This window comes from Eptesicus fuscus, chromosome 9 (genome assembly GCF_027574615.1).
Source record: "Eptesicus fuscus isolate TK198812 chromosome 9, DD_ASM_mEF_20220401, whole genome shotgun sequence".
Classification (NCBI taxonomy): Eukaryota; Metazoa; Chordata; class Mammalia; order Chiroptera; family Vespertilionidae; genus Eptesicus; species Eptesicus fuscus.
Window position 1 is genome coordinate 19,863,777 of NC_072481.1, and position 72,089 is coordinate 19,935,865.

At 41.8% G+C, this 72,089-nt stretch overlaps 1 protein-coding gene across 2 annotated transcripts; it reads right to left on the bottom strand.

Moving 5' to 3' along the window:
• Nucleotides 1-1,573: 1,573 nt before the first annotated feature.
• PTP4A2 (protein tyrosine phosphatase 4A2) lies at nucleotides 1,574-31,943 on the bottom strand. 2 transcript variants are annotated; one of them, XM_028133255.2, is made up of 6 exons: nucleotides 31,558-31,942; nucleotides 13,687-14,387; nucleotides 10,972-11,064; nucleotides 6,144-6,274; nucleotides 5,075-5,149; nucleotides 1,574-4,060 (listed from the first exon to the last, which is right to left on the bottom strand). In XM_028133255.2, exons 2-6 carry the CDS (start codon nucleotides 13,780-13,782, stop codon nucleotides 3,952-3,954), a joined length of 504 nt encoding a protein of 167 aa, XP_027989056.1. In that variant the 5' UTR covers nucleotides 13,783-14,387; nucleotides 31,558-31,942; the 3' UTR covers nucleotides 1,574-3,951. The 2 variants fall into 2 exon arrangements, with proteins under 2 accessions (XP_027989056.1, XP_054577434.1); XM_054721459.1 differs by lacking the exon at nucleotides 13,687-14,387 and having other exon boundaries at nucleotides 31,558-31,943.
• Nucleotides 31,944-72,089: the final 40,146 nt, after the last annotated feature.

The following is a 72,089-nucleotide window of genomic DNA, read 5'->3' on the forward strand; positions in this document are numbered from 1 at the left end:
GAAAATGAACAAATGAGTGATCAATTGTCATATGCTGATATGTAAAAAAAAAAAAAAAAAAAGCTAAGGATTGAGAACTGACCGTTGAATTAAGTACCATGGAGGTCCTGGTGACCTTTACATAGGCAGTTTCAATGGAGTCAAAATCCTCATTCAAAGTGGGTTCAAAAACGAAAAGTAGAGTGAATACCTGAGTTTTGCTATAAAGACAAGAGAAAGGGGGTGGTATCTGAAAGGATGGATGTGGGTCAAACATGGAATAAATAGCATGTTTATAGGCTGATGGGACTGACCTAGTAGAGGGAAATGAACAGGACAGAAGAATGGCTAAATCTGGGCCCACTGAGTAAGAGGGGGTTGGAATCTAGTACAAGTAGAAGAGCTTGCCCTCCAACTGGAGGAAAGGCAGAGCATACAAGCAGATATAAATGGGTGAGTAGATGTGATAGTAGGAGCCTGTGGACATTTTCTTGTTTCTATTTTGTTTTTAAAAAATGTCATAAGCTGAGACAAAGTGGGAAAGTGTAAGCTTTCAAGGAGCATGAAAATATGAGACAGAGAAATGTAGTAGGATTGGCAGATGGAACAAAGGTCTACTTTAAACAGAGGTCATGCCCAGGCCTGTTTGGCTCAGTGGATAGAGCATCAGCCTGTGGACTGAAGAGTCCCAGGTTCAATTCCGGTCAAGGGCATATGCCTGGTTTGTGGGCTCGATCCCCAGTAGGGGGCATGCAGAAGGCAGTCGATCAATGATTCTCATCATTGATGTTTCTGTCTCTCCCTTTCCCTTCCTCTCTGAAATCAATAAAATAAAAATTTAAAGAAAAACAGCACAGAGGTCATGACTTTAGCCAGCAAGTTCAGTTGCACAAGTGCCTAAGTGGCATACTAAACTTAACCAAAAAGGGAGTTGAGCCAGGCAAGTCCATATAATGAAACAAGAGATGGAGCAACCAAAAGTGACTGTAACTAACCATGGGACACTGAATCTAAGCTGGATAATGCACATGAACTGGAAAATTAAGAACAGGTGAATGGGTCAATGAATTAAGTCACACAGTACTGTAATCACTCACTCTGTTTATGTCTACATAGCTAACTCCTCTTGTAGATGGATATTCCAAAGTGGGATCAGTGTCTTTTATTTTCATTCTTGGTACCTGAACATGTAAGTTTGTTATCTAAATGGATGGGTGAAATGCTTACCAATGGTTTAAGGGAAATTGCCCATTTCCAATCCTATGACATATAGATTTTCTCCTCCCTCAGTTCTTTAACAGTTCAAGTTGCAATGCTTCATCAAAACCTATGGTATAAACAAAGTCCTTTGGAATGAGAAAAGATGCTGAATTCCTACAGTGTGCCCAAGAACTGAACCAGAAAATGTAGCAGATGTATCCCAGTAAGTTTGCCCTTACTGAAACCTGGGTGGCATGAAATCTTTGAACTTCCCAACCTCTATTTCGCCTCCTTGCAGAAATTAGCAGGACCTAAAGCAGACCCTAAGAATACCAAGTTTTCTAGGGAAGCAAATGAAACTCAACCTGGAGTGGAGAACAAATGCACAAACAAAGAGCATGTAAAATATGTTTATTGTTCTTTAAAAGGGTTCAGGGTTTGGTTTTAAATCAGGCTGCACACCTTTCATCAGTCTGACATCTCTCTCACCATGTCAAACTGGCTTCAGCTAGCAATACTTCATTAAGTCCAAAAGATAAAAAAAATTAATTTTGAGGAAGAAAATCCAGTTCTGAGAACAATTAACATTAGTCTGCAATTTAAAACAAAATGAGGGCTAATGTTTCATGTTGCTTTACACACTCTTCTCCTCATACAGAACCAGGAATGTAATTTTCCTAACTCAGGCAGGCACTGATACTGGTGGACACTACACACGCGCACACGCACGCACATGCACACACACACACGTTTTTTCTGTCTCTACCTGTCTCCCCCTCCCCGCAAAACAAAAATCAGAGCATGTCAAAGGAAAAAGGTTTGGTATGATATTGATCAAAACCCTTGGAGTCAACAGACAGTCTATCTGAGCTTAGAGAATATTCTGTTTTGATCTTGAGCCTATATTAAAGGAATCTATTTTCATGTTCTGAAATAAAGAATTCTGGATAGTACCATCATTAAAATCCTAGAAACAATTCCAAAAAGCATTATTTAGTTTTGTTTTATGGGATGGGGGAAGAGAGCATCTACAGATTTTCATTTAAAGAGCTCAAACAACTCCAGCATAGGAGATAGGCAGTTCACAGCGCCAGCCAACATCTGAGGTATCACCAGTCACAAAATCCCGGTCCATTCCTACTGGCCTAGCTGATCCTAACAAAATGGGAAGTTTATGGCTCTGCATAGCAAATTCCAGCAGGACAAGATGACCCTAAACCTTTATTCAAATTCTTAGAAGCAGAGCACTAGGAAGTGTGTAGTATTTAAATGAAGAGTGCAAGAGGCTCTGATGGTGTCCTTCAACTGCTTTGTCAATACAGCCTGGTCACAACTGCCTTCCACAAAAGAGCAGAACGATAGTTTTCTAGATCAGCACATTGAACCCCACAAAGAATCGGCAAAAATGACACTACACCAATTTCACTAGCAGCACAGTCCTTTTGCTACTGGTTGGGCTGCTTTACATCTCTCTCCTACCCTGTTAGGCCTGTGGACACATACTCACTAGGCATTGTTGGTTTTATCTCATAAAGAACCTAGTAAGAAAATAACAAGGCAATCAGTGGTTAAACTGAACTGTACATATAGGGGGGCAGTTTGGAAAATACCCATAACAGGCATTTTCTCAAGTCCAAAATATTGTGTCTTTGCTGCTATTCCACTACCTGTTCCTGAAAATTCAGAGTACAAATAAGTTCTAAAATAAAAATTTTTAACTACCAGCATTCTCTGACATCATCAGACAGGAAAGCAGAGTAATGCTACATACAGCCCACAGTTCTACAAGGTGTAGAAAGTGTGCTCTGTCTGGACACATCTTTAGTGATGAACTGGAGTACTCCCCTTCAGAAAACAAACATTTCTGGAATACCCACTTAGCTTCATTGGTTGGGAAAGAGAAGAATATGACTCTCAGCTAAGTTCTTTGAAAAAAAGAGACTCCTCTTAAAATGCCATGTCCCCACTAACTTACCAAAACAAAAACTCAAACAAAAGGCTCTTGGCTACTTTGCCTAATGTTGTATAGAGTTTTCAAGGAAAGAAACTAACATGAACACCCCATCATCAGTAAAAAATAAAAACCACCTGGATCATATAATATATATGCCACTGCCTTTTTTTTTTTTTTTTTTTTTTGATGTTTTTTGTTTTTTTCTAAAAGTGCCCAGGTGGGCTTAAGGCTGCCAGACTGCACGCACATATACAGCAACAAGGGCTTCTCCTATTCCATCTACAACTAGTATCAGGGGAAAAGAGGGATAGGGAAAAGGAGAGGAGAGAGAAAAATTGTAGCCCCCACCCCCTAACCCCAAATAACAAAAAAAGAAAGAAATTCCACAACAGGGAGATAGATCTATGTGCCAAGCATTATGGAAGAGTGTGCTCCCCAAAGAGAAGGTTCTGCACAGGCTAATGTTCTGCTGGTTTTCCTTAGAGACCTATTTTGAAAAAGTTTAAAAAGACAGGAGATTTTGAAATAATTCAACCCTGGCAGAAATTCAAACTCCAACACTAAGAGCAAAACCATTCTCCACTGAAGTAATCCCTTTTTTCTTTCTCTTTTTCTTTTCTTAAACATTTTATTCATGTTATAGAGGGATTTCTGTTTTTGGTGGTTTTTTTTGTATTCCAATCATTAGGAGAGTGGTTGAGGAGTACTGAATCCATCACCACTTTGATGACACAGTCAAGATTCCAGATTCACATTTCCAGGTACCAAGAGTTCCCTCTAAATGCCACAATCAAGTCAGCCTTCGTTTATATTTCTTTCTACTGAACACAGCAATGCCCATTGGTATCTCTGAAGCGTAATCGCATCTTCGGTCGGTATTTCTCCAGGTAAAGCAGCTGTTTGGAATTGAATGCTCCCCTTCTTTTTCTGAAAATACAAGAATGGCAAACTTTATCATGTACAAAAAAAAGATGCCTTATTCACTGAAATGCATTATTTATGGCCTAAGGCCATTCTAACACCACAAAGCCAAAAATCAACATTTCCCATACAACATCACTTCTTAAGTTTAAATAAGAACTTTCTGTGCCTTCTGAGAAAAAGGAATAGACAAATTTTCTTTGCTGACTCTTACTACTCTGTTAACCGTTTAATAAACATCAGAATGATTTATCCAGAGATATCTAACTATACTCTTTACCAATTAGCTTAACATATTCTTCAGATTAGAATTGGTAGCAAGTATTTAGGATGCATGAGTATTTATGAAGCAGCAGGCACAGATGGCATTTCTTGAAATATGTTACCTTCCTAGAGCTGCTACCATTCATTACACGCCATCATTAATAGTCTTTTTTCGTTCTTTCTTTCTTTTTTTTTCTTTCTCCTCTTTTTTAAAGGAAAGAGGAAAGGCTAAGAAAATAAATGCCAAAAAATTCTGGACAGCAAAATATCATGGCCTATCACTCCAGACAATATTCTGTCTGGGCACTACCATCCTGATTTTATGCCTGAACAGGTCACTTATGAGTCCCAGGTGATTAACTGCTCCTCTACAGATTCTGGTTTGCCTCTTGGTCATAGAAATTGCATTTTAAAGATATTTTGGACATCTATTAAAAGAGACACAAGATCACTGAGACTCTTATTGCCACACCTAGCTATTCATTTTAAAGATTCCTAGATATTCAAGTCATATACCAAACATATTCTACAATGTCCACATTTGCTGCCTAAATTAGATATCCTTTAAATCTGGGAGCTAGTAGTTTTATGAGTCTCTTTATCACTTGCTCTTTTTGATAATCAATCTTCAAACAAACAACATTTTAAAGCCAAACGCAGCAAGTTATTCCAGACTAGAAATGGATACTTTCCATAATTCCTTCTTCTTGTATAATCTTGCTTTATATGTTTCTGAATATAAAATTTCATACTCACTGTCTTATAAACTGAACTGCATCTTCATACTTCATTCCACATTCAATCAAAGCAAGTGCAACCAGCACAGGTGCCCTGCAGAGAGAAACTCAATTGTAAATACCCACACATCTTTAGAATTAAAATTTTTTTTAAAAATCCAGATTACTTGTTACCAAAGCTGTCTCTGATTTTTGTTACAAATCAATTTCAGTATCATTTCCTTATCAATTACTAAAATGATGCTACACTCCAACAAAATCCTTTTCATGAGCTAGGAGAAAGGGTCAGAAAATTGATAATTAGGATCAGTCTCAATATAAGTATGTATTTTTTAATGTAACAAAGGAAATGAAATTTTTTTTTAAAGTCCATTACAGGGCACTGACTTTAGACTACCTAAATTAACCCAAGTCAAATTAATAATACTACCTTTGCTCTTCAAGATAAGAACTGAAACTTAGAAACTTTACTAAACTATAAAAAAAAGGAAAACAACAAACAAAAGGGCTAAGCAGAGGTAAGAACCTGAGTCACCACTGCCTGCACTAATGTTTTGAGTCCAAGTACAAATCATAAATTGACCTTTAACCTTCTGTTGATGAGAGTGTTGCAACACCATTCCATGCAATGCTCAAAGGAAAAAGGTTTTTTAAAAAAATCAAAATTACTTTTCATTCTCCATTAAACTCCACATCTCCTTTCAGGAGTTTAAAGTTCAGCCATCTGCTCTCCACCTTCTAACTTCCCACACATCTCAATCCCAAATTAAGCATGTGCATATTTTTTTAATGTTGTTGCACATTTCAAAGACCTGAACCTTTGGTTACTTGATACAGCAAGAAAACTGAATTAAGAGTATATTTTTAGCTCAAAGATTAGACAATTACATTAAGTCATTTTCAGAACTGAACCATTACCCACTAAATCTAGTATGGCATCAGAATCAGACAACCAATGAAACACAAAAGCAGCTTTTGTTCTCATTTCCTTTCCTTTCAGGCAATTAAATATTTAGTGTAATAAATGAAAATTTCTACCCAAGTAAAATATTTGATAATGAATTCACAGACGAAAGGTAAGACCTTACCTTCCCAATCCTGCAACACAATGCACTGCAACACAGCAACCTGGTTCTTCACGAAATTTGGTTTTCAATAGGTTTAGCCAATCGTCCACTATCTGATTAGGGGGTGGCGCACCATCATCAAATGGCCAATCCTGGAAAGAAAAAAATCTCTTATACTAAATTGGCATTTTCTCCAGGATTAGCATACTAATACTGAATAGCTGAACAATACACAGGGTGGGCCTAGTTGAACTATTGGAGCTTTCTTATCAAAGAGCCTTTCTCTAAAGTAGGCGACCCTGCTAGCGGTTTTCAACCTGTGGGTCGAGACCCACAGGTTGAGAACCACTGCTGTAGAGCCTAAGATCATCGGAAAACACAGATATTTACATTACGATTCATTAACAGTAGCAAAATTACAGTTACGAAGTAGCAACAAAAATAATTTTATGGTTGGGGGTCACCACAACATGAGGAACTGTATTAAAGGGTCGCGGCATTAGAAAGGTTGAGAACCACTGCTCTAAAGAAAAGCCTTTATATCTTAGAACTGTTTGGGGTTTAATCCTCACAAATATTTGTAGAGACCAGTAAGATACCAGTTATTAGTATATTTCTTTGCCAGAGTGGACTTTTAAATCATATCGACAGGTGTATCTTCTCTTACTTTGTCTTGGCTTACAGTTTTCTCTATGTCTGTTTACAGATTGATTCAGACAAAATATTTGAGGAATACTAATTTCTTATCACTATCATAAGAGATTTCCATAAGATAAAATTAGACGCTGATTACACTTCATTGAAGAAGGCTAAGTTATTTGGCACACTTGAATTTCTATCTTGGATCATTTTTCAGCAGTGACCAGAATCCTGTTATTAAGAATAGGTATATATGGTATAGTTAGCATACCATAGCAGAAGCATACTATCATCTTTGTGCTTATCTATACATATTTAAATGCCATGTAGCAAATATTTTTAAAGCTCTGCCTAAATTACACATATCTCATTGAACAAGCACAATGCCACATAATAGGGTCCCTAAGCAAACGGAGACCTTTCTTTCAAGTATCCCTTTCTCTTTTTATATTCACCACTAGAGGCGCTTTATCTTTTTATATTCATCACTAGAGGCACGAAATCTGTGCAAGGATAGAGTCCCTAGGCCTGGCTGATGATCAGGGCCGATAGGAGCCTTCCTTCATTCCGCACTGCCCCCTGGTGGTCAGCGCACATAATAGCGAGTAATCAAACTCCCGGTCTCCCGGTCGAACTCCTGAGGGGACACTTTGCATGTTAGCCTTTTATATACACTAGTGGCCCTGCACATGAATCCGTGCATGAGTAGCTCACTGCCGCTTGCCTCAGTTGGCCGCCCCGCCCACAGCCGCTCGTAGCTCTCCGCCGCACACACGTAGCTAGCTGCCCCACCCTCCTGTAGCTCTCTGCCACTTGTAGCTCATTGCCCTGCCCTCCTGCTTATCTGTCATTATGTGACGGCATCCCAACCAATTTGCATACTACCCTATTATAAGTATAGATAGATAGATATGCATGGGTTGGTCTTATTTAAAAAACAGCCAGGTGTTTTATCTTCCTTGCTACCTTGCAAGAGGTCTTAAGAAACCAACACAAATCAGCTTTGAAGAAAGGGGAAAGGGGACTCACATTTTTCATACCCTCTTTTCCATCTAGCTTCAAGGACAGAAATGTAAAAACACTGGGAATATTTTTTTAAACATAAGACTATTCTAATGAAATTCGATAAGGACACTTTAAGATACTAGAGAAGGAAAAAGAGAAAAGTGACAGAGCATTAAATTGATTCTGCACTCATTATTGGCACCACTAAAACACTTCATGTAGTCCATTAGCCATGACAGTACATTATGTTTGATTTGTCAACTACACCCCATAATTAAAGGGCTGTCAATGTTATCATTATAAATGTCACTATAGTTTAACTGTAAATAGCTATAAAACCAGTAAGTACTTTAGTTGAGAGTTTACTTCCTCTAATAATACTCCCTAAAATGCACCTAGTTAAGAAACAATAACACAAAGCATGCTTCACTTACTCAGACAAGCAGTAAAGGAATCCCAAGATTAATTTTAAATGTCCTTGTTTTTTCAAGCTTAAGTTGTTAGCCCTTTAATTTTTATCTAATCATAGCTATTTAAAACAAAAGCCTAGATTTAAAGGCCTGGAATAAATTCCGGACCTACCAGCATTTTCTACAAATTAGTTCAAGTTCTTTACTTCATTTCTATTTCATAAAGATATTTATCAACATTACTGAATCAAACAGACTACAGTCAATCCACAGTTCATTTTCTTACCCTGCCATCTGTCAAAATAAACTAATTTCTCATCTAACCAACGGAGAACACAGACTCCCAGTGGGTGCCTGAAACCGCACATAGTACAGACCCTATATATACTGTTTTCTCCTATATGTACAAACCTATGTTAAATTTTAATTATAAATTAGGCACAGTAAATTATTAACAATAAAATAGAACAATTCTAATATTATACTGTAATAAAGGTTATGCAAATGTGGTATCTCTCTCTCTGCAATAATTTTTATATTTTCAGTCCAAACCTATTCCTGAATCTGTGTAACCATCTCTTACTTGTTGGGGATCCCTTGTGTTCATATAGGCTTAAGGCTTTCTGGTGCAACATTTGCTGTCAATTGGAATGTTTTCTGTTCATGTCTTCCACCCATAAATTTAATGCTGTTTCCATCTTAACATACACTGGCTATAACTTTTGCAGTCTGAGGTGCACAGCAAAACTAGCATAAATTTCTTTTTCCTTCTTCACACTTTCACAAAGGAGACTCATTCCTATTGTGATCATAGCAACTTCAGCCTACTTTTTACTTTCCTTATTAAGTGGATAACTTCCACCTTTTCAGTTAAAGAAAGCATTTTCCAGCTACTCTTTGGCATGTCTGAATTGCCAGTATCACTATTTTTGCACTTTGGGTGGAATGAAGCAAGACATCATATTACTCAGAATAGCACACAATTTAAAATGTATCAATTGTTTATTTCTGGAATTTTCCATTTAATAATTTAAGACCACAGTTGACCCCACAAAGTAACTGAAACTGTGGAAAGCAAAACCACAGGTAAGGGGGTCCACTATACTTACAGGGGAAAAAACTTGTAATTCAGCCTAGCTTCAGAAGCAAAGTTTTGTTTTGTTTAAACACAGGGCTACATCAGAAGTTAAATTTTTGTGTATTTTTATGTGTTCTTTTTTATATATATATTAATTCTTTTTTGTTGAAAGTATTACATATGTCCCCTTTTTTCCCCCATTAACTCCCTCCAGCCCCCCACCCCCACCCCCAGGCCTTCAGCATCCTAGTGTCTGTGTCCAAGGGTTATACGTACAAGGTCTTTGGTTGACTACCTACCACCCACCCACCATCCCACGCCTTCCCTCTGAAATTCTGCACTCTGTTCCATGCTTCCATGTCTCTGGATCCACTCCAATCATCAGTTTATTTTGTTACTTAGATTCCAGATATGAGTGCGATCATGTGATACTTGTCTTTCTCTGACTGACTTATTCTGTGTGTGTGTGTGTGTGTGTGTGTGTGTGTGTGTGTGTGTGTGTGTGTTCTTAAACACAGGGCTACATTTTACACATGTTTATACTTATCCCCAGTGATTTCCAGCCAGGAGAACTTAAAGTCATTTAGGAATGAGAATGTAAACAAATTACTGCCATGCCATACTACTCAAATACATCTGAATACATAGTATTCTTTAAAAAACATAATGTTTTGGCTATTTAGTTCTTCTATTTTCACCCGAATGAAGGTGAGGAAACTTTATGGATCAGATAGAAGATGACTGCCATACCAACAGGACATGTATTTTCTTTGCATCAACAACCTTCCCAACTACTAACCAATGCAATAAAGACTACAAAACTAGTTCTCAATAAAATGTAGGAATATAATCTGATACCAATATCTTCATTATTTTCTTCCTCATCAACTACTAAAAAAATCTCGTTCTCATCCTACTTCACTATCTTCCCACAATTAAATCAAATAGCTCTAAAACACCAAAGACTACAAGGTCATTTCATTACATACTCCGGCAATTTAAATAACTATTTAGGGAAAAAAGTATAAAATTTTACCTAATATGAGGCTCCTGCTTTGTATAATAAAATAGCATATATAGAGGCTAGGGAGTATTTTAATTTAAAGTAATTCCAATCACTTTTTGTTCAAACTGAACTATTAAAGAAATCTAATCACACAAAAGCTTAGAACCCTAAAAAAATATCAGAAACTAGGCTGATAACTGTGGAGCAAGATGCCTTCTCCTTCTCCCTTCTTATCCTCTTCTCCCACCTTTTTGTCCCCTACAAGTTAGCTACAAAATATTAAGTAACTAATTTGTACTTGCAAAGTAAGAGAATATTTCCATGTGACTTAAGAATGTCTGATGGGGAGAAAAAGGAAAAAAAAAAAAAGAATGTTTGATGGAAATTACTTTGTTAGAGTCAAACTGGTAGCCTAGAAACAAAAGCCAACTATTGCATTAATTTCCTAGGAAAAACAAAATGCAAACTTCCTTTTTCTTAAAATAAGTATTCACTAAATTTTACTTATTTATTGAAAATATCCTGCAAGTGTAGACTTTAAGAGCACAAATGAGCAAAACTGCTAATACAAAAGAATTTAAAGGTTGCTATAAACACTGTATTCTCCTAGTATAAACTCAAAAAGCAAAACTGGGTTCCAAGTTTTATAAATATCTATGTCTGAAAGGTGCAATTTATTTGTAATAAAAAATTAAAACACTACACACTCACTAGAACATGGATTCCTTCTTTTTCAACTGGAGCTTTATCGTATGTAGCATCACAAACTCGAACCAAAGTTGTCACTCCATATTTCTTAAGTTCCTTTAAAGAAAAATAAATTTGCTTTTAGAATCTGCAACCAAAGCTTTAAAAATTTACTCTTTTAAATTGAAACAATGAGATATCGTTCTTCAATAAAAACCAAAATCATTCTCATTGAGGCAACATATATAATGGACATTCTTGCACGCTCAGTAGAAATATCAATAAGACTCACGTTTATAAAGGGCAATTTAGTAGCATAACACAAAAACTTTAAAAGAACACATATACTTTGACCTAGAAATCCTACTTCTGGGAATTTTTACTAACGAAATAATTAAAGATATACACATTTAGGTGCCAAGCATGTTCAGCACAGTTTGGAATGGTAAAAACCTGGAAACAACATTAATGGTCTGAACAAGGGAATGGTTAAAGAAAGTATGGACCAGCCATACAGAATACTATGACAGCTATGAAAATAATACTAAGGAGGTTGGGGGAAGATTTATTTTAAATATACAGTATGATCCTATCTATATGTAGGATCACAGAAACAAACATTTAGAAGCCAAGTATTAACAGGTTTTTTTAAAGAAACAGTATTTATTTTATATATATATATATATATATATATATATATATATATATATATATATATTTTATTTTTATTTTTTTTTAATTAACTTCAGAGAGGAAGGGAGAGATAGAAACATCAATGATGGGAGAGAATCATTGATCAGCTGCCTCCTGAACGCCCCCTACTGTGGATTGAGCCTGCAACCCGGGCATGTGCCCTGGACCGGAATTGAACCCAGGACCCTTCAGTCTGCAGGCCGACACTCTATCCACTGAGCCAAACCAGCTAGGGCAACAGTTCAGTATTTTTAAAGTGTCTTTTGCTTATCTGTATCTTCTGATTTTTATTTGGTAAATACTTACTGTTCTTTTTTTTAATTTAAGGAAATAAAGTTATTTTGAAATTAAGATGAAAAAGTGGTATTATATTACAAAGCCAACTAACATACAAAATACTAGTAATTATAGCCAGAAGTCTTGCTCCTTTAAAAACTTTCCTACAATAATGCCTAATACAGTGACTACCTATCTTCAAGGGACCACCACCATCTTTTTATAGTTGCAGGAGGACAGTGACTTCTGCCACTTCTGGAATCTATGCCCAAGGAATCCACAGGCTGAAAAGAGTATCACATAATTTAAGCCAGGCTTAAAGGTGACTGATCAACCTAAGGGCACAAGCCTAGAATCAACTTGTACACTGTGCACACACAGTTAAGGAGCTTAGGACTTATTAAGTATAAATAAGCAGGAACAGTGATATCCTGTTTGGTTATCTAAAGAGTAAAGTTATTTTAATTGCTAAAGGACTTTATTTTTCACAAAAAGGCCTTCTTATAAAGTATGTTCAGGAAAGTTAAGTATTATAACTAAGTCAGTAATTTTAAGAAGTTTCAAGATACAAATAAAATCCCATTGAAATGGACTTCATAGTAGCCATTCATTGGAAGGATATGGTAGAATTTTTCATGGTAAATATTTGTGGCCTTAAGCAAGTCAAAAACTTTTTTGAACTCAGTTTTGCCATCTGAAAAATGAGACAGATGGATTTAGAATCCCTAAGAATTCATCCAGCTCTCTAAGTCTATTCCATAAAATACCTCAATAGAAATCACATTGAGACTGAACAACCAGGGAATGATTAAAAATCTTATTATACTCATGTTTGTTGAGTAAAGTATATACTTTTTCCACTAATAATAGAAAAAATGAAGGATCTGACAAAAATGCTACCTATAATATCTTTCCTTCCCCTAAGTTTCTGAACCCTTATATTGTATATGATGGCTACTATTTCAAGTAGTTCTGGGATAGCTTTTCAACAAAAGTAGTTAGAATATTTGAGGTAGGATATTCGAGGTAGACACAGGTTTTAGTGTCAGAGACAGTTCTCCTATGTACTGTGTGCCTTCAGGCAAACTACTAAATTGCTCTGAATTTCAGTTTCCTCATCTGTAAGAGAGAGATAATAGTACCTATACTTCACAGGGTTATTGTGAAGTGTAAATGACATACTGTATGAAATTGCTTATTGTAATGCTGGGTACAAAGTGTTCAATAAATGTTAATTATTTTTATTATTGAAAGTATGATCAGAAAACTGCTAATAATGTAGAAAAGATATAAGAAAAAACATAGTACTAGATATTTTCTAAGATCTCCCAAAATTCCATAAATATTCTTTTAAAAATCTGTTATAATTAATCTAAACCATTTAAAAAAAAAAAAAAAGACTGGTAGGATGACCATCATATGCCAATCACGGAAATAAATGGCTTTGTAATAAGAGATTTCTTTTTTTTTTAATATATTTTATTGATTGTTTACAGAGAGGAAGGGAGAAGGATAGAGAGTTAGAAATATCGATGAGAGAAAAACATCGATCAGCTGCCTCCTGCACACCCGCTACTGGGGATGTGCCCGCAACCAAGGTACATACATGCCCTTGACCAGACTCGAACCTGGGACCCTTGAGTCCACAGGCCAACACTCTATCCACTGAGTCAAACCCGTTAGGGCAAGAGATTTCTTTATAATGGTGTTAATTTTAATGGGATTTTACCGATATATCAATCCAAAAAGTACACCATACTACAATCTTACCTCTGTGAACTTGTTGAGGGTAGCATTGGTAGGGTTGTGAGTTATCAGAAAACGCATGTTCTCATAGGAGATCTCCACAGGGGCTGGACGGTTCATTATGGCAAATAAAAAGTGTGAGCGTGCGTGTGTGAGTGTGATGGGGAAAATGAAAACAAAAAAAAAAAAATCAATAAATCTTGAAATGTTTCACAGCAGAAAACATTAAAAAGACCACTAAAATGCCTATTATCAATCAGTGTTTTCTCTATTCAACGTGTTTATTCTTTAAGTAGCTTCTCTCTTCAAGATAAGCAGAAGTATTCAGAATCCACTTGAATCAAATTCAACTTGGGCCTCAATGTCTGCAGATGGATACCTTCGGACTCCAAAAACATCCAACTACATACAAAACGTAAGCAGCCTTTACTACATTTAGGCACTAGTGAGACAAGTTAAAAGTGTAGATTACTTTCCACTTTTGTTTACTTGATGCTTAATTTTACTGGAGTCATTAAAAGAAATATGCTTGCAATAAAAAAAAAAAAAAGCCAACTATTTCTGAGGCCAGTCTCGGTGTCCAGAGTCTTCAAGGCAATATTAATTATGGCACATAGAACCCCCCAAGCTCACTTGTCAGCAAAAACGCTGTGCTGAGCCTGGCAGAATTCTGCCCTCACACTCAGAATCGCCATAAATGTGCAACGTATATTCCAACGAAAAACCTGGAAGAGAAAAGCATAAGTAAAATGAACTGGAGGTTGATAGCATTCATAAACACAATGCTCAAAGTCAAGAACACATTCTTTATGAGCCTGAAGACATCTGAAATGTCACCAATTCTAAATTATTGCCATCTATAAAGAATAGGATAAAAGTATATACCAAGAGTTTTAAAAGCTAGAGATTCAAATCAAGCATGCCTTTCTTTTTTCAAAACACGATCCAAGCAGCAAAGTTTCTGTGCTAACAAGATTACTTTTAGCCCTGGCCAGTGTAGCTCAGATGCTTGGGCATCATCCTGTGTGCTGGAAGGTCACGGGTCTGATTTCCATCAGGGCACATGCCCAGGTTGCAGGCTCATTCCCCGGTCCCCAATAGGGAGCATGCAGGAGGCAGCCAATCAATGCTTCACTCTCACATTGATGTTTCTATCTCCCTCTCCCTTACTCTATAAAAGTCAATTGAAATATTTTCTTAAAAAACATTATTTTTAACTGGCCATCTACTGGGGATTGAGCCACAACCCAGGCATGTGTCCTGGCCAGGAATCGAACCCGTGACCTTTTGGTGCATGGGACAACACTCAACCGAGCCACACCAGCCAAGACCACAAGTCCTTAAGTGCTTTAAAAGATCCTTAAAGCAATCTTCCCTCCATGGACTCTTCATAAAGTTTACAATGATCTTCTTTTCCTGTTTTGATGATAAAGTCTTCCACATATACTCTTTGTTTGAAATAAGATAAATCTATAAATGGATAGAGGATATTTACCAAAACTCCACTTTGAGGATTTAATTATTTCTATCTAAAATATATGCATTTGACCCCAATTAGGATACTATTCCATAAAGCACTTCCTTAAAAAAATTATCTTCTTTTCCTCACAACTCTGAGTAGTTGTTACTACCTATGAGTAATGAGGAAAGAGGATCAGAAAAGTGAAGTGACTTGTCTAAGGTAAATTAATTAGTTGAGCCCAAATTCTAAACCAAGTCTTCTGTTAGTTCCATGTTTTTTCCACTGTACCATAATGTCAGCTGACTCAACCAATGTGTAAATCCCATCCTCACATTTTCTAGTCCAGTTTACCTTTTTATTATTTCCCACATCACTACCTCTAAAGTACAAATGCATTTAAAGTTCAATTCACACAACATTCTCCTGACCAAATATGTATTAATCTCTACCAAAAACAAGACAAGAAAAAGAAATGGCAGAATTGTAATATTATTTTAGGCCACTGCTATGAAACACAGTAATCTTTATAGCTGGCTCAGTCAGAATGTCAACATAATCATAACTTCCTCTGGAAATAGGGACAAAGTCAAGTTCTTTCACTTGCCTCTTTCTTAAGCCTCCAATAAATGCTTATTTAGAAGTCCCTAAAAAAGATAATTGTGATCAGACAGAAAAAGACATAAAAGATAATGACTATAGAACCATTTTCAGGAAGAAACTGAAATATAGATTAATTCAAGCCTATTCATCTATCCTCAGTCTTCATTTTATGATATTCTTAAGGCATTTTATTTTATAGGTTATATACTTGTGATGTTATCACCATGGACATGCACAAAACTAAAACATTCCTGAAATATGAATGACAGATAAATTCAAATTGGCATTCTAGGAGGGGTGTGGGATGGGAATGGGGGGATGAGGACAAATATGTGACACCTTAATCAATAAAGAAATTTTAAAAATGGCATTCTATGAACATTAATAACTCAAAAGAGTTACCCACTACAGTAAATACACAAAACTTCTACACTCAAACTAAGAAAAACAAAAACATACAACACTCTTCCCCTTTTTTTTTTTTTTTGGTCCTTTTTTAAATCCTCACCCAAGGATATTTTTCCATTGATTTTCAGACAGAGTGGAAGGAAGGAGAAGGAGGAAGAAAAGGAGGAGGAGGAGGGAGTACAAGAACGTGAGATCAACACAAGATTGGTTGCCTCCCGCACATGCCCCAGGCATGGGTTCCAACCAGCAACCCTTCAGTCTTTAGGCCGACGCTATAACCACTGAGCAAAACTAGCCAGGGCAACACTCTTCCTAACTCATAATTCTAACTGTAACTCCAAAACACAGCCACCTTAGATTACACATTTCATATAGAGTATTCCTTGTACAGTCAAGGAATTTTAAAGCTGGAAGAAAAAAGGAATCAACTACTCTGACCTTAAAAAAAAAAAAAAAAAAAGATGACATTTGGGCTCACGAGAAGTCAAAATGACAGGCAGATCAAAGACAACAGCCCAGGTCTACTAACTCCCTATTTATTTTTCCTTCAATTTTGCCTAATGGAGGTATCCACATATTTAAGTCACACTCTTTTTTCATGTAAGTGTAACTTTTCAAATATTTGTTTGGATGTTCATCTGCAACTCTGTGACCTTATAATAAGGGGAGAAACGATTAATAAGGTAACTACTCAAAGAACAATGGTTTGCATGCAGTGCAGAGCAAAACACAAGGAAATTCTAACCTGTTTGAATCCCCTTGGTTTAATGATGTTATCACAGCTAATTTGTGTCACCTGAATAAAGGCACTGAAAGACCTGCATTGTAGTGATGTCCAGGCTTAAAAGTTACAGCTCTAGCATTACGTTTTCTACCTAGTCTCCAGTGTTTGTCTGCTCAGCAAACAGAGCAAACTTTATCCCATCTTATCCCTCCCAAACTCATTTTGGAAGGACCACTTCCAGGGATAAGGATAATTAAATTATTAGATTTTCGATTCTTAACCCCATACTGAGATCCCCAGCAAAATAATTTCTGCCAAATGAAACAGTATGTTCTATCAAAGTTAACAAATACATGATAAAAGCAAGCTTCTGCTCCTTCCCCCATCCACAAGAGTTCAACTACACATCAACAGTTATATGTTCTTGCACCTGTCAATTCAGATAACTAATGTTAATTCCTGTGACATGCATAAGAATACAAAGCAAACAGTCTGTAAAAAAAATCGTAAGCGTACCGCAGCTGGAAAGTACTGTAGCATAAACTCAGCACCTGTTCTCCTTACAGAAAAACCTCCTTCTAAAGTTCTCTCTCTGGCATTAATTCTGCTCTATCTACTTAAGTAAAAATTGATTCTTGCTTTAATTTACCAGGTGATGGAAGAGGCTGTTTTTTGTTGTTGTTAATCCTCACTGGAGGATATTTTTCCCAATGATTCTTAGAGCGAGTGGAAGGGGGGTGAAAGGGATGGGGCGGGAGAAAGAGAGAGAGAGAAACATCAGTGTGAGAGAGAGAGATATCAATTGGTTGCCTCCCGCAGGGATCAGCATGCAACCAAGGTATGTGCCACTGACCGAAATCGAACCTGGGATCCACCAGTCCGCAGGCTGGCACTCTAAGCACTGAACAAACTAGCTAGGGCAAGAGGTTGGTTTACTTGACAAATAATAGTGGCCAATTCAAATATGCATCTAAATATTCTCTTCACCCTTTACTTTTATGGAACCTAACTTTTAAAATGTTGCATTTGGGACATTTCCATTTTTAACAAACAAAAAAAAACAACACAGAACTTCACTGAAGGATTAGAAAGGATGGTCTGTGCCAAAATATTCTTTTAAATTAAGGAAGAAGGGAAGGAAGAAAGAGAACAACGAAAGAAGGACAAAGAAAGAGGGGGCTGGAAGAACAGCAAGTAAGCAGAGGCCTACCAAGCTAAGAGAGTGCACTGCCAATAACAATAAGTGAATAACACAAGTCAAACCTCAATTCTCAAACGTCTCCCATCTCGAACAATTCGCTTCTCAACCCGACTACCCTTTATACCTGTATGATCAATCACCTGACTCTTAGGTGACAAACAAGGAAAGAATTCTAGCATGAGTCAGTTTACCACCGTTAACATCTCAGGAAATAGTTCTGTGAATATTTTCATTTTTTTTGCTTTTGTTGCTGCTTATTATTATTAAATTTTAATTTTTTACTATAAATTTCATTTTCTTTTTAAATTTTCATTTACATTTCATGTCCTTTTTGTCTTTGAAGTGTTTATTTATAAATTAAACAGTACATTAAACATCTACTGTATATAAGGTGAAAAGAGGGAATCATTTGGGGTCTAGAACAGATTAATTCAATGTACATGATTTCTAATGGGAAAAAATGCTTTGGTTTTTTAACCTTCCAGAACAAATTAAGTTCAAGAACCGAGGTTGCTAGAGTTTAAATGTCTAGGGTCAACCCTCTACTGCCAATATTGACCTAGAAGAGAATCAAAAACTAAAATGCATGAAATACAGTAAGCCCTTGATTTTGCTGACCTCAATTTAATGGACTTCAGAATTAACAAACAAAATTTCCAGTCCGTATGTCATATGTAAAATTAACACCCCGTTAACTTTAAAATGTTTTTAAACAAGATGTGCTTATAACTAGAGGCCCGAAGCACGAAATTCGTGCAAGGGGCTTGGCCCTCGCAGCCCTGGCTTCGTCCAGAAGGTCATCCGGAAGGTTGTTCAGCTGTCTGGTCTAATTAGCATATTACACTTTTATTATTACAAAAGATTAACAGGTTGTTTTTTTATTAGTTCATTATTATTTTTAACAAATTTTAACAGTAGGCCATATGTTGGAAAAAACACTGTAATAATAGTAATTTCAGCCACATAAATAAATCTTACATATTTACAGCTATAGTCTACATATTCAAATCCAAGGCTCGCTGCTCGTAAACAATGTTCAGTGAGTGATTAGCACATGATCACACCATATCTCTCATGGTAATTGGTTCTGTTGTTGCATGGCGTGACTTTCTGCAGCAAATGTGCTAAGCCAGCCATGTGCATTTGTTTGCTCGTTGTGACTGGTGAATGTACTCATTTACTAGATCTATTCAGTATAGATTTAAAATTACTGTAATACACAAAGGAAGCTTTTCTGTGAAATTAAATTTTTCTTATGTACTTAATTTTAATTACACAAACATGTCTACATAAGTAAAAACAGGTAAACTAATTTGTAAAATTTTTAACATAATGCATTCGGAAAACCTACTTTATTATATAATGGATTTTCAGCTTTAAGGGACACCTGTTCACCCAAATAAGTCCATTATATCAAGGTTTTACTACAATATATAATACAATATCCATCATTTAATCATGGCACATTCATAAAATGGAAACTATTCAGAGGTCAAAAAGAATAAAATAGATTTATATGAACTGTTATGGAAAGATGGCTAAGAGACACTAATAAGTAAAAAGAGCAAGGTCTGTAACAGTATATACAGAAATATTTGTGAGTATCATATATGCTTCCATATCCATGAACTATCTGGAAAACTACACAAAGATAAGAGGTAACAATGGTTGCCTGGGAGCATGATTTACTTTATTTATCATAATATATGCCTTTAGAACTGTTTCAATCTTTTTCCATATACATGTTACCTTAATTTTTTTTTTTATTCTAGGGTGATAAAGACCTATAATGATGTACAATCTAATTACATTCTCAACAGTGCTATAGCCATGGGATTACAAAGAGCCTCGAGAGGGCTAGTCCCTCTGTTCCAGGCAGGCCAATACCTACATACAATTCTAGAAAGACAGTGTTCTTCTTTGTTAAAGATACTAAATTATTGAGTAAAATTCAGGTCCTGCTTTGGCAATTGTAATTCTAAGTTAAAATATAAAAAATAGAGTATTCAAGGGCATGAAGGAACTTTACAAAATCAACCCCATTTAAGTGACCCAAACTTACTGGGCAGCCTTTTGAAAATCCTGTCAATCCACTTACTAGTACATCAAACTATCCACTGAGAAATCACCCCTATTTCTAAATTAAAGCAAATGATACAGTAAACCCTCTAATTTGATGGGTTATGCCAGTAGTCACCAAATTAAAACAGCACATAATATAAATGCACAATAAAGTAGTCTAGATCTAAGAAAATAAAATCTAAAAGCAAAGGTCTGACAAACAAATAAGCACACACTATGTTATTTTTCCTAACCAGAAATTCTACAGGAAGTCATGCAAATTTGAGTTAGCTTGGTTTCTACAAACAGGCAACATGAAAGCATAATACTGTATATAAGACTAAAACCTTGCAACAATTTTTTCCTAAGGCAAATTTATTTCACTTCAACAGACACCTGCACTTCCCTTAAAGTATGACTAATCTGTCAACAGTAAAAAAAATAAAAAAATAAAAATCATTCTCTGAAGTTAGACATTTTTTCCTTGTAATTTGGCTAGTTAAGAATTTATTGTCCTAGCCGGTTTGGCTCAGTGGATAGTGTATCAGCCTGAGGACTGAAGGGTCCCAGACTCTACTCCAGTCAAGGGCACGTACCTCGGTAGCAGGCTCCAGGGCGAGTGAAGGAGGCAACCAATCAATGTTTCTCTCACATCAATATTTCTCTCTGTCTTTCCCTCTCTCTTTCACTCTCTCTAAAAATCAATGGAAAAATACCCTTGAGTGAGAATTTAAAAAATGTTGAAAACAAACAGATAAATAATAAAATAATTTTTAAAAAATCAACTGGTGAATGTGTAAATAAATGAAATAAATCAATGTTTCTCTCTTTCTCTCTCTCTCTCAAATCAATAATTTTTTAAAAGCCCTCAATAAAAGTTTGCTGTTTATACAGCATTAAAAAAAAGAATTATTAATTCAAATATCTATCGGACACTATACTATATGTCACATACTCAAGCAAGAGCAGTAAACAAACAAAAACTGTCAGGATGGGTCTTATATTTTTGTAGGGAGAAAAAGACAAATAAAATATGCCACTGCTATGGAAAAAAATGCAAAGCAGGGGAATCTGCAGTGCCTCAATTCTAAATAAGGCTATCAGGAAAGGCCTCACTGAAAAAAGTGACCTTTTATCCAAGACCTGGGGGTGTGAGCCAAATAGATATTTGAGGGAGCATTCTAGGCAGAGGGATTAGCTGTTGCAAAGGTTATGAGATGGGGCCTTGCAGTGTTCTTAGAACAGCCGGGGGGGGGGGGGGGGGCAGTGTTACCAGAGCAAAGAAGGCAAGGGAGTGAATAGGGTCAGAGAAGTAAAAGAGGACCTGTAGGCCAATGTTTGGCTTTTATTTGGAAAAGATGAGAAGATTTCAAGCAAGAGTGACATTTTATGCTTAAAAGGCTCACTCTAGCTGCTACGTGGAGACAGATTATATGAGTAATAAGGGTGGAAGCAGAGATCAGACAGGAGCCTGTGCTATAATCCAGGAAAAAGACAATGATGGCTTATGGTGGCTTGGACCAAGGTAGTAGAAATACAAAACATAAAAAGGGATCAATTTTAAGATTTGTCTATAGACTGGATATGGAGTCTGAAAAAAAGAATCAAGGCTCTAAGTAACTATAAGAACTCGTAAATCCCTCACAATATTCAGAAACTATTCTACAACAGATTATAAAATCTTCAACAACCATCAAGGAAGAAAAGTAGGGAAATTATTCTGTTAAGTATTACTGTATCTTTGCATTTTGAACATTTGAGAGAAAAAATATCTTAAGACTTGTAAACTAAAAAGAATTCAATTTTGCTAATTAAACATTGTCTGGTTAACTGGGCTCAAGATGAAATTTTACTCATCTCTCATATCCTACTCCCAACTCATCAGAGCCCTGTAGAAACAAGAGCTCTATTCTCTGTGCTACTTATCTTTCTTCATCCCTCTACTGTTGCATTTATCAAACTAAAATTGTGGATCCTTGAACTTAGACAATTCAAATTAATGTTAGTTCTCCTGCCCCACTGACTACAGTCATGGAAGTTGATCAAGAAAGAGGTATTCATTAAATTCTACACAAATTAGGGTACAAAATATATGTAAACAAGCTAAAAAACAGCAAGATGCTTCTTCACTGCTAAAAAAGTTTCATAGTTACTCTACTCTCTTGGTTATTCCCACTTTTCTACTTCCTCATTTAAGGAGGGAACTTGAGAATCAAGCTCCAGTACAGAAATCAATAATCAGTTCTATAAAAAGAAAGTACGACCTTGACGGTGAGAAAATATCTTAACATTTCAGAGCTACTCGGAGAAAAGGAAAGCAATTAACCAACAACCACACCTGCTTCTGAGAACAGTGACAGTTATTTACTGAAGTCTTGTGGGCCCTGTTCCCACTCAAATGAAAAGGGAGTGGTTTTCAAGTTTGTATGTACCCTGGTGATTAGAAGTAGTTGTCCTTTTCTAGTAACTCCTACCTCAACGAATAACTATAAGACAAAAATTGCATTAAATATTTTCCTGCTACACTTGAAAATATTTACTTTTCAATTTTGTACTCTATTGTTCTTTTAAAGATTAACAATTCTCCAGATAAATCTCTTGTCCAAATTGTTATTTTACATTTCATTAATAAATTTAAATGGAGGTAACAGCACTATAGCCAGTTTTCATTTTCTAAAAAATTATCTGAATACCAGTAATAACATTAAAAATCTCAACAGCACAATCCTAATATTGGGCATTAATCTTATTGTTTTCAGTGAATCTTCTAAAAATTAAGCTCTTCGGCTCTATTAAATTGGTTATATTCATTTCCAGACAAAGGTATCATGGCCTCCTCTCCATAGACTTTAGTTGTTTTAAGACTCCCAAGCTTCTTTATTATTAAGTTTTAAACTTAACTGTGGTAAGCCTCCTTCATACAATACAAATTATCTCAAACTCAGCTGCATTCCCATAAAATTAAATCCCCTAATGTTTGTTTTCTTCTTTCCTTCCATCTTTCTGTCTTCAATCTCAAAAGGCTATGTAACTGTCTTAGAGAACAATTTAGGTCTTAATTATCTTAAGTTTCCAACATCGCTATACATACATTATCCCAAGAACCATTGAATCAATTACTTCTTTAATAAAAAAACGTATTTGAGATTCTAAACTTCAATGCAAAAAAATTTTTAATGCAACTGTAATAAAGCAAATTCAGTAGGAAAAATTCAAAAGGACTCCTGAATTCACCATGTCAACACCACTTTGAAATGTTTTCTGACCTATATCAGGACAGTTTGAATGACTATAACAGCTGCAAGTTTCCTGAGGTTACAAAATAGATACTTGGTTAAAGGTTACTTGAGTCACCTTTCAAAATAACCTACAGCACAGGAGCAGCATGCAAAGCAAAAACTTCCAGGCTATTGTTAGCATTATTTAAAATATGTTTCAGAACTTAGCAGTTTATGGGTCAGCTTAATTCTTTCATTTCCCTATTTTGTAAAATGTATTGGTCCTGTTCAAGTATCTACCACCAAAAGAGGGGGAAGGAAGCTCTCTATGTCAGGATATGAAATAAAAAACATTACAAATAACATCTTGTCAGCACAAATTCTTTTGTTTAAGCCCCAGAAATTTTTCTGCTGTTAGGGTATTTTGGTTCAAGTTTCCCCTAAAGCCGGGTAAATTACACTTCACTTCCTCTCCTAAATTTACTTCTTATAAATCACATTATACTTCACAGCCATCTCTCTGTGTACTGAGTATAGTACAAGATAAATAGGCAAGAACCTAAATCATTCTATTTGGAGCTGCTAGTGGCCTTTTAAAATATACTGTCTACCCATTATTTGCCCAATAATAGCTTGATGTTTATTTTCATAAAACACAACATTCACAATCTTTAAAAACTATACAGTTGTTTTACTTTATATGTTAATGTGAAGCAAAAATGGTGAAATACTCTATAATGCCATGTCAAGGGGTTATTATCCTTTGCTCACTACCTTAGTTCAATTTCAACATGGATTCCTCTTCTCTTTCCACTTAAAGAATGCAAAAAAAAATTTTAATGCAAAATTTAATCTTTTTTGTCCTCTTACTCCAAATACCTACTGAGATGAGAGGCAACATACCACCTCTGAATGATACTAAAATGCAGCACATTGGTCTTACAAATATTTGTGGAGTTCTGTGCGCATACCATACAAACATCCAGAATCAAGATCCTAAAACAATCAATGTGGATGAAAAATATTTTATGATGGGCATTAAAATTTCATACTGATACTACATACTTAGAAGATACAAAGTGAGTGTGAGTAGAATGAAGTAGGATTAATTAAGACTTCTGAGGAAAGGTAAGACTTTTACGACAAGATTGGTAGAAACAGTGAAGGGACATAGCATAACTTAGGAAAGGACCCAAGTCTCTGGTTACATATCTCTGGTGAAGACTTGACCATGCTGAGAATTTCAGATCAGTTCAGATGCAATAAAAGCTCTTAGGAAATTAAAAGTATAATAGTAATCAGGAAGCAACTCTTTGCTCCCTAAGAGAAAACAAACACAGTTGATTGAGCCTTGAACAACAAGGAGCTAGAGGCACATACCCTCCCTCCCCGCCACACACACACACACACACACACACACACACACACACACACACGCAGTTGAAAATCTGTATATAACTTTTGGCTCCCCAAAAACTTAAGTTGCCCCTGGGTATCCGAGGGGGATTGGTTCCAGCCCTCCCACCCCCACAGATACCAAAATCCTCGGATGCTCAAGTCCCCTATATAAAATGTAGATCAACACACAGTCAGCCCTCTACATCTACAGACTCCCAACCATGAATCAAAAACAGTAGAGGCAGCCCTAGCTGGTTTGGCTTAGTGGATAGAACGTTGGCCTGCGGACTGAAGGGTCCCAGGTTTGATTCCAGTCGAGGGCACATGCCTGGGTTGTGGGCTCGATCCCCAGTAGGGGGTGTGTAAGAGGCAGCCAATCAATGATTCTCTCTCATCATTGATGTTTCTATCTCCCTTTCCCTTCTTCTTCGAATTCAATAAATATATATATATTTTAAAAAAAAAACACAGTAGAGGCATTTATTTATTATTATTTGTTATTATTATTATTTTAATCCTCACCCAAGGATATGCTTTTTTATTGATTTTTTGAGAGAGAAAGATTGATGTAAGAGAGAAACATCAACTGGCTGCCTCCCATATGTTCCCTGACCAGGGATCAAATCAAGAACCTATGTTTGTGCCCTGACAGGCAATCAAATCCACAACCTTTTGGTGTAGGGACAATGCTCCAACCAACTGAGGCACCCAGCTAGAGTGAGGCATTTATTTTTAAAAGTCCATGTATAAGTGGATCTGGGCAGTTCAAACCCATGTTGTTCAAGAGTCAAAGTGTATTGTCATATTGGTGGGCATTTCTGATCTACTGAGCAACTCCATAATTACCAACAAGTTTCACAAAGAATCTCTCAACTTATTAAATTCTACCTGATAAATTCTTCTTCCTTGTAAACAGATGAGTTTATTAACTAAACTAGAGACTCTATGCATGAAATTCGTGCAAGGGGCTCGGCCCTCGCAGCCCGGGCTTCGTCAGACGGTTGTTCAGCTGTTCGGTCTAATTAGCATATTAGCTCTTTATTATATAGGATTCTACTTGTGGATGACCTCCAAATGAAGATCGAAACTCACTAGAAAAACAATTCAGCCCTAGCTAGTTTGGCTCAGTGGATAGAGCGTCAGCCTGCAGACTGAAGGGTCCCAGGTTCAATTCCAGGCAAGGGCATATGCCTGGGCTGCAGGCTCGATCCCCAGTAGGGGTCATGCAGGAGGCAGCCAATCAATGATTCTCTCTCACCATTCATGTTTCTAGCTCTCTCTCTCCCTCTCTGAAATCAATTTTAAAAAAAATTTTTTAAAAGAAAAGAAAAACAATTCAAAGTATAGTCTATGACTTAAATTTGAAGTGCTTTGTGTCCAGAAAGATCTAAATTATTTTAATTTAAACCAATCACCAAAAGGAAACTTGTTTGTAACCACACATGTGGGAAAGAAGAATAATGTCACTAGAATCTATTGTTTCTCCATCATATCCTTCCCAATTTGCTGACAAATCCTGCTGATGACTCATATCCTTCTGCACTAACCAGTCACTCTGTTCCCTCATGATATGCTTTTCACCAATAATGGAAAGCAGAAAACACATCAATTTGTTTTGCTACTAAAAACAGTAAATATCCACATATGTATATAAATACAACTTACAAACATTGTGGTGATACAACCTAGTGAATATTTCCTATAAAAGAGTGCAAGAAAAAAGCTATGCTTAAATCTCAACTAAGACTAAAGGATGACTAGAAGAAAGCAGACCTAATTGTAAATTTGAACTCCTGTCAAATGATACATTAGTACAGAGCCAACATTTTTTACCACTGCAGAAATAAAAATATAAAGTAATTTATCTGATCTGCTAAAGCAAATATATCATGTGTGTATTTTATGCCAAAAGAATTAACATTTTCTGAGAAGAATGAAATTTCAACCCAAAAATACTATGAAAGGAATTAAATACACAATTCCCTAAAGGTAAAGACTGTTCTAATGGTCAAAATATTTTTTCAAAACAGACTCAACTAGCAAAAAAAGGTTAGTTTTAAAATTCTCTCCAGTTTAAAACGGCAATGCCGTGCAATGTAAATTTATATTCAAATGATGAAATTTAGTTTCTAGGCTACTTAAAATACAGTGGATGCTGTGTTACAGAATCTATGGGACAGAAATCCGTTCAGGCAAAAAAAAAACCCATTTGTATTACAGTCACATAACTGTTAGTATAATGTGTCAATTCCTCATAGTCATTTTTCTGGAAAAGACTTTGTGCCAGTATATCTATACTGACTGAACAGATAATGCAGGGAAAACCACCTAAGACACTGCAGGAGAAGAGTCATTTTCTCACCTGGATCCTGATAACTCCACAGGGTAACTGTGGAAAGTAGACAAAGCCTACAGTGCTGTGAAGCTTTTTTCGTAGAGTGGAGGTGCTAGAGTAGTGACAGTTTCTGATACAGCACAGACCTCTACAACTCCAAGGAACAACTAATTTACATACAATAGCCACTTGAATGCTACACCAAGCAACCCAGCAAGGCTTCAAATCCCTACAGTAGCCAGGAAGTCAAAGGAGCTAGAGGATGTTGTTTAGTCAATAAAACAAAAGATAACTAGAAAAAGCTAACAGACACCTCTACACATAAATTAGTTCTGAAGTTGAAAATGGAAAAAAGGCTCTTCTAATATCCCAGATTAATAAGACTCAAAGCACCACTTCCCAAAGTAATTATAACTGGTGGTATCCACTGTTCATTTAACCATCCCAAGTACAAAATTTGAATTGTAACATCAAGGGCTCTTACTTTTTAAACTTAGAGAATCATCAGTTTCTATGTAACCCAACCAGGGTCTTGAGAAAAATCTCAAAGCAGTAACATCCCCAAGAGAGTAAAAAATGTATGCAAGTACCTGAAGTACCCTTAAAAAAAATAAAATAAATAGCCTGGCGGGTATGCATAGGTGTTTGAGCATTGACCTATGAACCAGGAGGTCTCGGTTCAATTCAGGTCAGGGTACATGCCTAGGTTGAGGGCTCAGTCACCAGTAGGGGGCATGCAAGAGGCAGTCGACTGATGTTAATGTTTCTCTCTCATCAATGTTTCTATCTTTCTATCTCTCTCCCTTCCTCTCTCTAAAAATCAATAAAATAATGTATTTTTTTAATTTTACATTAAAAAAATTAAAATTCAAGCAAAAAAACAACAACGGCTGACTTCCTTAACATCTACTTAACTCCTACATAGCGCCCTATAAACTGACTAAAGTTAACTAAAAAAAAGTTTAGCCAGAGATTTAAGTACTTTAAGCCCCAAGGGGAAATTTATTTTATCCTCTACCATTTATTTACTGATACTATTTAAATTGGATTCCAAAACCTGGGATTCAACAATTGATCTATAAACTAATTTCCTTATCTGTAAAACTGAAAGAATGCCACTTACTCACAGGATTATTATGAACTGTAAATGAGATAATTTGTGATTCAGCACAAAGGAAATTATCTCAAGAAGGGAATATTGAAACCTAAACATAATGTTGGGACTTCACAAGTAGTTAAGACCTCAAGAATTCTACCACTACTCTTCTCAACATAACTAAGTCTACCATGTTAAACTATGGATCCTGATTTCAAGTCACTAAAAAATTTTAAAGATCCCCAACTTCTATGAATAGTACAACTAATGGTATAGCACTGAAAGAAATCTGCCTAACTTAGGTTTCACTCTTCCAAGAGCAACAGTTAAAAATTTATGTACTGCTCCTCTGCATCTTATTTGTAATGCTTTTTCTCGAGGCTTCACTAGTTACCAATCACAACTTCCAACAAAAAGAAAGTACAGTCAAATCCTGTAAAATAAATTTCTACTAAATTCCAATTTTGTGCCTCAAAATCATAGTGTCCTGTAACTACTGCAGAGAGAAATACTACCTTTGAAAGACAGTAAAAAGTTAATTCTTAAGAAACATAAATCTTTTTTACCTTGTATACACAAATGTCTTTTCAAGTAAAATATAAATATGGGGCTTTCAAGACCTTTTAAGAAAATTATGTTCATAAGCATTCAAAACATTTACTCTTCCCTAATGCCATCAAAGTTCACTGATATAAATGGTTTCTGCCTATAAGTTTGGTTCGTTCAAATTAAATATTACTTGACTGACTCACGGAGGGAGTGGTTTGACTTTTGCTATTTTGAGTCAGAATATACTAGGTCCAGCAGTTCTAAACAATTTCTCATTTGTATAGGTGTTCTAAATTGCTAGCCTTTTCCAGGTACTAAATGTAACAATTAAACTATTGCCTTAGTAGAAAAGTCTTAATGGTAATAATACTTTGAATCTGTATTTCAATGTATAATTAACAAAGTGCTTTCATATATATTTTCTCACTTGCTGTTCACAATCTCGGGGAGGAAAATACCCCACACAGCTGAACAAAGACTTTAACAAAGAAGTGACTACTACTAGCTGACTCTTAGCCCCCCAAAATAAAAAACATAAAAGGCTGCTGAGTTTCTTTAATCAGACTTTCCTCTCCCAGACATATTCCAGGTGCCTCATAAAAACTCTGTCTCAAAGCACACATCCTGGGGCCCCAGGAGAGTTTCAAGGCATAAGCTCCACCCACATAAAACCCTTGCTTAGATCCTGAAGAGCCTCCGAGTCAGCATCTCCTAAATGATCCCCTTGCCTCCAGCCATTTACTCTTCTGCTATAACTTCAACATCTCTCACCTGTACAAGCTGACAGGTCACTGTGTGGTAAAATACCCCAAAGTGAGACAACCTAATGTGAAGATAGTAATTATGTAGTGGAGAAATCAAGCACTTTGGAGTCAGAAAGACCTGAGTTTTTAATCCAATTCCTATTATCTTCTGACCTAGAACAAGTTATTTCTTTTTGTCTCTTCATCACTTTAAGTCAATGAGAGCTCATCATTGTATCCCTAGTGCCTGGCAAATAGAAGCCACTCAATATGTGCCAAATAAATATAAATGAAGACACTTACCACCTTTTAATAGCCATGAGAATTAAATGAATATAAAAAGCACCTGGTACATAGTAGGCACTTAATACTAATTAATCCAGGTCCCCACTGAATAGTAACATTGTTTACTATTTTCAAAAACAGAGGGCATGCCAGTGATAAAGAAAAAAAATGCTCTAAGAAAAATATAATTTGACACATCACTGCTTTTGCCTGTGATTCTATTATGTCTACTATCTAACTCTTCGGTTATCATATTGAAAAACTCCCAACTTCTAATAAGTCTCTTCATTAAGGTGTAAAATCCATGTAAGGCACTCTTTATCAAGAATCCCTAACTTCTACAATACAAGAATCTGGGAAAAGTCCATGATAGTGCTTAGTTCATTCACAATCCAATAAGAAACAACTTTTAAAATGTCAAGATCAGAATACTGGCAAGCAACTTCTCACCATCTTCACCAACACAATGGTATACTGACAAGAGATTCTGAAACCTTAATAAATAAAGTATCCTTTTATAGCCTTAATTTCTTTTTGCACATTTAACGAAGCATAACTTCCTATCTGAAACTACTGTAATATAGAGTATGGCAGCAAATAACTACCATATCCTAATCCAGCAGTGGTTGTCGTTTGGTGACTCCAAACAGACAAGCAGCATTTGCTGAACGCCTACAGTGATGCCAGAACTGCTAGACACTTTATATGTCTCTTCACAAATTCCAGAAAATAAAAAACTAGCCTACGGTTCTTCTCCATCATCATTACATCATAGCAGCAGCAGCAGCAGCAGCATTATTTCTTAAGAGCTCTTCTCCAGAAGATTAGGAAAGAGCCACAATCTAAAATTATGACTTCAATTTACCTAAAAATAAAATACCTTTCACCTCCCCTGAAAAGCTAACAATACTTTACAAGAGTCTATGCTGCTGGATAAAGGTTCAAAAGCCTAGGATCCTGGGCAATAGACAAGTTTTAGTTAGCTCTCACATCCCCAGACTAAAATGGGATGACAACCACATCCTTGACAAATTTAGAAATTTACGTAGATGGCATGAAAGGGGGAGGTACAGATAGAAGGGGGGGAAAGCACATTCTTTTAAAAATCCCAGAACTCGAAAATGACAGTGCCACCGGAATACACTCCTATAACCCTCTTCCTCACACTTGAACCCAAGAACCCAGGGACAGGACGCTCCTGGAGAGAACTCCCTAACTCACTACCGCCATACACCTCGACCACGGCGAGCCTCCAGGACGCCTGCTCCCACTCCGGACAGACGCAGGTACAGCCTTCCCCACGCCCTCCCCCACCTCCCACGCTGCACTCATCCTCTCCCCACACTCACTCGTTCCCACACGCTGCCCCCCACAGTCACTCTCCTCCGACACGCCTGTTCTCCCCACACAGACACTGTCGCCCCGCACACCCTCCCGTACACTCACCCCACACTCCACACACTCCCCTCCATCCTGCCCCAACCACCTCCAGCCACACTTTGGCACCCCCAGCTCCCTTCCCTCACCCCCGCATGCACACTCAGCCCTCTCCCCGACTCCCTCTTCACCCCCTCCACGCACGCACATTTCCCCCCGCCCACACTCACAACATTCTTACACACACACTGTTCCCCCGCCTTCCTCACCCACCCTCCTGCTCCACGCTTCCCGGCCGCGCTCCCCCTCCCGGCCCCGGCCGGCCCTCCTTCCGGGGACGTGTCTCGGGCCTGCGCTAATGGCTGCGGCGCCTCCCGCCCTCCCTTCCCCGAGGCCCCGGGGGCCGGCGCGGGGGCCGCCCGGGAGCAGCGCACTCACGCTGGCGAGCTGGGGCCTGGGCATTGACGTCCGGCGGAGGCGGGAGCGAGGAGGCGCCTCTCTCCTCAGTCACCTCGGCGGCGGCGGCGGCGGCGGTAGCGGTGGCGGCGGCGACGACTCCCCCCCAGCCTCGGCGCGCGACACCCGGCCCGGCCCGGCGGCGGCGGCGCGTGTCCACGAGTCCGTCTTGCTGCTGCTGCTGCGGCCGCCGCTGCGTCTCCTGCTACCGCCGCTGCCCCCGCTGCCGCCGCTGCCCGGTGGCGTCGCCTAGTGCCGTGCCCGGCCGCCGCTGCCGCTCCAGCCGCTACCGGACGGACGACGGTTACAGCCCCACGATCGCGCCTCCGCCACCACCGCTGCGCGCGCAGCCGGAACCAGCTCCCGCCGCCGCCCCTCAGGGGGCGCTGCGGGGCGCGGCGCGCGCCCGTCGGCCCGCCCACCGCACCCGCTGATTGGCTGGCCGGCCGGCGCGGGGCGGTTGGGCCCGCCCACTGCCCAGCCGGGCGCTAACCCACTGCCCTCGGCGCCTCGCCCGCGTCTTCTCGGCCTTCGTTCCGCTCCGCTCTGCTCTGCTGGCTGCGGAAGCGCATCCATGTGACCAGGGAGAGCGTGGGAGGAGGCCTAGGGAGCCGTTCGCCCACGCCCCGGCCCGCCCATCCGCACCTGGGCTGGGGAGAGGGCCGAAGGCCGCCGTGTGACCTGCAAGGTCCAAGGGCTTTTTCCTGCGTCCCGGGCGGTGGGGCTGGGGCCAGATCCTTTTGGGGTGAGACAGCGACCGAGCCCTTTGCTTGGGGATTTCCAACTCACATGTGAGAACCAGGACAGCTCAATTCTTGGCTGCCCTTCCTCGAGGCCCCAAATAAATGGCGTGTGCGTCTACAACTGCAAAGGATGTTTCTGCGCCTCCCCCCACAGCCCTGCCGCCACGCACACCCAGACCTAAGAACCCTCCCTGACGGACCAAAATTCAAACTTCCGGGATGCAGCATCTTGGGCAAGTTATTTCCTCTGAGTATTCTCAAACATTAAGTAGAAATAGTTATCAGCTACCTCGCGGGGCTCTTTCCACATATCAATAATGTAACTATGGGGGGTGGGGGGAAAGATGCCTGATGAAGAGGAGACCCTGAATTTCAAGGTCTCTAACCTAATGTCCCCTTTAACGACAGGGGTTGATTATCCTCGAGATTAAACCATTCTCTCCTGCATTTGAAAGGCGGCCAGAAAGTATTTAATTCTTTGTCAGACTATGGACAATGTGGTCACCGGTGAGTTGAGAGACTGGGCTGGGCTCCTGCCAGGTGGCAGCCAGAAAGAGGCACTGGAAGCCGGTTGGGACAAAGATAGGAGGCTTACTCATAAGCTTTTCGGGGAAGGGGCTGCTCTGTCTTCCCTTTCCCCCCTGGGAAGTCTCCCCTTCCCAGAACTGGCACCTATGTAGAAGGGACTACTGCCCCTTGGGCTGCCTCTCCCCTCACCCAGTGGCCAGCGCACACCTGTTCATCTGGCCCTGTGGGGAGAAACCCTGGACAGTCGTCATCATGAGGCCTTCCACACAAGGTGGGGGCATTGCTTCCGACCAGAAGGCTTCCATTAGAGCTTAGCAGTGAAAAGAAAGGTCTTATGACTCAGCCACATCAAGCCACAGCACAGAACCCAGGATGTTCACCGCCAGCAGGTGGCCCAGGAGGGGGTATTCCAGGGCAAGGCTGGCTGGCAGGGCTGTGTGGGAGTAGAGAGGCCTTGAAGCGAGAGGGACTGAAGATCAGATTCGCCGCCCTTGGGTGAGGAGCACCGGCTCAGCTGCCCCGTGCACCCTACCTGCCTCCAGCAGGCAGCATTTTCCACTTCCTCCAAGCACAGGCTTGAAACAGACAACTATCTCCTCTGCACAATTTTTTGCTGAGTCTCTTGGTTATTATTCATTCTTCCGCTAAAATCTCAAAACACCTTATGCAATCTCCTATCATAGCATTTATAAATGCCTGTTTTCATGGTTCTCCCCTACTTACACTGACCTACTTGGCACAGTCTAGTAGACTGTTGAACAAATGACTGACGGGCGACTAGTCCAACTAGCTGTCAGCCTGGCCCTAAAATGTCAGTAAATAATATAATAACATAAGGGTAACAATAATGGCTACGATAATGGCTACCATTTACGAAGCATCTGCCCTATTCTAAGCCATGGGCAAGGTGTTTTAAAATATATTATCAAGCTTATGCTTCAAAATAAACCTATGAAAAAGGTATTATTATCCTCATTTTAAAAGGGATTGAGACTCAGAGAAATGAAGTGACAGAAGCAGGATTCATTCAGCCCAACTGTCTTCCTCTAAAGCCCAAATAAACATGATGTTAGTCTCTGACTCCAGTCCATAACTGGTGCCCCTCAGGTTCACCTGGAATCCCTTTTGAGATGTTGGAAATACCCTCCTCTGACAGCAAAAGGCCTGAGATCATGGCACCACCAACTCCCCACACCATGAATGACCAAATGGTTCCCGAGGAAGACTGCACACCGCAAACAGATCAGGAGTTGGGCTACAGGTGCCTAGTTACAGCGTGAACTACCCTTAGTAGTGAGTTTTATACGTAATAAGTGCCCTGAGCTTATCCACTGCCTTTGCTGAAGCATTGCAAGTGCCATTAGCTTATTAATCCTCCCAGTGCCCATGTGAGGCAAACTGGTGGTATTCCTGGCTGGTTTTATAGAGCAGAGCCTTAGCTCTTTTTTTTTTTTTTAATATATTTTTATTGATTTCAGAGAGGAAGTGAGGGGGAGAGAGAGATAGAAACATCAATGATGAGAGAGAATCACCGATTGGTTGACTCCTGCATGCCCCCACACACACTGGGGACCGAGCCCGCAACCCAGGCATGTGCCCTTGACTGGAATTGAACTCGGGACCTTTCAGTCCACAGGCCAACACTCTATCCACTGAGCCAAACCAGCTAGGGCAGCCTTAGCTCTTTAAAGCAGGAGCTGTGTGAGCCTGCCACACACAGGAGTTAGAGAAAGAAGTGATGGTGGTGTGACAAAGAAACTAAAATCCTGGGCGAAGTGGTTTGATACAGAAGTGGGGACACAACCCAGCTACCTGGTTCATACTATGGGGCTCCAGATTGTTTCATCTGGCATCCTGGCATTGCCATTTATTTGCTGGGTAACTTTGGGACGTTACTTAATCCAGTCTTAATTTCCCCATCTGTAAACTGAAAAAGGTAACACAACTTAGCTCATAATGCAGTTTTGAGTATGTAAGCTCAGCACCATACTGGACAGAGTAAATGTTCAATAAATGTTAACTATTAATACAATTATTAGAATGGTATCTGGCATTGTGGAATAAATACACGGGATGAGTTTTGCTACTATTAACTGTGTAGAGTTTATTTCAAAATTGTAGGCTCTGCTACTTACTATTGGTTTTGTGACCTTGGACAGATAGATTGCTTAACTTCATGATTGAACCTCTTCTGTTCTCATCTGTGAAATAGGGTTGCTCTGAAATGAAGGTCTTCACAGTGCTTTATAAACTGTCAAGCACTATACAAACATTAACTTGGTTTGTACTGTGACTGTACAGGAATTCCAGGTCTGCCCCTTAAATTCCAGGCTTCTAAAGTTTCCTCTTGTGTAATATGGGCAAGGTGATCACATCTTTCTCAGGGAGGTGTTGTGGGAAAAAAAAATAATTAAAGACAATATATTTAAAGTACCTAGCACCGTGGGACGTGGTCCATACATGTTACTTCCCTACCCCTGGTTAGTGTTGTTTTTCAGTGTCCTAAAGTAAAGGAAGCCACAGGGTGTGGTGGGAAATTAATGGAACCAATAGAGCCGGGATTACTCCTGGCTCTGCTACTGTGTGACCTTGGGCAAGTTACCTAACATCTCTCATCTTTCAGATTCCTTGCCTCTAACTTGAGACAGGGCATGCCTACATGGCAAAGTTTTAGGAAGGTAAGACTGACTGACCCAGCACAGACCTTACCTCACAGTAGGGGCTTGCTCAATATGTGGGATCCACTCTCAAGGAAAAGAGCCAGTTGGAAGCAACGATCAAAATTCCCCAACCCGACACCAAATGGGGTCATGAGCTGCAAAATAGGGGATCCAGACTCTACAAAGTTCAGCTGAGCTTGGAAGACCCCTACGAGGATCCAGCCCAGTACTAACTACTTAGCTTTCCTGGGCCGTGCCAGTGGAGTGGGTCAAGAGAAGGCCCTGAACGGACCCAACCCTCCCGAAGCGATAGCTGGAAGGGAGGAGGCAGGGGGAGGAAGGAATGTACTGATTCACCGCCCCACCCATCCCCTGCCTCTAATCTCTCTTCCGGAATTTTACAGCCCTCTTTTACTGGGTGGAGGCGGAGGGGGCTGGGCGTCGGTGACCGCCAGCTGCAGGAAGCCCCCCTCGCCAATCAGCTTCTGCGGGAAACCCCTGGGAGTCGTGCACACACCCAGGCAGTTAGCTCCTAGCAACCTCCCTGCACGAACTTGGTGGGGAGCCCAGCGGGGGACGGAAAGGAGCTGTGAATTCCGGGAGACTCCGCGCTCGCTCCGGGGTGGGGCCGCGGGCGGAGAGGTCCCTCTCCTGGTGCAGATGGGAGCTGGAAAGCTGCGGCTGGATCTCCGAAGGGCCTGAGTGCTCTTGGAAGGCCGCGACCTCGCGGCCAATCAGTTATTGGGATCCCATCTCCACCTCCGTCAGGTGCAACTGGATTTCAGCCAGAAATCCAGAAAGGAAACGGCCTCAGGAACTGGGAGGGAGGGAAGGGGAAAAGTTGAGAAACCTGGCTCAACTTCCTGTTTTACCTCTAAAGATAAGGCAACTGAGGCTCGGAGAGCGCGGGGATCTGCTCGAGGAGGTACTGAGAATTAGCAGCGAACTCCATGTCTGGCGCTACGCTGCCTTCTGGGCTCAGGGCACAGCATTGTGCGATACCTCCAGACTTAGTTTCCCCATCTGGAAGTTGGAAAATATCAGAGAATTTATTAACAACGGAAACAAAAGCTGTTGGGAGTGAAGCAGGAAATCTTCCTTCTCACAAGAAAGTCACACAACGAAGGGATTAGGAGGTAATGATGTTCACAGCTAACATTTTACTACGTGCCAAGCACTGTTCTAAGCACTTTATATGTATTAACTAATATAATTTTCACAATAATCCCAGGAGGTGGAAATTATTATCCTCATTTTACAAATGGGAAAACAAATGAGAGCCAGTTAAGCGAACTTGACCAAGGTCACCCAGATAGTAAGATGATAGAGGCAGGATTTGATCCCAGGGAGTATTTATCCAGGACCACCTCCATACACACACACAGCCTCAACCACTGTGCCCTCTACTACTTCTCAAATGAGAATGTGGTTACAATCTACCTACATCCTGGATGTTAGCTTAACAGTGTAAGCTCTTTTCATTATGGCAACCTGTCTCAGAGTGACTTAGATTATCTGTTTGTGTATAAATGTTTAATATATGCTCTCTGCCTGTGATAATGTTTCTACACACTGAGACATCAAAGCACCAGGTTAAATGGGGCAATCAAGGTCACATTGTGAAATTGAGAGCACTCCTGCCCTGGCAGGTGCACAGTTGTCTTAATTCTGGCAGGTGCTATGGCCAGAATCTTGACTTTTCCTCCACAGTGGGTTCCATGTTACCTAACAGAACCTCAAGTACCCATCTCCACACCAATGATCCTAACTTGCCTACTGCTATGTTTTTCAAGGATACTGAAAAGGTTGCCTTGCCCCCCCCCCCAAAAAAAAAACAACAACACACACACAAATATCCTCAGCTTTGTGTGCATATAAAACTGCACAGTTGAAGGTTTCTTTCTTGGTTTAAAGCCAAAAAATATTTCATCTTTTGTTCAAATGCAAACATCACGAGAGAGAAAAAATAAACTGGGCCTCACCAGCCATTTTTATGTAGTGAGAATGAGATGATCAGATCCTCTCTAAAAATGAGTTTGGTAGGAGGAAGAGCAGAAGGACTATGAACTTACCCAAATTATCCGTAATGTCTAAAAGAACTTGAGAAGTCAGTTAGTGCAACCCCTCCTTTTATAGGCCCAGGTAAAGCCAAAGAGTTTTCCAGGCCAAGCAGAGCTATTGAGAAGGGGGGAGGGGAAACCCACTGTGGGAAGGGAACAGAAGGCAGGCAGAGGGACAAAAGATTAGATTAGCTTCAATGTCAGAAGGCTTTCCTTCTAGTTGTGTTTTATTTTTTTTTTTATATTTTATTGATTTTTTTTTACAGAGAGGAAGGGAGAGGGATAGAGAGCTAGAAACATCGACGAGAGAGAAACATCGACCAGCTGCCTCCTGCACACCCCCCACCGGGGATGTGCCCGCAACCAAGGCACATGCCCCTGACCGGAATCGAACCTGGGACCCCTCAGTCCGCAGACCGACGCTCTATCCACTGAGCCAAACCGGTTTCGGCTCTAGTTGTGTTTTAAAAAATTTCCCCTGCTCCCAGCCTTAAAAATGGTGTGTGCATTTTATGATATGTAAATTATAGTTTAATAAAGCTATTAAAAAATGAGTTCTTTTTTATTTATTGATTTGAGAGAGAGAACTATCAATTTGTTTTTCCACTATTTATGCATTCATTGGTTGATTCCTTTTATATATATCCTAGAGGCCCAGTGCACGAATTCATGCATGGGTGGGGTTCCAAGAGGGGGCGGGGGCTGGACGCAATCAGCCCTCCAAGCAGGATTCAGATCTGTCTGCTGACATTCGCGCAGGTTGTTAGGAGCCACCTGGTGGCCGCTTTTATATTGTTTCTTCCTTGCGGAGTGTCTAGGGAGGGGAAGCGGCCACAGTGCCCAAGGCCAACTTCCAGGAGGCGGGTGGCGCTGTTGGGATCCCTCGGTGCCTTGCCCATTCTCTGGAGATTGGACCTGCAGGGATACTGAGGGAGTTAGTGGCTGCTGCCGGGCTGGTAGGCCGCCAGGACGGGTCTCAGCTGAGCGGCGCTCCCACTGTGGGAGAGCACTGACCACCAGGGGGCAGCTCCTGCATTGAGCGTCTGCCCCCTGGTGGTCAGTGCACATCATAGCGACCGGTCCTTCCAGTCGTTCTGGTCATTCAGTCGCTTAGGCATATATATATATATACACACATACATATTTTTATTGATTTCAGAGAGGAAAGGAGAGGGAGAGAGAGAGAGAACATCAATGATGAGAGAGAATCATTGATTGGTCACTTTCTGCAGGGATGGAGTCTGCAACCAAGGTACGTGCCCTTGACCAGAATCGAACCTGGGACCCTTCAGTCTGCAGGCCAATGCTCTATCCCCTGAGCCAAACCAGCTAGAGCCATTGGTTGATTCGTGTATGTGCCCTGACTAGGGACTGAATCCGCAACCTTGGCATATTGGAAAGATGCTCTAGTCTAACCAACTGAGCAATCTGGCCAGAGCTAATAAGATAAGTTTCTTATAAATTTTTTTAATTACAGAGATGGATGCTTAATAAAAAGTCCCCTAAGATCATACCCAGAGGAAGAACCACTATTAACAATGTGTATTATATTGTTCCTCCAGAATTTTCTCTGTACATTCATAGGTTTTCTGTGTATTTATATATGTGTGCATGTGTGTGTTTAAAAGAAATGGGTTTCTCTTAATATGTCTTGGACAGTTTATATCTACCTTATTCTTTTTTTTCTTTTAAATTTATTTATTTATTTATTTTAGAAAGAAAGAAAGGAGGGAGAGAGAGAGAGAAACATTGATTTGTTGCTCAACTTATTCATGCACTCATTGGTTTCTTCCTGCATGTGCCTGGACTAGGGATCGAACCCAATCCTGGCACATCGGGACAATGTTCCAAACAACTGAACCACCAACCAGAGCTACCTTATGCTTTTGAAGGCTGCCTACATAGTATGGCTGAACTATAATTTATTTAATAGGTTCTGTAGTGATAGATATTTGGATTGTTTCATATTTTGCTATTATAAGCAATACTATACTGCAGTAGACATTTCTGCATATACATTATGGAACTCTTTTAGGGGAGTTCTGTAGGATAAGTCCCCAGATAAACTGTTCCTTTTAAAATAACATGCTTCATAAATTATCATTTGCATACTATTCCAAACGGCCTGACATAAAGCCTGTTCCTGATCAGAATCACATAAAGTGCCTAGAATATAGTACACATTAAGTATATGTTAGTTATTTTCATGATTATTGTGACAGTTATTTCACAATATTATTAGACTGGTGGGTAGAAGTCCATTCCTTCAGTCAACAATTATTGGTGAGCTTCTGCCATGTGATGAAGCCTGAGAATCCAACAGTGAAAAGATGTAGACCCTGCCCTCAAGAAGTTGAGAGTCTAATTGTTGATGAATGTGTTAACTGGCAATTACAACACTATGAGATAAGCACTACAAAAGTGATCACCAGAGGGAGATAAGGAAGCAGAGAAAAGGGACATTAACCAGCCTGAAGGAGGGGGGCGGGCAAGAAAGGGGCAATGAAAAAGAAGCAACAGTCTGAATTATCCAAAGAGCTAACTAGTGAGCACCCCAGCCATCAGAGGTATCCAAGCAGAGGCCAAGACACCGTCCCCAAGAAATACTGGTAAGAACAGTAAACCAAATCAGTGGTCCTCAAACGTTCACCCTCAGACTGGGGAAAGGAGAAAAATAAGGATGCAGAGGTGACTTTTCATAGGCTAAGTCAGTGGTCGGCATACTCATTAGTCAACAGAGCCAAATATCAACAGTACAACGATTGAAATTTCTTTTGAGAGCCAAATTTTTTAAACTTAAACTTCTTCTAATGCCACTTCTTCAAAATAGACTCGCCCAGGCCGTGGTATTTTGTGGAAGAGCCACACTCCAGGGGCCAAAGAGCCGAATGTGGCTCGCTAGCCGCAGTTTGCCGACCACGGGGCTAAGTTTATTCAGTTTAAGGGACAGTCTTTCATTCTGAGAGTATACCCTTCTTACTTGCTTTGGTATTAAAATATCCTTCCTTTTATGAAGCGGTGGTTGCAACATGATAGTTGTTTTCTTTCATGATGTTGTTTGGCCAAACTAAAAGCTGACAACTATATCTCAGCGCACCTTATGCATTTTTTGAAGTTTTGACTACTGATGGTGTCTAAAAGTCAGAGGACCTCTGAGCCAGGTAGCTTCTAAAGTTCTTTCCATCCCTGTGGCCATAAGATCCTTTGATCAAAAATGATTAAGACATCCTGGCCAGTGTGGCTCAGTGGTTGAGCATTGACCCAAGCGGTATCCGGTTCAATTCCCTGCCAGGGCACTTTGCCAGGGTTGTGGGCTCGATCCCCAGTAGGAGTGCATGTAGGAGGCATGTTCCTCTTTCATCCATGTTTCTATTTCTCTATTCCTCTCTCTCTAAAAATGAATAAAAACTTGTTTTTAAAAAAGTGATTAAGGCTGAAGCTAAATTGAGTTTGGAATCTGTGAGCCAAATCCTTTTCAACAGACCTTGGGGTAAAAATAAATATGTATGACTCTAGCCAGTTTGGCTCAATGGATAGAGTGTCGACCTTCAGACTGACGTGTCCCAGGTTTGATTCCTGTCAAGGGTACGTACTGTGGTCAAGGGTATGTACCTTGGTTGCAGGCTCAATCCTGACCTTGGTCGGGGTGCATGTGGGAGGTAACCAATCGATGTATCTCTCTCACATTGATGTTTCTCTCTATATATCTCTTCTCTTCCCTTTCACTCTCTAAAAAATCAATGGAAAAATATCCTCTGGTGAGGATTAACCAAAAAAATACAATAAATATGTATGTATCTGAGTAAGTAAAAGAAAGAAAACAACTTAGTACCCTCTCAAATACTTTTATTTTTTTGGTTCCCAAACCACATAAGAGTACCTCAAGTTTCCATATAGACTTGCTCTCCTGCCCCCTGGGAAATGCAGCAGCGAAAAAGAGAAACCACAGAAATAACAGATAGAAGTGATATGGGAAAAATCAATTTGGTGCAGTTTTCACAGACCTTTAAAACAGAGGAGTGATTTCAGTGATGATGGGGTTTCATGACCAGCGGCAACAGAGCCTCTGATGGGAATGCGGGTGTTTTTTTGGCCTTTCTCTGAGTGGGTTGGAGGGGAAGGAAAATGGTTTTTTCCCTCCCCTTTCACTTATAAGAAAATGGAAGCAATGAAAAGCAAAGTCTCCTGTAATGTCCCATTAAGAGGAACAAATGAAATGCAGTTCCCTGTAGCCAGAAAATGCAAGCCTTCAAACAGGCTCTGGGCAGGCTTTCCCTGCCCATTGCTGCAGGAACTAAGTATTCACCAACACACCTGGTGCTGCTGTTACCATGGCGACTCCTCACCTTTTGCATTCCTTGACTTGGGGGTTGAGACTGGTTGGGGCACCTTTGAGTTTTCATGTTTCCCCTTGGCTTCTGAACAAGAAAAGGGGAGGAGAGGGAAGGATTCTAAAACAGTTTGCTCGTCGCCTCGGCCATTTGCTTCTCAGCTTGTGTAACTAGGCCTCCCTGGGTGAGAGGGCCCTGAAGCAGGTGAGGGAGCGGAAATAGCTCTGGCAGAGCCCAAAAGACCTGGGTTCAAATCCCAGCTCCTAATGAATCCATTTATTCATTCAACTAAGCCCTCCTCTGGGTCAGGCACTAGTGAGTACTGACAGGAGACCGAATAGCCAGAGTTGGCCCTCAGAGAGCTGGCAGTGTAGAGGGAAGGCGGGGACAGCAGATGACCGACCACAAACCGATAGGAAAAGTGACTTCACAGAGGCAGGTGCTGATTCTATCACTGCCTAGAGATAGGAGAGGGGAGAAGTGATGTGAAACCCACACTGCACTGGGGACATTCTCAGGAAACTCCAGTAAGGATTCCTTCCTCTTGAGCCCACTATAGTTCAGCATGAATGCATCACATTAAAGGTGACAAGAATTGAGACTTGCACTTTGACCTCAGGCAAATGGATTCACTTTCCTGAGCCTCAGTTTCCCCATCTACAAACCAAAGCTAATAATTACATTAATTAATGCTGCAAAGAGCAAATCGACCCAGATCCAAAACCCGACTCTCCAATGCCCAACTGAGTGATCTTGAATAATTCTGAACTTGAACCTCTCTGAGTCTGAGTGTTCTCACCTGTCAAAAGGTAATCATATCATACTAACTCTTAAGAGTGTTGCTAGATGCCCTAGCCAGTTTGGCTCAGTGGATAAAGCGTCGGCCTTCGGACTCAAGGGTCCCAGGTTCAATTCCGGTCAAGGGCATGTACCTTGGTTGCGGGCACATACCCAGTGGGGAGTGTGCAGGAGGCAGCTGATAGATGTTTCTCTCTCATCGATGTTTCTAACTATCCCTCTCCCTTTCTCTCTGTAAAAAAACCAATAAAATATATATATTTTTAAAAAGAGTGTTGCTAGAATTAGCTGAGATAATTCATGTAAACCACATAGCACCAGCGTACAATAAAATGCTAGTTGCTTCTTATTACAGAATGAGAGATGCTGATCCAGTGCCTAAGGTGTCCTGAGTCAGATATTAATTATTGTTACATGGCGCCTGGTTGGCACTGTGTAAATATTACTTTTTCGCCTTAACCTTAGCCTCTCTGCTAGGCTGAATGAAGGGGAGAGGGCCTGGGCTTGGTCCCATGGGGCTCCTCTGGAGACTGAGATAGGGGAAAAGGCAATGGGAGTGCGTCAGCCCTGATGCAATCGCAAGCTCATTGCTTGGCCCACTTCCTCCTCTTTGGGTGTTTACGGGAGATTGGATTCCACAGGAACCCTTGGAAGTATGCACCGACAGTAGGAGCGGGCAGCACACCAAGTTGTCCCTGCTTTGGGGACAGTTTAGGAAGAAAGTGATACTGTACCTACCTGGGCCTCACGCGCCCTGGGCTCAGGGACAGAAGAAAGAGATACCAGGTGTTGAGTCCAGAAGGAGGGGCAGGGGAAGCAGGCTCAAGGAGGGAGGGACTAACCACTGGCTGACTGGTGCCAGGGCCAGCTTCCAGACCCAGCTCTTGGAGGCCCGATGAATAGGCCCTTTATCACTGAGTTTAGAAGCTCAGGGGAGGGAGCCATGGAAGGGGTCTCAGGTAACCAGGAGCCCCAGAACTAGCTCAGAGGATCCTGTCCCTTTCTTCCCAGTAGAAATCCTAACTGGAGAGAAGGTTCTTTTAAGAACCGTGTTTTCCAGCCATTTGCCTGGGATCTTCATCAATTCCACAGCCTTGCTAGGTCACCAAGAGACATCCTGAGGTGTGCAGTGTTGCATAGTGGTAAAGAGCATGGGCTTGTGTCCTGGCCAGATAGCACAGTTGGTTAGAGCATTGCCCCTATCCACCGAGGCTGTGAGTTCAATCCCCTGATCAGGGCACATACTAGAATCAACCAATAAATGAATAAATAAGTGGAACAACAAATTGATGTTCCTCTCTTCCTTCCTCTCTCTAAGATCAATAAGTAAAAAAATAATAATAAATTTTAAAAATAACATGGGCTTGTGGCAGTCCATTCTCAGCTCTTTCAGTTACTGGAAGTCATGTCACCTCTCTAACTCTCAACTTTCTCATGTCAAATGGGATAAGAGTACTTAATGTCCGAGATAAAGCCCCACAGAACAGGGCCTGACAATTATAAAAGAACTCATTAACTATTAGATATTATTATTTTTATTAAGACTCAGGGGGGAGGCAGAGAGGAAAAGCACTCCAGCATCAGCTCCCAGATCCAAACGCTGGAATTCTCTAATGTTTAGAGACCCCCCCCCTTTTTTTCCTAAAGGTGGGGCTAGTTGTCCTTCTTGCAATATCTAATGACTGTTTCTTGGTTATCAGGAAAGAATCAGACTTTCCCTCCCCCAGAGCTTTGAAACCCAGTATGCAAAGGTTGCTCAAGCTCCTGAGTCATTCAGCAAAACCGGCCCAAGATAATCAGTGGATCAAGGAAATGAGATGCAGAGTGGGGGAAACCCAGCCACAAAGTCTGGGCCTCCTCTTAGGGTAGTTCCCTTTGCTGGCCCCTAGGATGAGCTTTCATTACGGTTCCATAAACAAGACAGCACCTGGAAGCTGAGGCCTTCCTAAACCTCCCCACCCTCCAACCCCCTACCCCCCAATCCCCTGCCCAATACACAGAACAAGACATTAATTATATCTGGGTTTCTACCCGCAGCCAGGCCTTCCCATAGAATCCTATTTGACACAAACGCTTTGCCCTCTAGGACAAACCCTCTCCTTCCCTCCACACCCCAGTCCTAGGGAGAGTTTACACCCTATCTCCCATCCTCCCTACCCACTCCTTTCTCAGCCCCTGTAACGTCTGCCCAACCACTCCGCTCCCATTACACTCATCAATGATCTTAATTGCCAAATCCAAAAGACCGTCTCCAGGCCTTTCCTCCTTGTCTTCTCTAAACACCTGTTGACACTCTCTTCTTTAAACTTCCTGGACTTCTGGAGCCACAGCCCCCTGGCTCTCCTCTCTCTGCAACTGCACTTTTTGGTACTGGCTGCTTTCCATCCCTTAGATGCTGTTCCTCAGTGGTTCTGCTCTTACTCCCCTTCTCTTCTATTCTTCATGGCCCCTCCCAGGTTTAATCGGTGCCCAAGTCTTTTAACATCCACCTCTTCGCTATTCCCAGACCATATCTCCAGCCCAGATCTTCCCCCAAAACGCCACCTGCCTACTAAGCAGCTCTTCTTGCATGACCCCAAGCACAACATGCCCAAAACTGAACTCTTTATCTCCCCTCAAAACCTGCTCTTTCTCCTGATCTTGATGAATGACACCACCTTTTACCCTGTTACATAAGCCAGAGGCTCAAAGGTCACCTTGCCCTCTCCCTGTCCTGCCTACAAATCATGATCCTCTTAACATTGTATAAATCTCCCCCTATCCCCTCCATCCCTGTTTCTGCTTCAGCTCAGGCCTTCATCATGACTTGAAGCCTAGACTATTACACACCTTAAAAGTGGGCTCTAGGTCTGAACTTTTTCCCCTTTCTACTAGACTTATCTTGGAGTGCCTGGCCATCTACAGTCCTTTTCCTGAAAACCCACTGTTGCCCACACATCTTGCTGAAGAGGTGCCCCTAGATTCCATGTTGACCTTACCGAAGCTTGCCCTGCTATCACCACGGTGTTTTGAACCAGAGGTGTACATTTGACCAAACTGGACTGAATTCTATCTCCTGGAACTCTGAAACTAGGACATAGTGACTCTAATTATGTTCCCAAGGGTCACATCAGCAATGAAAATGAATGAAACAGCCCAATGAGAGACAATGGGGAATGGGCAATTGTGGCAAATGGAGAGTCTGTTCTTTGTCTAAAAGTAGCAGCTGCTACTCTGCTTAGCAGATGGTTGCCATAGGGATATAGGTCCAGACTTGACAGATATTCTGACTTTCCAGATTTTTATGTGAAATTTCCCAATTTTTGAATATTGGGCACTAATTCATTCTTTTAAATGCCACGAGCTAAGAATATCTTGTGCATCATATTTGGCCTACAGGGCTGCCAGTTTATAATCGGCATCAGAGTCAGGTTTAGGCCCTGGACCCAGAGCTGGGGACAGCCACTTCCTGCCATTTGTATAGAGAAGCAGAGACAGCCCTCTGCGTAGAGGGGAAAACAAAGCCTATTCCTGCAGGCTCCTTTTCCGTCAGGTTTACCACATGCCCATGTTTCCTGACCCAATACCTCCTGCCCTTCTACTATTCAGGCCTAGGACTATGTAATAAAGTTATGGGCTCGGAAGTCCGACAGAACTGGGTTCAAGTGCTGACTCTGCAACTCCCCAGCTGTGTGTTCTTAAGTCACTTCATCTCTCTGAGCCTCAGTTCCTTCCTCTGTCAAATAGGGTACTTTTACACACACACACACACACACACACACACACACACACACATAAATTTCAGAGAGATGGAGAGAGAGAGAGAGAGAGAGAGAGAGAGAGAGAGAGAGAGAAACATCAATGATGAGAGAGAATCATTGATTGGCTGCCTCCTGTATGCCCCACACTGGGGGTCAAGCCTGCAACCCGGTTATGTGCCCTGGCCGGGAATGGAACCGTGACCTCATGGTCTATAGGAATACTCAACCACTGAGCCATGCCGGCTGGGCAAATAGGGTACTTTCTGTATAGGGTCGTTAGTGGCATTAAAGGAGATGCTCAGAAATCTCTTCCCACAGTGCCTGGCATCCAGTAAGCACTGAATGAATGTTAGCCATTATTATTATTGCCATTAGCAGTGGTAGTAATATTGTTCCCCAGCCGAGTCCTCTCTCTCTCAAAGCACCTTCTTGTTTGTATAATTCTCTGGGCATTTACCATTTGCTCTTACTTATCATGATTTTATTTGCTTTGGTGTATTGTAAGATCCTAGAGGGAAAGGCGACATTTTTCTCTCTATATGGAGAGGGAAGGAAAGGAATTGGAGTTGGAGCACAGTGCTTTATACACAGTAGATGCCCAAGAAACATTTATTTGTTGGTACACTACTGGAATTTAAGCTCATGAGAACAAAGATCTTGCCTCTCTGATTCACTGTTGTATCCTGAGCCTAGTACAATACTGAGCACATATAGAACCCTCAATAAATGTATATTGAATAAAAGAATGAAAGGCATCTCCTCACCCTTCTCTCACCATATCCTAGGAGGATATTGGTGCAAATTTCAATTCACTGTTGTTTTGGTGTGTGCTTTATTTTTTTTTTTAATCGATTGATTTGAGAGAGGGAGAGAAGGATGGGAAGAGAAAGAGAGATAAATGGATTTGTTGTTCCACTTATCTATGCATTCATTGGTTACTTCTTGTATGTGCCGATTGAAGATTAAATCAGCAACCTTGCATATGGGGACAACGCGCTAACCAACTGAGCTACCTGGTCAGGGCTCAATTCACTGTTTTAAAATAGTAGTTTCTGGAACCTCTGGTAATAGCACCCCATTTTTCCTTTAAGGAACTGTCCTTCCCCCATTCCACTCAATGTCAGCTCTAGAAATAGTTGTTCGACCCAGGGCTAGCCAATCAGATGACACTATCCCCTGGTCACTGTGATTGGTTCAGAATGGGCTTATAAGTCAATCAAATCCAATCAGAGCTGAAATGATTGGAAAGGAGAAATTTGCTTTCCACAAAGGAAGTGAAGTCATGAGAATATAAGCCTCGAGCTACTAGTGACCATATTATCACCGTGAGGAGAAAGCCTAGCTAGGAATGAAGCAAAAACAGAAAAAGGTCTAACTAAAAAATGGAAAGAGATAGGTTCCTAATAGTATTTTTTGAGCAACTGGTTCTAGTGGTGCCTGAAGCCAAGCCCTTGACTGTTCTCTTAGAGGCAATAAATTCCCTTTTTGTGTTTAAGTCATCTTGAGTTTCTGTCACTTATATCCAAAAGAGTGCTGATTAATGTTGGGATTTTATAGATAGGGATTTATAGTAGACAGAGACATACACTTTTGTAGGAATCTTCCCAGCCCACAGTGATCCCCTTTTTCAAAGAACTGCCCCTGCCCACAGATTAGACTAACAGCCGCATTTGTACCTCTGAACCCTGCGTCCCAAGGCTACAACTGGTTGAACCAGAAGTGGACACGCATTGCGGCATAATCAGATCAGATTCTCTCTCCTGGGGTTTCAGGTTTAGCACTGAGAGATCCTAGTTCAGCCTGAGCTGCATGCTTAAACTTGTAAATATAAAATGTAAAATTGGAAGCAGGGGGCAGGTCATAGTCATGGAACAGCAGAGAAACTGATCTGCTGAAGGAGAAGAATGAGACTGACACATACATGGAAGCAGAGGCTGGAGGCTATGATTTCTGAGAGAGAGAGAGAGAGAGAGAGAGAGAGAGAGAGAGAGAGAGAATAAATAAGAGAGAAGAGAGGAACAAAGAGAGTGAGCTGCTTCCTTATCCCTCATAAGACTAATTACTTCTCCTCTTGGGTTGCATGAGATTTCTCTGTGTGCATAGAATTCTCTCCCCACCATCACCCTCCCTTTAAAAAAAAATAGCTTTAATGTTTGTGGAGGTTTTGTTTTGTCTTGTAACTAAAAGGTTTTTAGACAACTGTCCTAGGAACAAGTCTGCAGCCAAGATGTCCTATTCACTAGGCTGACAAAGACCCTGGCTTCCTGAATTGAGACACCCCCACATCTAATTACTAGCTGTGTAACCTTGGCCAAAACACCTGGATTCACTGTACTGGCTCCCACTCTGTAAAATTGAATAAGAATGCTTACGCTCCCAGGTTGTTGCGAAGACAGAATGAGATAAGGTGAGAAGAAGAGCTTAGCACAGCACAGACACCAAGAAGCTAGTATTTAGCATATAATGTAATCAGTATGTGCTAAATACTGGAGAAGCATTGGGTCCAACCCTACAGCCAATCCACCCTTAAGTCCCAGCCAGGACTAGAAAAGGAAGCTTAAAGGGACAACCCCTATCCCCATCGGCACCTTTTTTTCATTTCATTTGTGTCAATTTTTCAAAAGCATTGAGGAGGAAGAGGATATTTTTATTTTTTAAAGTGCCCATTCTACACCTGGCCTGCGTGGCTCAGTGCCTGTGAACCAGGATGTCACGGTTCGATTCCTGGTCAGGACACATACCTGGGTTGTGGGCTTGATCCCCAGTGTGGTGCGTGCAGAGGCAGCCAATCAATGATTCTCTCTCATCATTGATGTTTCTATCTCTCTCTCCCTCTCCCTTTCTCTCTAAAATCAATAAAAATATGTTTTAAAATATTAAAAAGTGCCCATTCTAGAACTCTATTCTAATAATTCATGTACTCAGACCAGAAAAATACATACATAAGAATGCTCATTGCAATAGTATTTATATTAGAGAAAAATTGTAAATTATTTAAATGTCTAACACTACATTTTGCTCAGTAGATTATGGTGCATACATACAATAGAATGTTATAAAAAGATTTCAAAGAGAAAAGACAATATTTTAAAATTAAAATAAATATGGAATAGAATGCAAAATGTTATGAGGTATCCTGGCCAGTGTGCTCAGTGGTTAGAGTGTTGGCACTTTAGGGTCACGGGTTTGATTCCCAGTCAAGGGCATGTACCTGGGTTGCAGGTTCAATCTCTGGCTCTGGTTGGGGCACATGTGGGAGGCAACCAATTGATGTCTCTCTCTCCAATCGATGTCTCTCTCTCTCTCTTTCCTCCTCCTTTTCCCCCTCCTCCTCCCTTCCTTCCTCCATCCCTACCTTCCATTCTCTCTAAAAATCAATGGAAAAATATCCTTGGGTAAGGATTTTAAAAAATTGTTTTAATGTTATGGGGTATAATACAAAATTTATCTGAATTTTAAAGGTAAAATCCCAATAATTTCAAAGAAGTTTTTCCCTCTCTCTTACATTTCAGCACCACACACTAACTCACACACCGCCCGCCCAGCAATGCATTCATTCATCTTCTCTGCCTTGGGGGTAACACAGGTGGAAAAATTTAAGAAGCATTTATGTACCTACAGGTCCTGAGGCCTCAAACATTAAAGGTATTGACAAGAATAGATGTCCACATCTTCCAGGTAAAAAACAATGCAGGTTACAAAAATACTTCCAAAAATGTGAACAGTGGTTATTTCATGCCATGGGATTCAGGCAGTTTTTCATTTCTGCTTTGTACTCCTTTGTATTGTTTGAAGTTTTTATAGTGTGTGTACATTATATTTATGAGAAAAAATAAAGCTATTTTCATGGTGGGGGAAGCTACCTTGATTTTATTTTCTCCTATATTATCCTCAACGCATATTCTACCAAATTTCCTCTAACACATCTTCCTTCTTCAAGAATGAAGAGATTTAATGGTGCTGCTCCAGACAGAAACAACTTGTACTGGGTGAAGAGCCTTCCATGAGCCTGGCAGAAGTGCTAGGCAGCTTACTACTGCCCTCTCCTGGTCAGAAGACATAAGAGCCTGATAGAGCAAAACAGCACCCAGTGCACCCTGACAGCCAAGGTCATCCCAGAGGCATGGCTCTTAGCTACTGCAGTCATCAATGTGCTGCACACCAGCATCAGTAGCTCAGCACTCCAGACTAAAACAGGCCATGACCTGGGAGCAGCCAGGCTGAATCTAATAACTGCTGAACAGTGCTATCCACTCCAAGCCAGTGTCCCAGGAGGCACTCTATTCCAACTGCTAGAGCCAGTGATGGAGAGCTTTCCTGTGGGAACCCCTTTCATGTCCCGCGTGGTTCAGGGTTCAGGGTTCAGGTTCAGGGTTGGGGTTCTGGAGGAGGCCGCACACAAATGAAAGAGACTAGAAAAGTATTAATTTGGGAATATTGGGGGCCAGGCGGGAGCCCACCTCTAGGGGGAGGACTACCACGCGCTCTGGCCTTGCAATCCCTTTTATTAAGGTTTGGGATCCACCCATAGCCAGTAATAGCCAATCAGCAAGGATTTACATAAGATTGACAGGTGGAAGTTGCTTCAGCTATCATTGTCTCAATTAGACAGTGAGTGATTGGCTCTGGCCTTTCAGAGCTTCCAAGGTTAACCAGCCTTCCGGGTTCCTTGTCCACACCTCTCTGCTAGTGGGACAATGATCGGTTTCTGACACTTTCCTGTCTGCTTGAGAGCACTGATGGTCAAGGCTGGGGGTTCCAGAAAGTAGAAGGTAGGGTTGCAGAAAGATAACAGCAAACCTCCTAATCATAAAAACCTTGTTCTTATACAGTTCTTTTACTTTTCAAAGTATTTCCCAAAGCAGCTTGACATGTACAAATAAATCAATACAAGGATGTTTGCTGCAGAATTGTTGGTAACAGTAAAAAACTGGAAATAGTTTAAATATCCCTCAGTATGGGAACATTTGGACAAAAAAGAATAGTATGCAGCTGTTAAAAAGAATGAGGTAGATCTGTATGCGCTGCTATAGAATGATCTTCAAGATTCACAGTTAAGAATTAAAAAGCAAGTGTTTGCCGAAACCGGTTTGGCTCAGTGGATAGAGCGTCGGCCTGCGGACTGAGGGGTCCCAGGTTCGATTCCGGTCAAGGGCATGTGCCTTGGTTGCGGGCACATCCCCAGTAGGGGGTGTGCAGGAGGCAGCTGATCGAGGTTTCTCTCTCATCGATGTTTCTGACTCTCTATTCCTCTCCCTTCCTCTCTGTAAAAAAAATCAATAAAATTATCAAAACCTCACTATTCTCCTTATAAACATCATTGCGTCCCCTCTCCCTTCCTTCCTCTGTTTATAAAAAAAAAAAAAAAAAAGCAAGTGTTTAACAGTCAGTAAGTCTGACTGTAGTACTAGCATAAGAATAAACATGTTTGCCCTGGCTGGTTTTGCTCAGTGGTTGGAGCATTGGCCTGCAGACTGAAGGGCCCCAGGTTCGATTTCAGTCAAGGGCACATACCTCGGTTGTAGGCTGGGTCCCCAAACCCAGACCAGGCACATGTGGGAGGCAACCAATCAATGTGTCTCTCTCACATCAATGTTTCTCTCTCTGTCTCTCCCCCTCCCTTCCATTCTCTCTAAAAAAAACCAATGGGGGGAAAATACTCTCAGGTGAGGATCAACAACAACAATAAAAAGAATAAACATATTGCCCTGGCCAGCCTGGCACTGGAGGATTGTGGGTTCGATTCCCAGTCAAGGGCACGTACCTGGGTTGCAGGTCCGATCCCCCGCCCCGTCAATGTGTCTCTGACACATCAATGTTTCTCTCTCCCCCCACCTCCCTTCCACTCTCTAGAATTAATGGAAAAAATATCCTCACTCCTCGATTGAGAATTTTAAAAATAATAGTAAACATATAGATTCGTGAACTAGAAATGAGAATTCAGAAATAAACCCTTATATGTATGATCAATTAATTTTAGACAAGAGTGTGGAGACAACAACTGGATATCCACATGCAAAAGAATGAAGTTGAACCCCTACTTACACCATATAAACAATTTAATTCAAAATGTATCATAGATCTAAATGTAAGAGCTAAAGCTATAAAACTCTTAGAAGAAAGCATTGGAGTAAATCTTCCTAACATTGGATTAAGCAATAGTTTCTTAGATATGACACCAAAAGAACAAGCAACAATAGAAAAAAGAGATAAATTGGACTCTGTAAACATTAAAAACTTTTGTGTCTCAAAGGACATTGGGGCAATAAAACATTCTGGAGTTAAAGTATGGTGATGGTTGCACAACTCTGTGACTATACTAAAACCTACTGACTTTTATACTTAAAAGAGTGAATTTTATGGTATGTGAATTATCTATCAATAAAGCTGTTATCTATATATATAAAAGCCTAAGTGACCGTTATGGCCAAACGACGGGAACAACCAGAACAACTGGCCGGCCAGTCACTATGATGCACACTGACCACCAGGGGGCAGACGCTCAACACAGGAGCTGCCCTGGTGGTCAGTGTGCTCCCACAGCCAACTTCCCGTGGCCTTTTCCCACCCCTGACAGCCAACCCCCTGATCGGCCCTGATGGGGGTGGGGGCGCCCCACCAACCGGTCAACCTCCTGCAGCCCCTACCTCCACCCCTCTGGCCAGCCAACCTCCCATGGTCACTCACCCTGGATCACAATTGGGGGACCCGGCCGGCCAACCTCCTGGGGTCCCTCCTCCCAGTCAGCCAGCCCCCCGATATGCCTTGATTGCCAGCCAGGCCAAGGGACCCGACCTGTGCACAAATTTGTGCACCAGGCCTCTAGTTTTAAAATAAGAGTTGGGGATTGTTAAATAAGAAACATGCATCCTCATTGTTTCCTCCATGGGAAAGGCATCCATAGGCTTCCTTCTGCCTCCAACTCACTCCTCCCCTAAAAGGAGAGAAGTGACTTACTAGTAAACAATCTGTGAGTTTGGGAGGAAGAACAGGTATGCCTATTTCTCTATGCCTTAGGTCCTGCAGTATGAAACACTACCAATGAATTGGTGGTAAAATTTGTCTAATTCTGAGATTGATTTTAGGAAGCGCACCAATCCATAGACATAGCCACTATCTTCAAGATCAGTTGTGTGTGTGTGTGTGTGTGTGTGTGTGTGTGTGTGTGTGTTTTCAATAAAAATACTGGTATTTTGGTCCCCATATGCCTTATTCCTTTGTCTTATTTCTCAAATGATTCAGAACATTTTCAAGCAAGGAGGGTGCTATTTATTGACTAGTCCCCAGAACCCCAGCAGCACTGGGGGCCTGGGATGAGTACCATCAAACCTTGTATATTATAGACATTGAACTTGGAGAGGTAGGTTGGAGCAATGGAATGAGTCAGCAGACCTCATTTCTCCTAAATTCACTCAACAAAGACATACGTAAACATGTACTCAACAAATATTTATTAAGCATCTAGTATGTGTCAGGCATTGTTAAAGGAGCTGGAGATTCAGCAGTGAGCAAAACTGACCAGAAATCTGCTATAATGGAGCATACATTTTTGAGTGACATCATCCAGAATAGATATACTATCTTAGATGGTGGTAAGTCTCCAAAAGGAAAAAAATAACATAGGGAAGGAGAATAGGAAATATCAGTGGAGGGTGTAAAATGTTGCATAGGGTATCCAAGAAAAGCTTTACCAAGAAGATGACATTGGAGTAAAGACCTGAAAGAGATCTGGAAGCAAGTCACGTGGGTATCTGGGGCAAGAGATTTCCAGGCAGAGTAAACAACATATGCAAAGTCTCTGAAGTGAGAATGCATGGTCTGAGGAAAAGTGGGTATAGCAGAGTGATGGGGATGGGAGAGACTGCAAATGAGGTGAGAGAAGTCTCAGGAAGCCAGCTCAGAATAAGAACTTTTGCTTTCAGTCATCAATTTACCCATTAAAGGGTTTCCAGCAGAGGTGTGACTTATCAATCTGTCATGAATAGATTAAAGAGGGCAAAGGCAGAAGCAGGGAAACCAGTGAGGAGGCAGGATATCACAATAAGCAGGTGAATGATGACGATGGCGTGGACCAGAAGGCAGCAGTAGAGGGTGAGCAGTGGTCAGTTCTGGGAGTATTGTGAAGGTAGAGGTGAAGGAGTGTGTTGATGGATTAGGGCTAGGTGTGTGAGGAAGAAGTTAAGGATAAGTCGGGGTTTTGTCCTGAGCAACTGACAGATGCAGTTGCAAATAACTGAACAGGCTGTGGGGAGTGGACACCAGGAACTCAGTCCAGGGGATATGTCAAATAGGCAGCTAGAGGTGCCTCGCTGGAGTTCAAGAGAGCGTTCCAAGCACTTACTAGCTTGCCATTTAGCTACTTGCTAGCCTTGCGACCTTAGACAAGTCACCTGTCTTCTCAGAGCCACTTTCCTCTTCTGTAAAATAGGGATAAAAAATATATAGCTATACCACAAGGTTGTTGTGATGATTAAATGTAATGATCAGTAACAGGCTCACAGGAGGCTCTGAATAAATTATCACTATTATTAAGTTTGATTAAACATTAAGCATTTAGTTGCTGGAAACACACACACACACACACAAAATGAAAGATACAGTCCCTACCCTCAATCCCAAAGGAGAAAACTTGGTCAAAGATTTCAACAAAGAACCTCTTAGGTAACAACAATCATTTGGGAAAATCATCAGGTCCTGGCACCTGACAGGACAAAGATAGACAACTAGCCTCAGGATGAAAGCCGTCAAGGGGATTGAAGCGCAAACCAGAATGTGCATCTGGTCCTTATATCAGCTTTCTGGGAAGTCTTGAACTCATCAACCCTCTACCTCTCACTTACCCAATAGGGTAAACCCCAATCCCCCAGAGATGTTTTAAAATGTCCAAATCTGCTCAGAGGAAAAACACTGACTGGGTGATGCTAATCAATCACTTCACCATGCCTATTTTCCCACCTGCCCTCCTCTGATTGAACCCTGTCAACCCATCAGGACTTCTCCAGTCTCTTCTCAGCTTCTAAGTAGCAGGAAAAAGAGCTCAGAGACCCTGGGCAACCTTGAAGAATCTAGGATGGCCACCACTGGGAAGATACTTGAACCAACATGAAAAGTCAGGGAGCGTAAGGGGAGAGAAGCTGCCATTGAGTTCCTACTGGACCAGGGGCTGTGCTAGGTGTTTCCAGGGCTGAGAGAGTTGTTCCAAGGATTAAATATGATTCCATGTAGAATATTTGGCTCAGGGCCTGGCACATTGTAAGAGCACAATAAATGTTGGCTTTATTATTTTTCTTTTTTTTAATATATTTTTTATTGATTTCAGAGAGGAAGGGAGAGGGAGAGAGAGATGGAAACATCAATGATAAGAGAGAATCATTGATCAGCTGCCTCCTGCACACCCCCTACTGGGTATTGAGCCCACAACCCTGGCATGTGCCCTTGACCATAATCGAACCCAGGACCCTTCAGTCCACAGGCTGATGCTCTAGCCACTGAGCCAAACCAGCTAGGGCTATTATTTTTCTTATATGTCTTTTAATCCTCACAACAACCCTGCTTGGTTTGCTCATCTATAAATGGGGGGAAATAATGGTACCTACCAAAGATTCACCTAAAGTCCTTAGTGTAATACCTGACACATAGTAACTGCTCAGTAATCATTAGATATTCTTAGTACTCTTGGAGAAGAGGGCACAGAAAGAAGTTCAGAGGTCACATCCAAATTCACACAGCCAAGTAGCATAGGCTCCTGGTTTTGCCCTACTCAGCACCCATGCCACTCTCTTTTTAAACACCTTCCCCTGCCTTCAGGCCATTTGATACAGTGGGGTTGACACCTCTATTTCAAGCTCCAGGGGAGAGTATGTGACCCAGGCCTGGCTAATTGCTTATTCCATCCCTCCAATCACAGGGATTGGTTTAAGAGTGAACTTGAGACCCATGCCAAGTCAATGGGAATGCTGGAACTTTGTTGAATCCATTAGGAGAGAGATGAACCTGTTTTAGACCTGACGTTGAGAGGATATAAGCTTGGAGCTACTACGGATTCCCAGGCGGAAAGAGTGTCTGAGTGCAAAGCAAATCCAAAGGAAACAGAGCTAAAGGATAGAAAGAAACTGAAGCCTGCAAACTTTGAGCTCTTGCCTAAGCACTTGAACAGACATGTCTAACGTCTGTTCCTCAAGTTTCAGGTATATGAGGCAATAACGAGGCACTCATTTATATTCATATTCTCTCTCTCTCTCTCTCTCTCTCTCTCTCTCTCTCTCTCTCTCTCCCTTGAGACACCAAAAGAATCCTTATTTGGCAAATGTATCAGTCAGGGTCCCAACCAAACACAGATAGCACACTCACATTAGAATAATTTGAAGGGGTTCGGTGATGATGATATAGGCAGTGTAGGAGAACCACATGGAGCTGTCGCCACTCCTAGAACTGGAAGGACCGTGGGAAGCTGGTCCCTGAATCTGGAGGGAGTTCTGGAGAAGGGGCCTCCTTAAGAAGAGCAGTGACTGTCGATCAAGGCACACTGCCAGGCTATGGAGGGAGCCAAGGGAAAAAATATCCGGACCTTTCTCTCCTCTTGTCTCTCTCATCTACAGACTCCCCATTGTCTGACTCCAGTCTGAAGCCAGAAGGCAAAGGGGTCTGCTGAGGTATTGAAACAAGTCAGACCCGGAACAGGGTGAAGTGTAGATCTGGAGGGGCAGATAGGACATAGTTTGCCCAACAAGAAAGCAGCAGAGCCTCGTCTGGCTGTCTGTCCCGCAGTCCCCTGATGACCTTTTGGAAGCCCAGGCCAGAGTTTTAGAACTCTCAGAGTTCCCTTTAGACTTCCCTGTGCAGCACTCTCTCCTTCCTTCCCTAAAGAAGAACTCAAAAGGATGGTACATAGAAGACAGGGATTCTGAGCATCTGGGAAGAAGCCACTGCACCAGCCCTGCTAACTTTGCAGGGAGAAAGAAGCCTCCAGCCCAGCTGCCCACATGACCAAGGAGTCCTGGGCTGGCGACTCTCAGGCCCTCACCCTGCCAGCTCTCCTGCTCACACAGAAATTGGTTCACGGTCCAGTTTGGCCCCAATCTCGGGCACCACCGGACAGCAGCTCCGTGACTTCCCTTTCTCTCGGTGGGAGATGTCTGTTTCCTTCTGCAGCCAAGCCAGAGAAGCTTCTGGGATTCCCCACTACTGGCAGGGGCCCAACAGTGCCCTGAGGACAGGGCTGAGCTGCATCCAAATACCTCATTTTGGTCATATAGACACCTGCTCGCTCTTCTCAGAACACTCACCCTAATCTTTGCCAAAATAAGTCCCTCCCCACTTTTCAAATCCAGTTTAAACCTTAGGATCTCCTCAGAAAGCCTTCCTCACTAACTCACCTGACTCTACATTCTCCTGCTGTTATGATGATGATTATCAGTACTTGCACAGGTAAAATAACTAAGAATAGCAACTCACATATACTGAGTGCTGAGAAACTGCCTTACAGGAACCATCTCATTTAATCTGCACAACCACCTTGTAAAGTTGGTGCTGTCAAAATACAGCATATGTTGTGATTGGCAATCCTTTTATTGGGCCAGAAGACAAACTTCGGAGCAATTACTTTATCCACTTCTACAGAGGAGAAAATAGAGGCTCAATGAGGCTAAATTAATAGTTTAAGTCCACACAAGCAGGCAAAAAGCAGTAATGAGACTTAAACCCAGATATGACCAACTGCAAAGCTCTTAAAACTGCAATGTTTACCTTGTCCCAGCTATGTGCAGTTCCAGAGTTTGGTAATGGCTGGAGGAGGTCATATATCTTCTCTGTAACATGGATATCCATGTGCTGGAATCATAGATCCTAACTATTATGCAAATGAAATACATACTCTGTACAGTATAAAGAATGCTATTCCCCAAGTTTTGCAGCAAACACCACCGTCCCTTTATGGTTATTGGCCACCATTCTGGCTCTTGAACCCTACTGAGATTCCAAACCCTTGAAAATAATTTCATTAATGATGTCATTGTGGCTCAATTGGTTGGAGCATTGGCCCATACACCAAACCTTGCAGGTTCGATTTCCAGTCAGAGTTCATACCTATGTTGTGGGCTTGATCCCCAGTCCCCCAGTCGGGGTATGTACGGGAGGCAACTGATCAATGTTTCTCTTTCACATCAGTGTTTCTCTCTCATCTCTCTCTCTCTCTCTCTCTCTCTCTCTCTCTCTCTCTCTCTCTCTCTCTCCCCCTCCTTCCCTCTCCCCCCATCAATAAACATATCCTCGGGGAAGGATATAAAAACAACAACACATTACAGATAAAATAAAGACAATAAGGGAACTCATTAGAAGTTACTGGTAAGTTACTCAGGCTATAATTCTGCGGCATTTACCACAACCAGCTAAACCATTGTTAGTCACTTGGAAACCTGGCCTTGTTTTCACTTCCTTTGTGAAATGACCCATGTGCGACTTTTCCCTCAGTGTAACCTTGTCTTTTTACATTATCAATTCATTTAATTCTCACAACAACACTATAAAGTAAGTACTATTATCATCTCCATTTTATAGATGAGGAAACTGGGGCTCAGAGAGGTTAAGTAACTTTCTAAAAGTCACACAGCTGATAGTGCTGGTATTCGAACCCTGGAGTTGGTCTCCTGAACTTGTGCTTTTAACAACTACTACTCTGTAGTTAGAAAATAAAGCTAAGTAAAAACAATTACAAAATCCATCAAAGCACTAAAATTTCAAAAGGCTGTAGAGGAGTGCTTTTTATAGAATCTATGTGCTCGAGTAATGTGGAAGAGAAATCTTCCACCTAGAAGGTGTGGCTGGTTAGATTGACCAGCAAAGAGGTTCTGGAGAGCAGACAGCTGAGGAACAGCCATCAGAATCTTTAGTGGGACAGGCAAGTAAACTTAAAAGGAATCAGGGAGCAGAGATCCATGGCTGAGAATGAATGAGCCACCCTCAGAGCAGCAAGGGTAGACTTGAGGATAAATGGCTGGAGTGCCATCTGGCAGGAGATGTCAGAAGGAAGGATCCAACAAAGTGAAGAGGAAGAATCCTTCCATTTTTCCTTCCTTAAATCCCTATTTGCTAAATTCCTATCACATGCCAGGCAGTACTGCCTTTATGGAGTTTGCAGTCTAGTGGGGGAGTGTATTAGTCAGACATTTTTTGTTACAAGTGACTGAAACCAATGCAAATTGGCTTAAGCAAAAGGAAATTTATTGGCTCACTTAATTGAGAGTTGACTGGTAGGATGGACTTCAGGCTGGTTGATCCAGGGCCTCAAAATGTCTGTGGGAATCAGTCTCTTCACATATTTTTTTTTAAGGAATCTTAATTAAAAAAAAAATGTATTTTTTATAGATTTCAGAGAGGAAGGGGGAAGAGAGAGAGAGAGAGAGAGAGAGAGAGAGAGAGGAGAGAGAGAGAGAGGAACATCAATAATGAGAGAGAATGATCGGCTGCCCACTGTACACCCTCCACTGAGGATCAAGCCTGCAACCCGGGCATGTGCCCTTGACCAGAATCGAACCTGGGACCCTTCAGTCCGCAAGCCGACACTTTATCCACTAAGTCAAACCAGCTAGGACTAGTCTTCACATCTTGACCCTGCTCTTCTCTTGGTTCCTCCATTCTCAGGCCGCCTTTGTCCTTGTGGTGGCACGATGGCTGCCATTGGCTCCAGGCTTTCATCTTAGCCTGTCAGTAACCCCCTCAGAAAAAGCATGTTTCTTTCCCAGTTGCTCCAGTGAAAATTCTAAGATTGGCTCTGATAAACTACTTTAATACCATGCTTAACACTGACCCTGTCATGGGGCTTAAGAATGGAATATGCTGACGGACCAAGGCCTGGGTGATATGCACACCCTTCTGTGCAGCCCCACCCAGACCACACAGATTGAGAATGGAGTGATGGTTCCCAGGGAAAATGAGAGGGAAAAGGAGCAGGGATGAATGCTGAGTAAGCAAAGACAACAGATGTCTGATTCGGGGATTCAGGCAATGATACTGGTAATTACAACACAGCGTGATAAGTGACATGATGGGAAGGAAGGCGTGCTGGAGGAGGGCATAGGAAACACCTAGCTCAGAGGAAGTGGCATGTAAGATGGGACTTGAGAAGGAGGTCTGAGGGCAGGGAGGGGGATGGGGTGGGGAAGGGAAACAGGTCATGCAAATTTCTTGAGATGTGTGAGATGAAGATGATGGGCCAGATGATGAAGTAGACCTGAGAGGAAAGGAAGGAAAATGGATTTGGGGCGGCAGAAGAGATGAAGATTTCAGTTGGCAAGTGATCTTGAGGGGCATGGGGATCATCCTGTTAGAGATATCGAAAGCCAGCTGGATATGTGGGTGTGGAGTTTAGGAGCAGGATCTCTGGAGGCAGCACAAGGATGTGATCAGCACAAGGATCAACACTTACTAGTAAGTGTGGGTGAGGCATCTCTGGGCAAGAAGATCAAGGTTGAACAGACTCTTTGAAAAGGACATCCAAATGGCCAATGAGCATATGACACAAGCATATGAAAATAACATCATTACTTATTAGTGTAAACACATGAAAACAATAAGATACATTACACATCCACCAGAATGGCTGGAGTTAAAAGGATTGATGAGCTCTGGCTCAGTGGTTAGAGTGTCAGCTGGAGCACCGAAGGGTCGCAGGTTCAATTCCTAGTCAAGGGCACGTACCTGGGTTGTTGTTTGCTACCCACCCCCGATTGGGAAGCAACCAGCCCATGTGTCTCTCTCACCTCTCTCTCTCTCTCTCCCTCCCTCCCTCCTTTCCTCCCACTGTTTCTGAGAAACAGTGGCAAAAATTTCCACAAGTGAGGATTAACAACAACAACAACAAAAAGGAGCCCTAACCGGTTTGGCTCAGTGGATAGAGCGTCGGCCTGCGGACTGAAGGGTCCCAGGTTCCATTCCGGTCAAGGGCATGTACCTTGGTTGCGGGCACATACCCAGTAGGGAGTATGCAGGAGGCAGCTGATCGATGTTTCTCTCTCATGATGTTTCTAACTCTATCCCTCTCCCTTCCTCTGTGTAAAAAATCAATAAAATAATTTTTTTAAAAAAGGATTGACGTTATCACCTGTTAGCAAGGAGGTAGAAAAACTGGAACTCCCACATAACACTGATACGAGTGTAAATTGGCACAACCACTTTGGAAAATTGATAGTATTTACTAAGTGAAATATATGTATCCTCTATGACTTAGCAATTCTACTCACAACTACATAGCCAAGAGAAATAAGCATTTATTTCTCTTGGCTATATAAATGTGTGAAAGAACATTCATAACAGTATTCAGAAGAGCAAAAAAGCTGGAAACAAACCAAATGTCTATTGTTATATGTTCATTCAATAGACACTATGCTACACACACACACACACACACACACACACACACACAGAACTAAGTACTACCACGGATGAATCTTACAGCTATAATGTTGAATGAAAGAAGCCAGACCTAAAAGAATACATATTGTGTGATTCCATTTATATCGATAAGAAAAATATTCTGAGATGTTCTACATTAAATTCCAGTGGCCAGAGATTGAAAGAGACAGAACTATCTGTCTGTTAATGGGTGCGAGCCAGCTAACAAAGGACTTCTCACATTCCTGTTTTGCGTGTTGGGATTTCAGATTAATTTCCAGGCGGCTATCTCTGCAGATTATTTTGGCCAGACACCATCAAACTCCAGGAGCCTCCGCTTGTTTATAGGTGGGCTTTCCAGACTGCTGCCCACATCTACGCCAATCATCTAGGAGCAATCATTTCTTGATGGGGACTCTGCAAGCTCAGAGCTGGCCCGCTTCACCTCCTCCCACCCCTTTGCCTATAGCTCAGGTAAATGCTTTCAGGCCCTACTCAACGTATAAAAATGCTTGTAAAACTCTGGGGCGATGGACATGCCTGGGCATGCTACGGACAGTTTAGACTCCAGGCCCCAATACTGGTCTTTTGGCTGGAATGTTTGGCTCAGTAAAACCTTACTTGAAATTGTTTTTATTGTGGAAATTAAAGATTTTAAGTTTAACAATAAAAAGCTCAAAACCTGCCTGGCCAATGTGGCTCAGTTGGTTGGGCCGATAGATTTCAGTTTGATTCCAGGTCAGAGCACATGCCCAGGTTTGGGGCTAGATCCCAGGTAGGGGGCGTGCAGGAGGCAGCCAATTGAAGTTCTGCTCACACATCCATGTTTCTCTTCCTCTCTTCCTTCTCTATCTCTAAAAAATCAATAAAAATATTTTTAAAAGAAACAAGTGAAAAGCAAAACACCATTTCTGCATTTAAAAACTGCCAACCAAGAGGTGGGTGCTCCAGGATGAAGGATGGGTTCTTGCAGCAGCCAACTCATCCATCAGACCATGTAACTAACAATATTAACAACCAACCAACCACCGTTTGTGAACTGCCAGGTGCTTTATGTGAGTTTTTTTTCTTAACTGTTATTCAAAACCACAACTGCCTGCAGCTACCTCTGTCTTTTGGGGGAGTGGCATGATTTTTCTCTGGGTAGATGGTTCTCTATTTAGGAAAATACTTAATAAGTTGGTTTGGCGAGAAGAATGAAGCTTTCCAGGGATAGGGCAAGCCGAAGGGAACTGACTGGCTTAGCAAATTAGAATGGGAAAAATGTGGCAGCAGGGGGCAGGGCAGGGAGGTGGTCTGAAAACAGTAGGAAGGGAGACATTAGGAGGTCTAGTTAGGGAGATCTTTGTTGTTTTTCTTTTCCTAGACCCTTCCTTAAAGAACCACCTCTCTGCCCTCCTAATCTCACTCATTCTTCATGTATTACCTCTTAAAAATCATTTCCTCATACCACACACAGCCTTAAAAAAGAATGAGGCAAAGTTCTCTTGAGTGACATAAAACAATGCTCTGGATATATTGTGAAGTGAAAAAAAGTAACCAGCAAAATGAGTGCAGGACACAATCCTATTGTTTTTCAAAGGAGAGCCATATTTCGGTATTTATTTACTCTTCACTATCTATGGAAAATTCCTGGGAAAGTACAGAACACTATATTAACAGCTGTTACCACTAGGGAGGGTGGTAGGGGATAAGCAGAAGCTTCTATTTCCCATTTTTGCCCTTTTTACCTTTAAACATTTGACCATGAGATTTTATCTTTTCAAAAGTCTCTTCCTCCAAGCAGCCTTCCCTGACTTCCACTGTGGATCAGGTTCCCGGGGTATCCTCCCCTCTTTTGTTGTGACATTCAGCACCGCAGTAATTTTCTGCTCGTTACCTCTCCCACCCCTCCACCTCCTGCACCCCCGGTGCTCCCCTCTGCTCCAAGACGACAGGGACCAGGAACTCCTAGCAGAGTGCTTGGCCTAACTGTTAACCAAACCAATGGATTCTCCCACCTTCCAAAGAGCTTCCTCCTGCCTGGTTTTGAATATTTGAGAGAGAGGAGGGAGCGGCTCAGCTCCATGTGTGTGCTGCCCTGGCGGCCCTCACAGTGTTCCAGTTAACTCCCTGCCCAGGGCAGGGCGAGATGTCCTCTCTGTTGTTCTGGACAGAAGTATAAAGCAGCAGCTACTGCTCTCTTCGCTGAGACCACAGCAACCTGTGAGAGGTAAGAGCAGGTCCGGGAGCCAATTACTGGAAGAGGCCAGGGCACCCTGGCTGACCTTGGAAGAGCAGGGACAGCTCCCCTTCCATCTTCCTTTGCTTTCCAGCAGTAGGGGAGGAGGAGATGGAGGCCTAATTGCTTTCACCTTGAGAAAAATCCGCCACTGACCAGGCATGGAGAGAATCACTCAGTTATACAGCAGGGGGCTGGAAATTATATCAGATCAGGAGAGCTGACACTTTCCCTCAGGCCCTTTGACTAATGACCAAGCAGAAGAGCAGCACTTGTCCTAATGGCCCCCACCTCTAGCCTACCAATCACAGTGTCAACAGAGCTCCTGCTTATTTCTGCCCAGAACCCCGCAGGGAAATTTCCCCACCTGCTTCCTCTCCACCCGAGCTGCTGTCACAAGAGTGCCTTCGCTGGGTCTTGCCCAGGCCACAGTTCAGGTTGCTGGGAGAGAATGGGAGCTCAGTCTCACGGCCAGGCAGATGCCTCTAGCTACCCAGCCAGCCTCTTTCTGCCGAGTTCAGTCAGGAAAAGTGATGCCAGCCCCTGGGGCTGCCAGGCAGAGGCACCAGCCAGCCACAAGTGCCTGATTCTGCCAAACACTTCTGACAATTAAGGCAATGGATGAACTCTCATGCTTTCTCCAGCCCTGATGAAAAGCAAGTTTCAAAAACCACTGTTCTCAATCCCTAGGGTGAAATAAGGAATGTGATAGAAAGCCCTGCTACTCAACAGAGCAGTCTTGAGCGATACTGATGCTATCCAGGGAGTCTGCCACCAGAAGCTCAACATTTGAACCACTGAAAATCACCCAGGAAGCATGTGATACTGGCTTTATACAATTACTGACTTACAAAGCTTCGGCACACTGGCTAGGGGGTCCCAAGTAGAAATTTCCTTTAAGAAATTATTGAGCCCTGGCTGGTATGGCTCAGTTGGTTGGAGCATCATCCCATACACCAAAAGGTTGCAGGTTCGATTCCTGGTCAGGGTATATATCTAGGTTGCAGGTTCATTCCCTGGTTGGGGTGTATATGGAGGCAACCATCGATGTTTCTCTCACATTGATTTTTCTCTCTCATCAATGACTCTCTCTCTCTCTCTCTCTCTCTCATCAATGAAAAATATGTCCTCATGTGAGGATTAAAAATAAGAGAAAAATTCTTGAGAGGCAATAGAAGCACACAGCTTCATACAAACCTTACTTCAGCCACTGTCTAGCTGTGTGACTTTAGTCATCTCTTAACCTCTCTGAGCTTCAATTTACCCATCTGTAGAATACAATTGATAATACCCACTTCAAAGGGTATCATAAAATAAAATTTTGTACATAATTTAGTACAGTCTTTAGTGCCTAGGAAGTGCTCATGAAATGGTAGCTGTTGATATTATTATGGAGTCATCAGTGTACACTCCAGCACAGCACTGAGGTAAGGTGGGAAACGGTAGGGCTTTAGGACCATGCAGACCTGGTCTGAAATCCTAATTCCATTATGTGGCCTTGGGAAAGTTCATTAACTTCTTTGAGCTTCAGTCTCCCTCTCTAAGAAGACATTGATAATACCTGCCTGGTCAACAGGATAGAGTCCAGCCATCACCTGAACCTAAGCACATTAAAGGTACTCAGGAAAAATTAGCTGCATTGGTTCAGAATCACCACTCTCTTTCCAGTATCCTTCACCTTGTGTGTTTGGTAATTTTTGTTGAGAGAAAAAAGTCTGCTCAGACTGATTTACTTTGGGATAACATATTGATTTTCTCAAAGTCAGTGGCCTCTTTCCTGTTGTGATTCATCTTGCCATTTCTATACTATCTGACCTTGGTCACCTCTGACTTTTTTGAGACCTCCTCCCTCTTTCCCTTGGTTTTCTTGACTCTGATACCCTGATATCTCTCTCTCCCTCCCTCTCTCATTCTTTCCAGGTTCTTCTCTTCATCCTTCTTCACTTATTTTTCTGTCCTTTGCTCCACATTCTACCTGCTTTCCCTCATAGAAAGGCCACACACAGTCACCAAAAGCAAGTTCAGTCTGATCTCAAAGGCATCATTATTCCTCTGGCCACCCACACCTCAAATCCCAGATTCTTGTCCTTTTCCTTTCCTCTTTCTGAATGCAATTAGTTGCCAAGCATTTCTAGTGTGTGTGTTTTTCTTCAAAACATTCTCACATCCACTTCCTTCTATTCCATTTTCCCTCTTGCTACTCTAGTCCAATATCAACCAGATCTGATCTAGTTTAAATGACGAATTCCAATCCATCCTGAACATTGCAGCCTTCCTAAAGATCATTTTAAGCATGCCAAATATTCTCCTTCCACCACCCTCCCATCTCCATTAAAAATCCTATTAAGGGCCTGGCTGGTGTGGCTCAGTGGTTGAGTGTCGACCTATGAACCAGGAGATCATGGTTTGATTCCCATTCAGGGCACATGTGTGTGGGCCTGAGTTGTGGACTCGGACCCCGGCGGAGGGCGGGGGGGAAGGGGCAGCTGATCAATGATTCTCTCTCATCATTGATGTTTCTATCTTTCTCTCCCTCTCCCTTCCTCTCTGAAATCAATATATATATATATCCCCTATCTAATAAAGATGGAATGTGCAAATTGACCATCACTCCATGTCAAAGATGGAGGTGCCCACAGCCAATAAGGAGGGAATATGCAAATTGATGCAACAAAGATGGTGGCGGCCAGGACGGGATGCAGGTGTTCCACCCTGCCCTGGCCACTCTGGGCCTCTGGGTAGCACTCGCACAGGCGCCTGGGCGGGGCAGGATGCCTGCTATGAGGGGGGGCCGGGGGGTGGAGGGAGCTACAGGAGGGCGGCAGGGCTGGATCGAAGGTGGAAGGTGGCAGCCAGAGCGAAGGCCCGGGTCCTGGGTGCCAGAGGGAAACCGGTGCTGGCAGCCAGGGGAAGGAAGGCCTATTCTTGCATGAATCTTCATGCATAGGGCCTCTAGAATCCTATCTAATAAAAGAGTGATATGCAAATTGACCGTCACTCCAACACACAAGATGGCTGCCCCCATGTGGTCAAAGATGGCTGCCTCCATGTGGACACAAGATGGTCGCCACAAGATGGCCAGCAAGGGAGGGCAGTTGGGAGGGACCAGGCCTGCAAGGGAGGGCAGTTGTGGGCAATCAGGACAGCAGGGGAGAGCAGTTGGGAGGGACCAGGCCTGCAAGGGAGGGCAGTTGGGGGCAATCAAGCCTGCAGGGGAGGGCAGTTAGGGGTGACCAGGCCAGCAGAGGAGGGAAGTTGGCGGCAACTGGGCCTGCAGGGGAGGGCAGTTGTGGATGACCAGGCCTGCAGGGGAGGGCAGTTAGGCATCAATCAGGCTGGCAGTGGAGTGGTTAGGGGGTGATCAGGCTGGCAGGCAGAAGAGGTTAGGGGCAATCAGGAAGGCAGGCAGGCGAGCAGTTGGGAGCCAGCAGTCCTGGATTGTGAGAGGGATGTCCAGCTGCCCAGTAGGATCGGACCTAAATGGAGCCGGACATCCCTCGAGGGGTCCCAAATTGGAGATGGTGCAGGCTGGGCTGAGGGACACAATCCCCCTGCATGAATTTTGTGCACCGGGCCTCTAGTATATATATATTCCTATTAAGGTTTTTTGCTTCCTACAGCAGATTTGAGACCATTTCAGGCCTTCCATATCTGATTTTCTAGATTTGATTTTTTATCAGGCCCCAATGCACTTTCCATTCCATGTATGCCTTATACATGTCCATCTCCTCTTCTTTGCATCTGTAGCCTCCTCTGCTTGGAGTGTCCTTCCTCCATTTTCACTCAATTGATTAGAGAGAGAGAAGAAGAAGGGAGAGGGAGAGAGAATAATCAATGTGAGAAACATTGATCGATTGCCTGTGCACTCGCCCTGACCAGGAATCAAACCTCTTGGTGTATGGATGATGTTCCAACCAAATGAGCCATACCGGGCCAGGGCTGATCCATCTTTTAAGACCTGGCTCAAAACTCAGCTTCCTCCTAAAGCCTTCCCTGCCCACTCCAGTCCACAGTTAGCATTTTATCTGAGCTTCTTTCAATATGTTGGTGTGGTGGTAGTGATGGAGAGCTGTCTGTCTGAGAGGATGGTCAATGTCTGCTGGCACACATGCCTATGCCTTCAACTTACGGCTGAGGGCAGAGTTGGTATCCCCTACATTCTGAAACCAAGGGTCCCTATGTCTTTGATTAAATTTTGTTTTTGTGGGGGTTTCACTGATTTTTTACGAGAGGGAAGAAGGGAGAGAGGGAGGGAGGGAGGAACATCAATCTGTTGTTCCACTTATTTATGCATTCATTGGTTGATTCTTGTATGTGCCCTGTCTGGGGATCAAACCCAAAACCATGATATATCAGGATGATGTTCTAACCAACTGAGCTACCAGGCCAGGGCCAAGATTAAATTTAGTTTTAAATCCTAGCTCTAGAAATCATATCTCTCTTTATGTATATACCTCTCAGAAACCTAGACTTTTCCGCAGATAATCAGCAACCTCCCATGCAGCAGAAGACAGTAACCCAGACCTAATTGTCACCTGATCCAGACCTCTGGCAGGCTAAAGTTATCTTGACCTAAGTTATGTTTCAGTTCCTGAGCCCTAAGGTGGAACCAGAACCACCCCCTGGCTAATTTTTCATTAGAACAGATAGAGGAAAAGACCTCATAACCGTCCTCAAGACCTGAAGAAATAATTCATCACCCTTACCTCACCTCCAACCAATCAGTATCCCTAACCTATGGTATCTTGAAAACTTGCCCTATATAATATGTAACCTACACTCCATTAGGGAGTCAGGTTTTTAAAAAAATATATGTATTGATTTTTATAGAGAGAGAAATAGTGAGGGAGAGAGAGACACATCAATATGAGAGCCAAACATCGATTGGGTGCATCCTCCACACCTACCAGGGAGCGAGCCTGCAACCTGGGTATGTACCCTGATGGGGAATCGAACTGGCAGCCTTTTGGTACATGGGAAGACGCACAACCAACTGAGCCACACTGGCTAGGGTGGGAGTTGAATTTTTAGAGCATTAATTAACTCCCCACATCTGTATTGACCAATTCAATATTAATCTATTTTTTCTTTTTGTACTGCAAACTCCTGCTAGTGCATTTCTCTGGGCCAGTGTCTGCAGGCAGGCTGACTCAAGGAGAAAACATTGGGGTTCCAGTAACAATACTCCTGGATGACAAAGCATAGTGTCATAGTGGTTTGGAGTTGAACAGACTTGTGTTCAAATCCTAATCTGTCATTTTCCCACTGGTTGCAAGGCCTTAGCAAGTGACCTAAACTCTCCAAGTCTCACTTTTCTCATCTAAAATATAGGGGTCATACTGGCCTCATAGAGTTGTTGTGAAGATTAAATGATAATGTATGCAAAGAACTTTGCACAGTGCCTAGCACTCAGTCTACATTCAATGAAAGGTAGAGATTATTATAGTTCCTGGCACCCTACTGTCTAAACATCACTTCTGCAGCCCTGCTCATTTGCATAGCCAAAGAGTAATTTACATAGTCTGTGATATTTTACTATAGGTATATCTGCTTTCAAAACAGTTCTCTCTTTCCAACTTTCCATTTTTATAAATGGCACCACTGTTTCAAGGCTCCCAGGCTCAAACATTGGCAGCATACTCAGCTTTTCCTGCTCTTTCATGGGCCAAACCCGTTGGCACTTAACCATGGGCTGTCTCTGTTCTGAGAATGTCTTAGCTCCCCATTGGGATTGTAAATGCTTTGACAACAGGAACTCTGACTTACACTGTCTTGGTTTTTGATACACTGACATAGAGCAGGGTCTCAGTGCATATTTGTTTTCTGACAAGATGCTATCAACAAATTAATATACATGGGCAGGTGTGAAGGAGGTACTGTAACTATCTGAAACAAGGATAAGATATTTTGTGATTCTGTTTGATCCTCTCCCCTGTCTCTACTCCATGATTTCCTCCTGCTCATTCTCTAAAGGCCCAAATAATATTCCCCTCTGTGAGATCTGCCATAAGCATCATTTCCTTTCTTTCATTTATACCATATAGTTAATTGCATATAGTTCTTTTTTTACCAATTTTTAAAATTAAAAACTGAAAAAATTAAAATGATATAGAAAGGTATAAAGTGGTGGTGAAACTTTTCTCTTATTCCCACTTCTCAAAGATAACAACTGGGAACCTTTTTTTTTTTTAAATATATTTTATTGATATTTTACAGAGAGGAAGGGAGAGGGAGAGAGAGTTAGAAACATCGATGAGAGAGAAACATCAATCAGTTGCCTCCTGCACACCCCCTACTGGGGATGTGCCCGCAACCAAGGTACATGCCCCTGACCAGAATCGAACCTGGGACCCTTCAGTCCGCAGGCCGACGCTCTATCCACTGAGCCAAACTGGTTTCGGCACAACTGGGAACCTTTTGGTGAACATCCCTCCAGATCTTTTACTGTCGCATTGGGAATTAATATCCTATACTAAAACAGAATATGAAAATAATATTTTTTAAAGAAATTGTGTTTCTCTTAGGTTTTACATGCCATTTTCTGGGCCAGGGGAGGAGGGGGATTATAATCAATCCAAGTTGTAAAATGAATGAGTAAACTTCAAATCTGTCCCATAGCACTTCTATTCCAAAGCACTTATCTCACTGCACAGTTTGTGTATACCTCTGCCTCTTGGCTGGCTTGTCCACAGGGGCGGCAACTGACATTAATTTTCATATTCCCAACACCCAATTTGCACATAGGAAGCACTCAGTAAATGTTTTTGTAAAGAATGACTTAACTTTCATCTCCCATCCTTCTTAATATGTTTTATGGATTGATTTATTTTCAATAATAAGTAGAATTTTGCATCTCACCTTTAAATGATTGATCTATCAGTTAGAGCCTCAGCAGGAAATTCAACTAAACTCAGATGACTCCAACTTTAATGAAGGCACTTTTCAAGATGTGTAAGCACAGTTAAGGGAACCAAAAATGGAGGTTGAGGTGGCCAGACACTAGCAACACCAGGAAGTTAGGACCACGCTTGTGTGAAAGGCAACAGGAAGGAAATGGAGTTCCCTGAACCCAGTGAGACCCCAAGCCATGGAAAAGGGGCTGCTGACAGGAGCTGCTTAGAAGGAAGCAGCCACTGCCAGAAAATAAGAAAATGCAGCCCAGAGCAGGGAAAAACCCCAAACTCACTCTCCTTCTGCATGCCCATCTCTTGTTAGTTCCTTCCATTGGTGGGACCCAAGTGAGCAACGAGCCCAGGTGATATAGTCCATGGAGCTTAGCTTTCTGGGGCACAGGGCAAACACGGTTACCAACCACATTGTAGCTGAGTAATGTCAGTTATTCTTCCACCTGGAACCTAAATTGTGAAGTTAGCCACCACCAATGTTTTTCATGCCAGATAGCCAGGCATGGAGGGGGAGGGGGGGCGGGGCACGGGGAGTAGAGAAGTGGAGAAGAAGAAATGATCAATGAATGTAAGATATCCACAGTAGCTACAGATCCTGCCTCAGTAGGCGATCATGAGGCTAAGCTGGTACTCATAACTGCCTTCTTCCACCATCTATTCTATATTCCCCTTACCTTCTGCCAGCACATTGGCTGGAGGGGAGTCTTGGCTTGGTGGGATGATCCAAACCTTCATTTCCACAGGATTCACTGCTAGGTGGTCCTGTCTTTTTTATTGCTTTGCTATAGTTTTACATTTATGGTTATTGAGTATGGGAGTACTAAGAAACACCCTGGTGAATCCACTGGGAAGAGACATAGTTCTCCTTGTCCCATGTGGTAGCAGCAATCTAATTTCCACTTGATAATCACCCTAGCCAATATTAAAAACCCTTTTTCTGCCATTGACTCAATTGCCTGAGAAACTCAGAATGACCAAGGGGAAGTCACAGCCTCCAATTTAAAGGGAATAATTTAATGTCTGTATTCTCTGAAGGAAGTGTTCCTTGGGAAATAAGACCTCCAATCACTTAAACCAAAATTGCAGAAGAAAAAGCAAAAAATTGTTTAGTGAATTATTTTTTTAAATATATTTTTTATTG

Coding starts and splice junctions, on each gene's coding strand:
- PTP4A2 (XM_028133255.2), bottom strand. CDS start 13,782: ATGAACCGTCCAGCCCCTGTGGAGATCTCCTATGAGAACATGCGTTTT. Junction 6,275..10,971: donor AAGAAGGAATCCATGTTCTA/GTGAGTGTGTAG, acceptor TTTTCTTTCCAG/GATTGGCCATTTGATGATGG. Junction 4,061..5,074: donor GCAGTTCAGTTTATAAGACA/GTGAGTATGAAA, acceptor TTGTATTTTCAG/AAAAAGAAGGGGAGCATTCA.